Source organism: Cetorhinus maximus, unplaced genomic scaffold (genome assembly GCF_964194155.1).
Source record: "Cetorhinus maximus unplaced genomic scaffold, sCetMax3.hap1.1 HAP1_SCAFFOLD_392, whole genome shotgun sequence".
Taxonomy (NCBI): Eukaryota; Metazoa; Chordata; class Chondrichthyes; order Lamniformes; family Cetorhinidae; genus Cetorhinus; species Cetorhinus maximus.
In genome coordinates this window covers 319951-383554 of record NW_027596338.1, presented here as the reverse complement: position 1 = coordinate 383554, position 63604 = coordinate 319951, and the positions used below count along the sequence as shown (strand labels likewise).

Here is a 63604-nt window from a genome sequence, read left to right as displayed (position 1 = left end):
ATAGATCAAACCATTCATAGATTGAGGCACAGCTGATGTTTATTAAACACGATCAATGGCAAAAATAACAAGAAATATAAATTGGTTTGCAATATGACAGCCTGGGAACACCTATTGTTACGAAAGTAGAATAATTTAATAATATTTTTCTGGTTTATCGTAAAGTAGGTTTATGGGAGTGAGTATAGTTGGTTCTGCCTGTGTAATTTAAATGCATTTGGAGTCAGATCGACTGCAAGCTTGGAATTATCAAAAGAAGCTAGGTGTAGAAATATGTTTGAAATGCGAATGAATAAATATGGGCGCTGGCTTAGCATGCAAGGTGGGAAGGGAGTTTGCCTTTTTAGATAAATGAAAGGATTGTATGGATTTTAAGTTCACAAGTAGCCAGCTAAGCAAGGCTAAGGAGTGTGTTTATTTTTCCCAAAGGTTACTGATAATATTGGAACATGAATTTTTCTTTATTATGGGAAAGGTACCGCTCCAAAGTCATATGGAACAATAGAATTTACATATTAAAGACAGATAAAATTACATAAAGGAGAATGAAAGGCTATGTGAGGCGAGGACCATGTAAGATCTAACAGGAGTGTGTGAAACAGCCTTCGAGAAGCCTCCAACTTTTTGTGCATAAGCCAGCTATGTCCAGTAACTGAAGCTGGAGCAAACCATTTGCAATTCCACTGCCAAGTGAGTACTGGGTTAACTTGCTGGTTTTCTTTGAAATCTAAAATCACCCTGCCCGGGTGGGTGGTGGAGGCGGGTTACCTCACATCCTTTAAAAAGTACCTGGATGAGCACTTGGCACGTCATAACATTCAAGGCTATGGACCAAGTGCTGGTAAATGGGATTAGGTAGGTAGGTCAGGTGTTTCTCACTTGTGGGTGCAGACTCGATGGGCCGAAGGGCCTCTTCTGCACTGTGTGATTCTGTGATTCTATGATTTTGGACTGGTGCCTTAAAGGGGGTGTGTAACTGAGAGTCAGGTAAATTCAGAATTTTAGGATTTGCTACAGTATTGTGTAATAGCAGTATTATATATGTATTTTAATTTAATTTTTAAAATCTCTAAAAGCCTTAGTGGACTCTTCACCTCTGAAGCCAGTTCACTCATCTTCTCATAATAATTACAAATTGAAAACCTTTGTGATGGCGTGACCACGTTTCCTTTGTGGATTTGGTTGGCCTGGCCATCTGCTAAGCCATAACACATGGATCTGGAACTATCTCTCCATTCGAGTGTCACTGTTTCTGTTAGTTGGCACAACGACAGTTACTCCTGATAGTGGGACATTGAACATGAATGACAATGTGCACAGAGCAGGTAGTTATCCTCGTTAAAGGTAGAGATCATCTTCTGCAATGCGGGAGGATCAATTGTGTATTAAGGAACTCTGTGCTGTTTACCCAAAAACATTTCCCAATACAATATTAATGACTATTAATAACAATATTAATAATTAATTTTGCCGCAGTTTTGAACATTTGCACAGGGTTTCAAGGTATAAATTCAGAGCAGAAATTTGTGTGGAAAGGTAATTACTGAACATTCCCACATTGATTCCTCGTTGGAGGTGGTTTCATATCACAACACCATTTCCCTCCGATCCTAAAACGTCTCACAATACAACTGCAACCGTATGAAAAACATGAGCTTGGATTCATATTGTCCCAGAGAGCACTGACCCTGTATTCATGTTCAAAACTGTGATTGAAATCACTTCAGCCACTTCACCAACTCAGTTCTGTCCAGTTCATGCACCATATCCGATCTAACCAGAATCTCCATCGCGGCGATCCTGAGCACATCTCAACGGAGTAATGACCTCACCCATCCAACTCGTGAAGAATTGATTCTCTGCACGAATGTACTGAATGGAAAGCTTCTAGGGAGTGTGGTTAAAGGGGTTAAGGGCTTTTGAATTTGCGACAACAATCTGTAATATCGGATATATTTCATTGTGACAGTCGGTTTTCAATCAATATTTTGCCGTAAAGAAAGTCATAGTTCATGCACGTTTTTCCCGTGGTGTTCAGAATGTTGTGACTGCACCAGAATCACAGAGCAGCAAGAAATTACCAGGGAAATGTGAAAAAATGTATGTATTCAACCATCTGCTATGTTTCTGCTGCGATTGAAGTAATTTGTTTGAGGATATGCTGAGTGTTGTACATGAAAAGGCCGCATGTTGCACATGTTATAATCCCCGATTCTCATCACAGTCATGAAACCGCTTTCTAACTTTGAGATGAAGATTCAGCATCACCAGAAAAGGATCATCAGTGCCGCAGGGATATCTCCAGGTTGCACTTGGTGACGTTCAGTTCGTCAGCTGTCAACAGCCAAGGAATTGGAATGATCCAGAAAATCGGGAAGGACTGAAAGCACCAGTCCGTCCGTCCGTCCGTCTATATATTAATTCATCTATTCGTTATCTGTTGTTCATTACGTTTCCATGGTTAACCATGAAATCATTTCTGCAGGAGTGAGTTCTGGAGGTTCAGCCGGACATTGGTCAACAGAAGCCCAATAATTGGAAGGAATCTCGATGAGCATAAATTACGTCTATTCAACTTCCGATGTGAATTATTTTTTGCAGCTTCATCGTCAAAACCAGAATCCGGCTCCAGCTTTCGTAATTCGGGCACATTCTTGTGGAAAGAACATTAAAGGTCGATTTTCAGTCATTCGAAAAATACCCAAGAATATAGCTGCTTTCACCTTGTTTGTGATTCAGGTCGCTGACAACCCCGTGTATTACTGTGTGCTGAGACCCTCAGTGAGAAAGGCCTCGGGACAACTCGCACCGTTCCAGTGTTTTGTGAGATCAGTGAAAATAAGATTCATTAAATTCGGCCACCAGGTGGCGCATCAGGCCGTGGATTCCCACCTCCTGACAGATACTTTCTTAAAAATACTTGAGGAGAAATTGCGTTTGATCTCGTATTTATGCCCATTAGTATGAGGTTTACTTAGAGACCCATAATTGGGAACTTTATTTCAATGTTACTCAACAGCCCAGCTCCAGTACATTGGGATGGGATGCCCAGTTGTTCTGTTCCCCACGACAGATTCAGCCCCTTGTTTAAACTGATTTCAACTATGAAGGTATCTGTAATTACAGAATAATACAACAATTCCCTAATTCTTGTCGCCAGACTGTTTTCCCCAGATTTGAAATGAGCATGAACGTAACACAGTTCTTACAGACCGGCAGAATTATATAATTTCTGTTGAGCGCATTAGTCTTGAATTCAGCTCACTATAGATAGATTTTACGAGTGACAACAGTGCCCGCGGCCGCCTCCCCCATAGTACTGTTTGTTTCTCTCGCTCTGACCTTCCTTGCCTTTCCTGTGATTTGGAAAGTTGTTTTCCACTGTTCCTGGTTTGACGTTGGTTGGATCAACAGTACAGTGCGCCGGGGATCGGCACTTCTGCCCTGACAGAGGATTTGGCGGACTGTCAAGTTACAGACTCAGGGAGCATCATGGGGAATTACATCACACCCGGTCCTCGTCATTTTATCACTTCTTAGTAAGTATTTCCTTCCCAGAAAAAATCCGTTATCCCCCTGACTGTTGTAACCCACATGTTATTAATTGTAAGGTGATGCTGCTAATGATGAAGCTACTTGAAATGATGGTGATGATGATCCTGATATTGATGACATCTACCCAACTACTTTATATTAGGATGGAGCCATCCAGACACAGTGATCGGGTCGGTTGCTGAAATGATGCCGAAGCTGAAATGATGCCGAAGCTGAAATGATGCCGAAGACGGCAGTAACACCACGTGATCGGCATCTTCAAAACAAATCTCCATAACCATACAAAGAGTCATACGCACTCGAAACGTTAACTGTATTCCTCTCCGCAGATGCTGTCAGACCTGCTGAATTTTTCCAGCTATTTTTATTTTTGCTCCATAACCATTTGTTCTGGTATAGTCAGCAGCCCGGGCAACATCCACAGCTCCCGAATAATCTGATCGGTGAGAATGAAAACAAGAAGACAGACATTGTTGGTCAATTCTCTTCTACATTTAACAGATATACCAAGATAACGGAGCTAAGGCTCTGATCTGCGACGCAGCCGAGCATTTCTGTGCACAAGCCCCACGGCAGAGATACGGCGGATCCCTGTCAAAATGCCAGAACGAGCGGCTCAGTTAATGCTCAGCAGAGGGCGCTCGAACACCGGGAAACAAGGGCAAATATTCAGCCTTAGTGTCAGATTCAGGCGGAGCTTCCTTAAAGGAGCAAGAAACCGCAACATTCTGTTGGGCCATGACCTCCGAGCTCCAAGGCCGTGTAAGTGGAAGATACACCAAAGATGCGCCGGGGAACACCCCGCCCGGAGTTCCGAGGCAAGGTTTGCACGGCAATTGTCCGGGATGTGGAAACTTCCCATGGGCAATTGCTCCGTACTGGGAACAAACAGAAAATACAATTTACATTGCAAACCTTGAATGGTTCCGATTGTCCTATACCAAGTCTTGCCCAGGAAAAGTTAGAATTAAAACCACTTCTAGCTTCTGGGTAACTTTGTACAGAGCCACACTGACTCCCACGAGTCTCCTTCCACACCCCCGAACTCCCAGTGAGTCCCCCCACCTCTCAGATTCCAACTCCCCCCACGGGACACCCCGAACCCCCGAACCCCCAGGGGACTCCCCGCACCTCACGACTACTCTCAGCCGCCCAAACCCAGCTCCTTATATAAAGAAAGTCCAGCGAATTCAGTAAATAGACGGAGAATTTCTCACCGCCTGGCAGCGGGGGATCCTGTGGATTGTAAACGGAAGAGGGAGACGGAGAGAAAGGAGCATAAATGAAAGCAGAAATGATATAAATAAATCGAGTTAACAAATCCAAGCAGGAAGTAGAAAAGGACAGAGCGGGTTAAAATTATTGAATCGTGCGATGGCAGTGATTGAAAGGAAGATCTGAACATTGTCCCTGTGCACGCGAGTGCCGCCTGCTCCACATTGGGTCAGTCCCACACTTTATACCGAGTGTTTAAAACCTGAACAATATTCCGGTGTCAGTGAGTGAAACCACCACCTTCTGCCGCCGCCTCCACCATCACCGTCGTATATCGGCTCAGTGCCTCTCTGGCCTCAATGGTTAAAGGCCTGAGAGATTTAGCTGTGAAGATCAGCGAATGAGGTCCCCATGGTGAATTATTTCAGTGCCGTCTGCTCTCACTAGTCAAAGATTTGAAAGATTGAGCAGTGACAGGCGAATGTGTCCCTCGTCTACGGATTAGCCCTGTGTCTGTCTGTGTGCTTTCAGACACCTACACAATGCCGAATATAAAGATGAGACGAAGAACGATGGGCGATGCATAGGGAGTTTGATAAAAATGAGACTCAGTATGGTGATAATGCAGAGAAACACTAACAGAGGGGCATAAATGAAGGTGAGATTGATTACATTGAGTGATAGAGAGACATATTAACAGAGAGAGATGTATAATGCTGAGGTGAGGACAGAATAGCAAAAGGGTATTGATGCAGAAATGTATGTATAACTATAAATGTACAGAAAGTAAACAGTTGATAATGGCTATTCTCCGATATGACATTTGGTGCTGTGAACTGCGGGAAAGGGATCATCACTGCCCTGTATAATACAAATGGACAAGAGAGACTAACGCTGACTGAAGTTCTGGGACGCACACACAGTCTGTAGACTCCTCAGTGACACCAGAAAGCATGAAAATTGGAGAATCCTGGAGATTTTAATCAGGAAAATGGGGATGACGCTAAAGGAAACAATGGGAAACAAAGGCAAACATTAGCACACAGCTAACAGAAAAAAACAGCAAGTTAAAATAAAACAAACTTGTGGTATAGGAATCTGAGCACCTTTATTGTGACTTGAGTGACGGCCACCTCAGTGCATGAGCTCAGTGCCTGGTTGTACACAGTTACTCAAGGATGAAGCAATACTCATTTATTAGTGCACGGTACAATCCCTCTGTTTATATTAAACCAGAGGTCACCTCATTTATTACTGCACTGCACTGTTACACTAGATGATGTCTCAGCTATTACTGCATTAGATATGCCTCCACTTATGTTAGACGAGACCCTATTTTTGTTATTACTGACTACAACATTTTAATGCTTATGTTTATATTACACTAGACACTGCCCTAATCGAACTACACGAGACCACATCTCACTTTATATTGCATTCGTTCCTTTTATCAGTTATTTGCAATAGATTGCATCTTTGTCAATGTGATCCTCGGTCATATCTCAGTTCTTATTGCAAGAGGTCATCTCCATTAGTGTTAAGCAACATCCTGTCTCAGTATTACACAATATAATGTCACTCTTTATATTACAATAGCCTGTGTCTCTGTTGACGGTACATGAGACCCAATCTCATTTATTTCGGCATTACACATGCTTCTGCTTGCATTACGCTGGAGCATGCATGAATTACTACTGCTTAAAAAGACTTTGAAGTGTTCGATCAGCCATGATTGTATTGAATGGCGGAGCAGACTCGACGGGCTGAATGGCCTTCTCCTGTTCGTATGTTCCTATGCTTCCAGATCCCGTACTATTGGCATTATTCCGAAGCAGACACTAGCCACCTAGCCAAGTAAGGTAACGAGCTGCTACTTAGTCTTTGTGTATGTTGTGTATATCTGCCAGGATATTGGTAATGTCACTGCACTCCCTCATATTGTAACCTGGCCCCCAGTTGCCGGGCCAGGAAAGATGCCGAGTCTGAGGCGACGACCTTCAGATCAGGAGTCTAACTGAGGTCCCGCCAGTCCGTTCAGGGCGATGTTAAACAATGTCCAGAATATTGGAATAGGAGCGGGGCGGGGGGATTCTCCTGGTGCCCTGGGCCCACATTCCACCTTTAACAAACACCACCCAATACAAACACATGCACCGACCTCCCAGTCCATCTCTGTGGGGAAAGGAAGGCGGCAGCACAACTGGCAGAAAGAAAAGCTCCCCTCCCCCACCCCTGTACACCAGAGTATTGTGGGAGGGGCTTTCACATCCGGATCACAATCCAAATGTAGAGTCAGAAAATTGCAGCCTCCTTTTATAAAACTGTCTCTTATTCACACAACACTTAGCCAGCGACCCGGGAACCGTGCGGCCCATCAATAATCTCAGCGGATCTGCCCTGTGCAAATCAACTCGATCCCCCTAAAGTATTTCAGTCCAGCTCTGAGGTCCGGTCTCCCAATGCAGTCCAGGGCTGCAGTCTCCTACTCCCCGTCATATAAACCCTCAGCTCCAGGCAGCAGAACGATGGGAATCCTTCTTGTTTTCATCCTGTGTGTCTGTTTACCCCGTGAGTACCGATCAAACAAACCGACATTGTGTGGATTTAATATAAAGCTGCCCGAGCCCATCCCAATTACAGACATTGTCTGGGGTTTTAACCGTTCTGTAGTTCGGCTCTGATGGTCCATTAAACTCTCTCTGTTTAATTTCCAGGCTCTTTCAGTCAGTCAGTGACACAGACCCCGGCAGCGGTGACCAGAAAGGAGTGTCAGTCTCTGACCATCACCTGTGTTTTCTCCGGTGCTTCGCGGAATTATTTTCAAGGGGGACATTTCTTCAGACAAACCCAGGCCGGGACAGAGCGGGAGCGGATCTCCAGCGGGGGGAGATTTGTTGTGTCGGTGAATAAACCACAAACGACATTTTCGCTGGAAATTCGGAATGTGAGAGTTGAGGACACCACCATCTATTACTGTAAAGCTCAGTACGGCAGCGCACAGTGATGGGTCTCGGCTTCCCGCGATACAAAAACTCTTACTGCAGATTATCACAGAAACAAAAGAAAAAGCGGAGTTAATCTGCAGTTAAACCCCCACAGTTCTGCTTCACACTGTCTGCCCCACAGTCTAGTTTATAATGAGATTGGGTTATTGCCGTTAACATCTTGAGCTTTATAACTGCCGAGTGTGTGCGGATGGTGATGTCTTTCCCGGGATTGGTGTCAGTGAATGGGGATTGGGAATGACTGATCCCGATTACAAGCCCCGAACACCAGATGTGATCCTCGTCTAACAGCTGGAAAGGGGAACCACAGTCCCATCTGTTTAACTAAAGTCCCCACATCTCACCAAGGTCCCAGGGGAGTTTAAACTGACTTGTAACACTGTGTGAGCGTATGGGGAACTCACAACGTGAGAAACCTGAGCAAATACCTCTGTACAATTAAAATATAAATTACTTAGGCAAAGATGGTGAATTGTCGGGTTGATGTTATTATCGCTGGAACCTGGTTACATTTCATTGTAATTTCCACCATTCAGTTATCTTTCTTTGATATTTTTGTTGGTTTACATGAAGCGAACATTTCGTTCCCAGGACCATTTACTCAGAGCTCAGGGCCTCACAAAGAACAGTTTGAACCGACAGAGACGTTCAAACATTGAATATTGTTTATTTATTTAAACCCGCTGAATAATTGAGCAGCTTATACTGTCTGATGATGATTTCCCGGCAGGTTGAGGTGTCGGTGGTTGTTGTACCGGGGAGACTGTGAGCGGTGTCACTGTGGAGGTATACCAAATATGCGGATGGATGCGGGACGGTGGTGACTGTCACAGCCGGTAAGTGACTCCAAACCCCGCCGGGTTACAGCCTGTCCCGGGTAATGTTCACCGACAGTTTATTATTGATATCAGTGGAGTTTGGGTGGGATGTGTGTGTTGACGGAATCGGGACCATTATTGGTTTAACGGGCACATCGAGGACAACATCAACATCACGGACTCTCACACTCTGAATCGCTTTGAATGAGCGCAGATTGTTGACAATCCGGACTCCACTCCCGGTGTTAACTGTGATCGAGGGAGCTCTGTCTGTCCCTTAGAGCCCGGGAGCGGGGTCACAGAGCTCTCTCTTGGGCAGCAGATTGCAGTCCGAGCCGCGCAATGTGAATGAAGCACCGGGTCAATAAACTCAACACAACTGCGACCAGTTCGGATACCTGCAACGGCTCGTTCTGTACCTGACCCGGGAGAGAAACGGGAGGGTGACACAACGGACTCCAGATAAAAGAGGTCCTGATGTGGGTCCAGATGGAATTTTATTATTAGACAATCAGTGACTGAAATTAGTGACATTGTCCCCGCCATTTTTTCCATTGCCTTCATATAACCATATTTTCCGCCCTCAGACCGAATGTGAAAGTTTGGAACTGCAGACAATTCTCTATATTGTCTGTCGATGTTTGAGACATGGGATTGCTGTAATTTATCTGTATCCCTGGTTACTGTGAATTAAAACAGCACAGTGCAGTGAGACCGTCAGCATGATGTATTAAACATATAAAGAAGAATATTAATATAAGGAAACAATTATAAACTGGGGGAATGTTCATTTAGAAGCATCAATAAATAATTCATCGAAAGGGAGAGAAGTATTGGATGATCTCTGCGCCATTCAACGTACAATCCAAGCCCAGGGTGTTGGGTGACGTGTATGGAGGAAATGACTGTAATGGACTCCAGTCTGGAATTCTGAGTAAAGTTTTGGTCTCTTTATTTAAGGAAGGATCTACTTGCCTTGGAGGGAGTGCAACAAAGATTCATGGGACTGATTCCTGAGATAAAGGGATTGTCCAAAAAGAAGAGATTGAGTAGTCTGGGCCTATGTTCGCTCGAGCTTAGAGGGATGAGATGTAATTTCATGAGAACATCTAACACCCAGGACAGGATAGATTCCGTGTGGGTGTTTTCCCCGACTGGGAAGCCTATAACTAGGGGTCATAGTTTCAGAATAAGGATTAGGCCATTAGAACGGAGAAGAAGAGATATTTCTTCAGTCAAACCACTGTTGTGAATCGCTGACATTCTCAACTTCAGAGAACTGTGTATGCTCAGTGGTTGAGTGTATGAAAGGAAGTGTTCAGTGGATTTCTGGATGCTAAAAGAATCAAGGGATATGGGGTCATTGCGGCAAAGTGATGTTGAGCTAGGAGATGAGTCAGGATATTATTGAATGGAGGAAAAGATTTGAAAGGTGATGTGGCTGCTCCTGCTTCTGTTTGTTATATCAAACTCTTAGATTTTTTACATTTCTGAGAAAAGAAATCAGGAGCAATCCATATCTCTGTGGAGAGGTTGAACAGGCCGGGCCTCTTGTCTCTGGGGAACAGAGAAGCAGGAGGAGTATTCACAGAAATCATTTAAATAATTAATGGATTTCAATGAGGTGTTTGTGGAATCGCTGTTTATTTGTGGGTGTGTCGAGAGCAATGTACCATAAATATAAGATAGTCACTAAAATAACAAATAAAGACGTTAAGAAGAAGGAATATAAAAAGCAGGCAGGTCAGGCTGTGGAACTTGCTGCCGCAGGGAGTGGTTGGAGCAGATAGTATTGATACATTTATGGAAAGACTTGAAAATACAGGAGGGAGAACGGGACAGACTGACTCAGGGAGCTGACTGGAATGGTCAATCAGATTTCGGGCGGATGGCAACCCCGAACCAACCCGTCCGCAGCAAATGCACATGGATAAATCATTTGAGCCGAATGGATGATTCTGTGTTAAGTGAAATTTAGCGAAAGCTCCGCCCAGAGAGCTCGCCAATCAGTCAATGTGCGGAAAGAATTGAAATTGTCAGAGAGACGGAAGAGGCAGTTCCCAGTGAGTAACAGTAAAACCAATCCGGAAACTGAACAGACTGAATCCAACCGGCAACTGAGAGAGTTTGGGACAAGTTCCCACGATTGCTACGTTTCCATGCAAGAAGCGCAAACTGTACAAAGGAAATGTCGAAAGAAAATCAAACTAAATGTAAATATATCAAAATAAATGGAATTGGAGAAAAATGAAAACTATTGATAGAAGAAATCATGTTTTTTTCAATCGAATATTGATTGAAAAATGTTCAGTCAATATTTCTCCTTCCGATTACTTTTAAAGAATCGTGGCCTCTTAAAATTAAACTGCTACAATCTGAGTGTTGGTAATCATGATGCCAAAATATAGCCGCGGTCCCACATTGCAGACGGTGATTCGGGTGATCGGCCACATCGCCCTCTCAGAATTCATGTTTCACGAAGATCACTGTCACTACCTGGTGAAGGGACCTTTCATTGTATTAAATGTGCTTTAAAATACAAGTTGTATTTTTGGTAGCTGTGAGGCAAAACATGTTTATGTCATGCGCTGTTCTGCGCTGAATCAGGCCAGTAGCATTCAAAATCAGAAGGAAATTGGACAATATTTAACGTGCAAAACATGTGTATGAAGCAAAGAGGTCTTTTCAGGTATTTTTTTACTGTTTCGATGAATCAGATGAGATTTATGTCTTTGATTACACATTGGGGATCAGCGGCAGGTGATGTGGAGAGTTCATTCTTTGTGGTCATTATGTACTTCTGCCTGAATATTTGCAAAGTCACTGGACTGTCTCACATTGAAACCTGATCCTCAGTCGCTGGAACCGGCTGATCTAAAGCTCCTTCGCTTAGACCAGACGTTCAACTGAAGTCCCACCAGGCATTTCAGAGAGATGTTTAATAATTTCCGGCGCAGCCAGCTCTGAAGAAACGTTAATTCTGTTTCACTCTCCACAGATGCTGACAGACTTACCGAGTTTTTTCCAGCACATTCTGTTTTTTCATGACAGTTGGAATAATATTGGGGAAGGAGGGAATATCCCACATCCCACCCTCATAAAATACCACTTACCAAACACACATGGACGAATCTACCAGCTCATTACTGTGGGGGAATGAGGGTGGTAGACTTCACTAACGGAAACAACCCCAACTCACCCCTCCAACCCCGCAGGACACTGTACATCAGAAAAATAGGAGAGGGGGCTTCACATCAGGCTTATTGACCCCAATGAAGCAGCATGAAACTGCAGTTTCCATTTCTAAATATGTCACTTTATCACGCAACACAGGACCAGAGAGATGGGAACCGTGTGGCCCGTCAATGCTCCGCGGGACACTGTCCTCTGCAAAGAAACTCTACCCTCTAAGGTCTTTCAGTCCAGCTCTGAGGTCCGGCCTCCCAGACCAGTCTGGGGCTGCAGTCTCCTACTCCCCGTCATATAAACCCTCAGCTCCGGTCAGCATAACGATAAGAATACTCTTTGTGTTCACCCTGTGTGTCTGTTTACCCCGTGAGTACAGATCAAACAAACCGACATTGTGTGGATTTAATATAAAGCTGCCCGAGACCATCCCAATTACAGACACTATCTAGGGTTTTAACCCCGTTCTGTGGTTCGGCTCTGATGGTACATTAAACTCTCTCTGTTTAATTTCTAGGCTCTTTCAGTCAGTCAGTGACACAGACCCCTGCAGTGGTGACCAGAAAGGAGTGTCAGTCTCTCATCATCACTTGCGTTTTCTATGGTAATTCTCATAGTTTAGAGAACGGCCATTTCTTCAGACAAACCCAGACCGGGACAGAGCGGGAAAGGATCTCCAGCGGAGGGAGATTTGTTGTGTCGGTGAATAAAGCAGAAAAGACATTTTCGCTGGAAATTCGAGATTTGACAGTTGAAGACACCGCCACCTATTACTGTAAAGCTCAGTACAGATATAGATGTGGGAGCACCGTTTCGAAAGATGCTTATGAAGATGGATCCGGGACGGTGTTGGCTGTCACTGCCGGTAAGTGACACCAAACCGCCATGTGTTACAGACTATCCAGCGTAATGTTCACATTGGGGAGGGGGTGGTCTAGTTGTTATGCCTTTGGACTAGTATTCCAGAGGCCAAGGCCCAAGAGCTGGGATCTCGGGTTCAAACCCCACCAACAGCAACTGGCCGAATTATAAATCAAATAATATAAACCAGTGCAATTTAAAGCTCATGATCATGAAACCATTGCTGGTTCACTAATGTCCTTTAGCGAATGGAACCTGGTCTAACCCAAATGCGACTCCAGACACAGAGCAATGTAATTTACTCTTCAATGCTCCCTGAACTGATGGCCTAGTCACTCAGATGAATGAAATCGTTACGAAGCCTGAAATAAAAACTAATGAAACCCGGACCCACCACTCGGCATAGCACCTGCTATCGACCCAGGCACCCGAAATGACCATAGCCAAACCCAGCAATGTCCTCCAAACTCTGGAGGCTTGTGCCAAAATTGGGAGTGCTGTCTCACAGTTTAACAAGCAACAGCCTGATAGGGTCACACTCACGGAATCATTCCTTATAGACAATGCCTTATAGACCACCTTCACTATCCCTGTGTGTGTCCTGTGCCACCAGCAGGACAGGCCCAGAGACAGCGGCACAGTGATATACAGTCTGCAGGGAGTTGCCCCTGGGAGTCCTCAATTTGGCTCCAGGCCCCATGAAGTCTCATGGCATCTGGTCAAAGATGGGCAAGGATACCTCCTGCTGTTTACCATCTATCTCCAGCTGAGCAGATGAATCAGTTTTGTCACTTATTGATCATCAAGATCAATGTGAGCGGCAAAGACTGTAATGGACCCCAGTCTGGATGCTGTGTGAAATTTTGCACTCATTATTAAGAAAGGATCTACACGCTTTGAAGGAAGTGAACAAAGGTTCATCAGACTGCTTCCTGAGTTAAAGGGATTGTCCTATGAGAAGCGATTAAGTAGTCGAAGCATATATTCCCTAGAGTTTAGAGGAATAACTGTTGATATAATTGGAACATAAAGCATTCTTAAGGGACTTGACTGGCAGATTCTGGGTTGGTGTTTCTCCAGGCTGGGCAGCCTATAACTAGGGGTCACAGTTTCAGATTACACTCAGTGTTGAGTGTATTCAAGACAGTGTTCGATAGATGTTTGGACTCTGAAAAGAATCAAGGGATATGGGGACAGTGTGGGAATGTGATGTTGAAGAAGGAGATCAGCCACGATATTATTGAATGGCAGAGAATGTTTGAAAGGTGTCATGGTGGCGCCTGCTTCTATTTCTTATATTATCTGCTTTGATTTCTTGCACTTTTGAGAAAAGAAATAAGGAACAATCGACATTTCACGGGAGAGGGTGAGCAGGCTGGGCATCTATCCTCTGGGAAACATAGAACCCCGAGGAGAATTCGGAGAAATCTTTCAAATTATGAATGAGTTCACTGGGGTTGGATGTTGAGCTACTGTTTATTTGTGGGTGATTCCAGAGCAATGGGCCATCAAATACATGCTCCTCACTAACAGAACAAATCAGGATGTTAAGAAAAATAAATTTAAACAAAGACCCTTCAGAATTTGAAAGTTGCTGCCACCGGGAGCAGATAGTAATGATGTATTTGGGGAAAGGCTTGAAAATACAGGAGGGAGAGCGGGACAGGCGGACACAGGGAGCTGGATAGAAATGGGGAGTCAGTTTTCGGGCGGGGCAGGTTGATCTGAAGTGTACACACAGCCATGACTCAGCTGGACCGAATAGCGTTTTCATCTCCTGCAGAACCTGTACAATGTAAAACTTAGAGAAAACTCCGCTCAGAGAACGCGGAGAGAATCAGTCAATGGACGGAAAGAATTGAAATTGTCAGAGAGCGGGAAGAGGCAGCTCCCAGTGAGTAATAGCAAAACCACAGTGGAAAGTGAACAGACTGAACCCAACCGACAGCTGAGAGAGTTTGGGACAAGTTCCCACGATTGTAAGAAGCGCTAACAGCACAAAGTAAATGTAAAAATAAAGGGGAACGGAATGGAAATATTTCAAATTAAACGGAAATGGAGAAAATTGGATCCTGTTGATGGATGAAAATAGGGAAATGGAACGAACGGCAGATTGAAACTCCAGAGCAGTGTTGAATTGCATGTATTTGACCTTTGACCATTGATGTTCACGATCAGTTTGGCCCAATCGGATCATGAATCTCATCGCTTTTTGTTGGACCTTGCTGTGCGCAGTTATGCAACGCAGCTTTGTCATTCTCGATCAATTATTTTTGGAAGCTGATTACGTCATTGATAATAAAACATTCCTTCGGGTTTGTCTCTCACCAAGCAAAATAGAAATAGAAATTTAATGTTCTTCATTGAAACATACTGCACGGAAGGATGGAAGTAGGGCACTTATGTATGGGCTGGCCTTTTAAAAGACCAACCCAATTGTCCCCACTACCCAGGCATTTTTCCCGTATTTTCCCCGCATTATTTTCCTGTTCCTGCACAGATCCATCATCCTTTTGAAAGTTGCTGTTGAATCTGCTCCTACCATCCATTCTCACCGTGCATTAAAGGTCGGAAGAATTTGCTTTGTAAAATAAATGATTATCCTCATGTATCATCTTGACCACATTTAATAACCGTGAATACGGTTCGAACAGCCACAAAGTCAAGACAATTTCCGCAAAATCAAGAGCTATTAACAAATTCCCCCGGGTAAACAGTGGTTAAGCCAACAATAATATTTATTTTTTACCCTACAGATTCCAGTTCTCTGGTATCCCGGAGTCCGCATCTCCAAACCTCTGCTGCCGGTGACACCGTTACTCTAAGCTGTGAATATTCAGGGCTCCGTCAGTACACAGTACACTGGTACCGTCAGTCCCCAGGACTGGCTCCGGAATATTTGCTTCAGAGACACACTTCAGGAGAGGAGAATAAAGAAAACGCTGCCGGGGGTAGAATTTCTGCTTTTATCGATCCTGCCGAGAAAAGCCGCCGGCTAAAGATCTCCAAACTACAATTGAGCGACTCCGCTATGTATTACTGTGCACTGAGTCGGCGGAAAGCACAGTGATACAGAGCACGGAGAGAGCTGTACAAAAACCTGAACATGATGGGAATACAGACACACAGTGATACAGAGCACGGACAGAGCTGTACAAAAACCTGAACATGATGGGAATACAGACACACAGTGATACAGAGCATGGAGATAGCTGTACGAAAAGCTGAACAAGGTGGGAATTGCACTGCCTCCATAACTCACCATGATGCTCGGTGGACCCTGAAACACGGGCCCCATCTCTCTCTCTCTTCCTCTCTCTCTTTGTATTTGTGTCAATCTGAAGCTTTTTTATTTCTATCTCTCTATCACTGAATTGATGTGTGTCTTGAAGGGAGTTGAAAAAAGAAATATGCAGGCAAATTAAAGAATATAGTAGCAAACAGAATATTAATAATAGGGATGCACTACCTAGTATTATTTCCCCAAAAGAAGTAGGTAAAGGGGCGAAGGGAATTGAGTTCCTACAATGTGCACTGTTGTCTTTATAAAGCCAAACGTAAAAAAAAACAGCAAGGTAATGGGGAATGAAACAAATCAGGAAGAGAAGTAAAGGCAGGGGAACACCTTGGCATTGCTGACCATAACATAATATGCTTTAAGATGAGGATAGGGATGGATAAAGTTTTGGTGGAAACCAACTAACCATCTGGTTGATTGAACGGTGGGTAGGTAATCCCATTGAAGCGGGATGGTCGATTGATTGAGGTAATGAACATGAAATTCAACAAACAAATGCTCACGTGCTTTTGAACTCCATTCCTGGGAGTTTGTTTCCCAGTGCTGCTCCTATTTTTGTTGATTAAGGAAAATGGTAAGTTAATGAAGTTAATGGGCAGACCAACTTTGTAAATGCCGAGCAGGCTCGAGGGGCTGAATGGCCTTCGCCTGTTCCTATACAGAAATATCATGTCTCCAGATGCTGATGTAGGTTTTGGCCGAAAGAGAGAGATGCAGAGACGGGGAGAGTCAGAGACACAGAAAAAGAGAATGATGGGCTGACAGGGAAATAACGAACAATTTATTTTAAAAAAGACATTTTGGCAGAGTGTGTGACAATGATGGATGAGTTGAGGGGTTTAGAAGACGATCTTGGAAAGCCAGTTATTGATGCTTGAAGACTTGGGATTTAATTGAAGGCAATTAGGATTAAACACATTAAATACTGTAGTATTTAACAAAACAATGTCACACAATGGGCGGGTGGATGAACCCCTCCTATTTCTGTGCTACACCTCCCCATTTTCTTATTGTTCAATAAGAAAAATTAATAAATAAAAGGAGATGAGGGGGGAATGCTAGAGACTGCTGCTCTTAACAACCACATGTTCTAACCTTCTAACCTCAATGCCTGAGAGACGTGCAGCTGTTAACCGTTTTCACTGTTCAGTTTCTTAATTCCACACAGAACAGTTAAACGAGCAGTGCGGTCGCTGACAGTTCGATGTTCGTTGATCAGCAGAACCGGATTTAGTCACATTGAAATCACACAATGGGACAGAATTAAAACACAATTTGCTGGACATCAGAAATTGAACCGGAGGATTTTATAGAATGAGCTGCGGGCTCTCTCTTTTTGTCTGCATGTTTCTCTCTGCCTCTATATCTTTCTAAATCTGTCCCCGTCTCTGTCTGTGCCTCTCTCCTTTTGTCAATCGCTATCTCCTCTTTCTAAATTTCTGCCTTTGGCTGTGGCACCCTCCGTTGTCTCTCACAATCTCTCTCGCCCCCTCTCTCTCACTCGCTCTCTCAAAAAAACACACACACACACAGACTTTCTGTTCTCCTCGTCAATATTTGTCTCCATCCTCTGTATCTTTCTCAGTGTCTCGGCATATTTTCCTCCCTTTCTCTCCCTCTGTCTCTCACTTTCTATCTTTCTTTCTACTTTTCCTTGTCTTTCGCTTTCCCTATAACAGGCTCTTCTCTCATTGTTTCCAACAGAAAGTTACAGTTCTCCCTTTTTTGTTCAGAATCTGAAACATTCGCAAACTGCCAATTAACCTTTTAAACTCCGGATTCAAATTTACAACCGGAAACCGGCGGTTTCTGATTCTGGTGCTGTCAGAGGTGAAGATTCAGTGTTCACAAACTGAACTCCCACCATTCAGGTTATATTGCAACCCAGCCATAGTTTCCGTACGGGGCCTGAATTAGTTTGTATCACTGAATATTCAGCACACAGTAGTAAATTCCACTGTCACTCAGCTCTACATCTGTCAGGGTTAACCTGAAAAAACGACCAGACATTCGGAGTGTTGAAGAGATTCGGCCTCCCACACGCGCTGCACAGACCTTCGAATAGTTAATGAACAGAAAGCAAATGGATGTTTAGATATTGGAGACATTAATGGATACTCGTTCCCTTCCTTCATCCCACCATTATAAAATGAGGCCATTCAGTACATCGTGTCTGTGCAGTCTCTTTGGCAGAGGTGTAAAATTGCACCCACTCCACTGTTCACTCCCCTTTGCCTTGCAAAGGTTTCCATTTCAAGTAGTTACCCAATTATGTTTTTGACAGTTGATATTGAAAATGCTTCCTCCAACCTATCCGGCAGCGCATTCCACAACACAAAAACTCAATGTGTAAATAAATGGCTGCTCAGGGTGCCTCTGATTCTTTTGCAATTTAATTACAATCCAAGTCCTCTGATTACGGAGCTTTCCGCTGCTGGATGCAACTTCCCTTATTTATTCAACCAAAACAACTCATATTTGTCAATATCTCCATCAAACATTCTCTCAATCTTTTAAGTTCTACACAGAACAGCCGCAGATTCTCCAGTCTCTCCAAAATCTAAAGCCCCTCATCAGTTGTACCTTCCCAATAAATCTCTCCCACACCTTCTCCAAGACGCTCAAATCATTCATCAAATGTGGTTCCAATATTTGTACACAACAGTCCAACTGAGGCCTTACCAGCTTGGTAGAAATGTTTAGCATAGCATCCTGATCCTCTTGGAAAAAACCAAGAATTTAAAATGTTATTGAGAGAAGTCTCAGCCTTCACTACCAACTTCAAACTATTGTGCACATTACATCATATCCATCTCTCTGTTCCTACAGCGCCGATCAACTTGCAGCATTTAGTTTATATCAGATATCCTCATTCATCCCACCAAAATGCATCACTTCACACTTCTCCAGCTTAAATTCAATCTGGTATGTGCCTGGCAAATTGGAATCTCCACGTCCTCCTGAGGTTTGTTACCGTCTGCCTCATTGTTTATTACAAACTGAGACCCCTGTCATCTGCAAAATCTGAGTAACTATACCAGCGGATAGGTTATTACATTATTATGCTTATATGGCTATAACTTGAGTGGAATGTGCAACGAGACCTTGGTATCCTCGTACACCAGTCGCTGAAGGTACCATGCAGGTGCAGCAGGCGGCAAAGAAGGCAAATGGTATGTTGGCCTTCATTGCGAGAGGATTCGAGTAGAGGAGCAGGGATGTCTTGCTGCACTTATACAGGACCTTGGTGAGACCACACTTGGAATATTGTGTGCAGTTTTGGTCTCCTTATCTGAGGAAGGGAGTGCAGCGAAGGTTTACCAGGCTGATTCCTGGGAAGGCGGGACTGACATATGAGGAGAGATTGAGTCCGTTAGGATTATATTCACTGGAATTCAGAAGAATTAGGGGGGATCTCATAGAAACCTATAAAATTCTAACAAGACTTGACAGTGTAGATGCAGGGAAGATGTCTCCGATGGTGGGGGAGTCCAGAACCAGGGGTCACAGTGTGAGGATACGGGATAGACCATTTAGGAATGAGATGAGGAGAAATTTATTCACCCAGAGAGTGGTGATCCTGTGGAATTCGCTACCACAGAAAGTAGTTGAGACCAAAGCATTGAATATTTTCAAGAAGGACTTAGATATAGCTCTTGGGGCGAAAGGGATTCAAGGATATGGGGAGAAAGCGGTAGCAGGCTATTGAGTTGGATGATCAGCCATGTTCATCGTGAATGGCGGGGCAGGCTCGAAGGGCCGAATGGGCATCCCCTGCTCCTATTTTTTATGTTTCTATGTTTACTGGATTACGGTTTACATATAATTATTATGCATAAATCACTGGCCCAAGTATCGAAGTTTAAGGAAGGCAGTTGTAAACTTCATCCAAATTAAAATGAGCAATCGATTAGATCCATCCAGCTATCCATCCCTCACTCACTTTCACTCCTGTCCAGTCATCTGCACGTCCAGCCATCCTTTCATGTATCAGGCCGTCCGTCCATCTATCTGTCCGTTCATCCATCCATCCATCCATCCATTCATCCATCCATCCATCCATCTGTCCGTCCCTCCGTCCATCCGTCCATCCGCCCGCCCCTCCATCCATCGGTCCATCCATCCATCCGCCCATCCTTCCATGCGTCCATCCGCCCATATGTCCAACCGTCCATCCGTTCATCCATCCATCCTTCCATCCATCTGTCCTTCCGTCCATCCGCCCATCCATCCGTCCATCAATCTTCCATCGATCCATCCATCCGACAACCCATCCATCCGTCCATGCATCCCACATAGTTTATTATTCTCTTCGTCACACCATTACCCTCATTCTGTTCGCACCACATGCCCTCACTGATCAGACGCATGTCTATTTTATGACATATATATATCTTTTTCTCGGTCTCCCTGCTTCTTTCTCTGTCCCTCACCTCATCTTTTTCTCTCCCTGTCTCATTTTCTCTGTCTCACTCTTCCTTTCCCACTGCCTCTTTCTTTCTTTCTCTCTGTCTCTCTTTCACGCTGCTGGTATGAATAGAAATTCGGAATGTCTGGCGAGGAACTACAGATTGACACAGCACCCAGGTATCTGGGTGTCCTCGTACATGAGTCACAAAATGTGAGCATTGGAGAGACTGTTTTAGAATATTGCAACTACACAGAGAGTTGATGAGACCACATTTAAGGTACATTGTACAGTTTTGGTGTCATTATTTAAGGAGTATCATAACGGCATGGAGGTTGTTTAGATAAGGTTCAATAGGATGGTTCCTGGGAACAAGGAGTTGACTTCTGACGAAAAGTTGACCTGGTTGGGCCTATACACATTGGAGTTTTGAAGAATGAGAGGTGATGTTTTGGAAACATATGCGGTTCTCAGCAGAGTCAGAGAATAGATGCTGAGATCGGGGAAGCGAGAACTGGGGCACAAAGTCAAAATAAGAAGTCTCCAACAAAACAGTTTTGAGCAAAAATTACGTCTCTTAGAGGCGTTTATTGATAATTTTCCACGCAGAGAGTAGTAGAGACTGTCATTGAACATACCCAAGGCTGGGTTGGACAGGTTTTTGACCGAAATGGGATGAAAGGTTATAGGCGGCTGGCAGGAAAACGGCGTTAAGACCACAATCAGACAAGAGTGTGGAAAAGGCAGATTCGAACATGCCTTTCAAAAGCCAATTACATGAACAGCTGAAGGAAATCAAATATCAAAGTTATTGAGGAATGTCTGGGTCGAGGGACTTGTTAAATTGTTATTGCAGAGAGAGAATGACAGACAGGCATGAAGAAAGTCACACAGAGAGATGAGCAGAACATACCCGGAGAGGTGGAGAAAGACTAACTGGCGAGAAACAGAACCAGATATAGATAACTGTCGAGTAACTTTAACAGAATGTACATCACTTAGCTTGTGGGGGGTGGTGGTTGAGAGGTGGGGGGGAGGGGGGGTGGTGGGGGGCGGGGTGTTGTGGGGGGTGGCGGTGGGGGCGAGGCTTCCAAACAACTACATATTGTGTGGAGTCAGGATGTCACATTGGAAAGACAGGGAGAACTTTTTGTACGGGCCTGTTGTGGTCTGGTGACGTTGTGTTTTCTATGACATAGCTATACACAGCGTTGTCAGACAATTTCGCCTAGTGAAAGGTTAAGGTGACCGTTCTTGCAGCTTTATGAAAGGTACCATAGAGCAGACGCTTCCCAAATGCGTTTGTTATGACGTGGCAGGTGATGTGTGACAGACGGACCAAATCTACAAGGGAAACTTGGCCACATGACCACAACTGTTTTGCAATTTGTTTTTATTGTGAGAAGTTTTGTGCACTGAATTCAGAAGTAATGAGTCCACTAGTACCTTTAGAGATTAAAAAAAAACTAAATTTAAGCATTTATTAACAAATGAAAAATTTCAAGCACACACATAAGATTGGAGTCAATTAATACTATAACAAATATCAAACTTCCTAATTTACCTGATTTTCGACTACACATCCCCTTTAGGGAACATTCCTAAATAGATTTTAAATTTAAAAAAACAAGCCAGCAAAGCACCCAGTCGACAATAGAATTCCAAAGGGTTTTACCCAACTTTAGCTACTGGACATAGTAGACTTTTGCTCATGTGGCTGGAGGCTTCCCAAGGCTGTTTCACACACTCCTGTTAGATCTTACATACACCCCGCCCCCAACAAAGCCTTTCAGTCCCTTCTATATATGCTTCTCTCTCCTTGATCTGTAAATTCCATTGTTCCATACGTATTTGCAAATTTACTTTCACCATAATATAAAACATTTCATGTTGCCTGTGTGACATCTTTCCTTTTGGGAAAAATAAGCACGCTGCATGTCTTGGTTATCTTGCCAGTTGTAAACATCCGACCAACTCTTTGAAATCCAAACCATTCCTTCACTTATCTAAAATGCAACTTTCCTTCACACCGTATGTGCTAAGACCTCATCCATATTTACTCATTAACATTACACGCACCCTTCTACACCTCACTCATTTCGATAATTTCAAGCTTGCAGTCTATCTGACACCCATTTAACTAAATCATGCAGACAGAATCGTACACACCCACCCCCATAAACCTACTTTACAATAAACCACCATAATATTATAAAAATTGTTATAGTTTTGTGTCATGTTTTTCTGGAACTCAATTTATTTCCAATATATATTGAAGTTTTCGCTCTGGGTACTGAAAATACTTGAGAAAGGAAGGATAAATGTGTGATGTCGAATAATTGCAGTTGAAAGTCACACTGCCTCTGTAACTCACCGTGATGCTCGGTGGATCCTGAAACACGGGCCCCATTTCCTCAGTGGGTTGAATGATTGTGAATATCGGTGTCAAACAGATGAAAGGCAGCATGTTATCAGATTAAGAAAGACACCAGCAACAGAGAGTCAGGCCCACAGCATTAACTTCATAAATCCTAGGCCACATGGTGTTGGGCACAATTCACCCTCCGTGTGAACAGTGGAGATACATGAGGCAGCCGCCTGAAAAATGCACAGGAATTTACATCTCTGCACCCTATGAGTGGAAATGGCAGCTTCGATGACAGACTGACAGGTTGTCCGACATATGTCATTTTTCGTTACCCCCCGAATCAACATCACTGAAGTAGATAACCTGGTCATTATCACTATGTTGTTTGTGGGAGTTTGACGTGGTAAATTGCCTGTCGTGTTTCCCACATATAGGCACTCGAAAACCTTCTTTGACTGTAAAGTATTTTGTAAAGTTCTGATGTCATGAAAGACGCTGTATAAATGCTCGTTTTTCCTTCTTTATTGTTCTTGAGAGACAGAGTGAGAATCGGAACCAGAAGATGGGACTGAATTCATTATACTGAGTGCAGTGCTAACCGTTAGAATAAAACTCGCTATCAGGATTCTCTCTCTCTCTGTATTTTCCTCGCTCTCTTTGTGTGTCTTTGTGTCACTCTGTAGCTCTTTATTTCCACATCTCTAGCTTTGAATTCATGTGTGTCCTGAAGGGAGTTAAGAAAGAAATTTGCAGACAATTCAAGGGATTTACTAACAAACAGATTTATAATCACGGGGCTTGCACTAACTAATATTACTTCGCTGGAAGTAGTATGTAAAGGCGCTAAGGGAATGAAGTTCCCATAATGTACACTGGATGCCTTTATAAAGCAAAATGCAAAAACAAACAGCAAAGTAATGAGGAATGAAACTAATCAGGGTGAGAAGTAAAGGCAGGTGAGCATCTAGGCATTGATGACCATAACACAATATGCTCCAAGATGAGGATAGGGATGGGTAACATTTTGACAGAAACCAACTAACCATCTGGCTGATTGAACACTAGGCAGGTAATTCCAGTGAAGCAGGATGGCCAAGTGATTGAGGTAATGGGCATAAAATTGAATAAACGTATGCTCACGTGCATTTGAACTCCATTCCTGGGAGTTTGTTTTATTTTTGTTGATTAAGGAAAATGGAGGTAAGGTACTGAAGTTGATGGGCAGGCCAACAATCCTCTTAGTAAATGCCGAGCAGGCTCGAGGAGCTGAATGGCCTTCTGTTCGTAAACAGAAATATTATGTCTCCAAATGCAGAGGTAGAGTTTGTCCGATGGAGAGAGATGCAGAGAGGAGGAGAGTCAGATACACAGAAAAGTAGAATGTTGGACTGACAGGGAAATAACGAACAATTTATTTAAAGGAAAAATAAATTTTGGCAGTGTGTGGCAATGACAGATCAGTTGAGGGGTTTAAAAGACGCTCTTGGAAAGTCAGTTGTTGAAGATGATTGGGATTTAATTGAGGCAACTGAAGACAATTGCGATTAAAACCATTAAACACTGTAGTGTTTAACAAAACAATGTTGTAGAATTGGCGGGTGTATGAGCTCCTGGTATTTCTGTATTACATTTCCCCATCTTTTTACAGTTTAATAAAAACAACTAATAAATAAATAGAGGTGACGGGGAACTCTAGAGACTGCCGCTCTCAACAACTATACTTTTCTAACCCTCTAACCTCAATGCCTGAGAGACGTGCAGCTGTTAACCGTTCTCACTGTTCAGTTTCTCAATTCCAAACAGCACAGTTAAACGAGCGGTTTCTGCAGTGCGCTCGCTGACAGTTCGATATCCGTTGATCAGCAGAACCGGATTGAGTCAGATTGAAATCACACAATGGGGCAAACTTAAAACACAATTTGCTGGAAATCAGAAATTGCACCGGAGGATTTTATAGAATGAACGGCGGGCTCTCTCTCTCTTTGACTGACTCTGTTTCTCTCTGCCTCTATATCTTTCTGTCTCTGTACCCGTTTGCCCCTCTCTCCCTTTGTCTATCGTATTCTCCTTCTCTTTCTAAATTTCTATCTTTGTCTGTGCCTCTCTCTGTTTCCTCTCGCAATCCCTCTTTCTCTCTTTGACACTCACACAGACACTTTCTGTTATCTGCGTCAATTCTTGTCAGAACAAAAATACAACAGAAGATCCGAAACCCTTTGACCTTTTCTCCCCTCAGGTTCTACCGCCCCACAGAATTTGAAAATTTCTTTAAGGCGATCTGCATACAGCCCTAATGTTTCGGCTGTTTGGAAACTAGTATCTGAGTGGTGGATTGTCTACATAATTCTATCAGCCATCATTCCGCTTTCATTCATTAGGAGCGCAGACAGTATATGCTGTTTTGAATCCAGCAGGAAGATAAACAGCCCCAATGTTGCTTTAGCGAAACTACTTTGCACACGGAGAGGAAGGAGGTGGTTAAATCGGAGCGCAGAGGTTCCACGGTGGGATTCTGACTTCCGAGTGACTTGATGCATTAGTGTCGGGATGTTTTTTCCTCTATTGTAAAGTCAGGACCAACCTATTTATAGGAAGTGGATTAATCGCCTCGGCGTGGAGAAAGAAATATGGAGGCTGGTTTTAAACATCGTTGCCAAGACTGTAAATGTAGTTATTCTAATGCCCTTATGATTATCCACCTGACAGTTCATGGGCGCTGATGCTTTAGTCATGGCGATCTGACATTTTCTCCCGGGGATGGGTTCAATTCTTTGCTGCACCTGGAAGAGTTTTGAGATTCCGATAAAAACGGGCTTTGAACGGAACCAGGAGAGAGGCCTACCGCCCAACTACACTGAGGAGGGAGACAGGGAATGGAGCAAGTGTGGTAATGCACCAGCGTCGTACAGCCTTTGCCGAGGACGATAACATGTGAAATAATAACAATTAGAAACTGCAGATTTACATTTATACAGCAATTTATACAACCACATTACGTGCCAAAGATCCGTACAGCCACTGAAGTGCAGACACTGCTGTAGGAAACACAGGATCAATTACCCACAACAACATCCCTCAAGGAGCAAAGTGATAATAGCAGATGATGTTTTATTTTTAGTAATGTTGCACGAGAGATAAACATTAGACATGATACCAGCAAGAACATCCCTGCTCTTCTTAGAAAGAGTGCAACGAATATTGTAAGTCCACTTGAGAGGGCAGACATTCGAATTTGACGTTGTATGTGGAGTACGACACTTCCGAAAGTTCAACACTCCCTCGGTATTGGACTAGAGATTTTGAACTCAATACTCGGGAATGGATCTTGGACCAATGATCACTTGACTCAGTGATGTTAAAATTACCACTGAACCACGTGGTTGAACAATAACAATACCGCAACTGTCACATAGTGCTTATATTACTGGACTAGGCATTTAGGTGTCTGGGCAAATGTTCCAGAAGCATCAGGTGAAACATCACCACCCGGGAAATACAAATTAAGTTAACCAAATGTATCTGAACGTGAAAGAAAGACCATCATGATTGTTAATGATGCCCATGAAATCACTGGTGAGTCGTTAAAACCAACCACCCTTCATTGAAACAAATTTATGACCCATATCCAGTCTGGCGTTTATGTGGCTACAGGAATATAGTTCACTATTAACTGCCCTCTGAAATGCCCTATCAAGCCATTCCCCCATTCAGTTGTCAGAAAGAATATTAGGGGCTAACAATAAATATTGGCCTTACCAACGACATCTACATCTTGTGAATTAATTGAACAAAACACATTAAGCCATAAGCAGAGGTCAGCTGTATGCAGATTGTAACATCACTTACATATTGTCCAGAGAGAGACCCACTCAGTAACAACAGGACAACTTTCTAACTGGACTTAAAATGCCTCACAGATGTTGCTTTTGTTTCGATCAGCATCGATATTGCGCCTTCACAAAATAACATGTGAAGAAAATACAATGATGACAGCATAACTGAAGAGTTGTCACTATCAGGAAAGGTTGAACAGGCGGGTCTCTTTTCTATAAAAAGATGTGGTTGAACGGGCACACAAGAGAGCCCTTTAAAGTCATGAAAGATTTCGATAATGTTGGAGCAAGGTTTCTGCCTGTGGGAGTCCAAAACCAGAGGTCATAAATGTGAAATTGTCACCAATAAAATCCACCAAAGGATTAAACTTAAATTTATTAAACTGGTTGAAATGGGAACTCGATACACTCAGGTTGGCTGAAGCATTAAGCATGCATGTATTTAAATAGAAGATAAATAAAGACCAAACGGCAAAATGGAAAAAAAAATACGCTGATTGGATTAGATCAGGTAGTGTGGGAGAAGGTTCGTGTGGAGCCTAAACATCAGCAGAAACCAATGGGCCGAATGACATGTTTCTGCAAAACAATGTTACCAATAAGCTGTCGGGGGCAATGATATGTGCAAATCCGCATTATCTAACCTAAAGGGCACACGTATTGTTAAAAATATTGTCATGGATGATCTTTGTAGATCAGAATGACTCTGCCCCTGAGCCAGGTTTTTGTACAGCGGGGTCGCTATTGCTGTCACAGTGAGTGCCTGGATTACACAGAAATAGACCGCGGAGTCCGACATCTTCGTCCTTCTGAAAGCGAAATAGCCTCTCTTCTCGGCGATTTCAAGTACAATCTCCAACCGTCCGACCACAACTTTTCCCTTCCCTGTGCTGCTCATGACCCAGTCCAGCCGCCCATTCGGACTTACCCTGTACCAGTGGAAGGCGGATATCTCCGAGCTGCTGTAGCTACAGTAAAACTGCGCCGGATCTCCCGGCTCGACTGTTCTGGAAACGGGCGACTGCAGCACTTCATCCGCAAGACCGCTCCCTGGGGAAACATGAAGAACACCTTAATAATGCTTTACCAATTTTTTTGGATTGGAAAACAAGAGGTTGGGTTCCAGTCGGTCTGGAAAATTGCAAATCAACAATGGCTCATATGAAGACACAGAATACATTGTTCGGGACCAAGTTCACCACTTAATGTGCGAGATATCATCATAAAATCTTGCAGTGCATCGTTGCAACGCCGTCCCTCTGAAAGACACGCACTAGTTCTCTTTCTCTGCCTCTAGAACAGAAACCACATGGACCCTCTGAAATGCATAACCCCACAGTCTGAAATCATATATATATATATATATTGCAGTTATATATAAATATTATATGTAATATGCATATAATAAATATACGTGTACACACATATATATATATATAATTTACATATTATATATATATATATGTGCATACTGCAATTTTAAAAACTACTGAAAGTTAAAGACAGCAAGAAATTAAATCAGAAAGGCAGGGAAAAGAAGAGAAAGAAACAGAATGAAAGGAAAAGGGAAAAGAGCAAACTAAATGTGAGATAAAAGGCAATGAATAAAAGCAAGGAAGAACTGGGTTGAACTGATGGTTAATGTATGTTTTTAAACAGTTAATAAAATAATGTAACTCGACACTTTTAACGCCCTTCTTCAACTTCCTTTGAAATCAAGGGCGATTTCCTCTGGTCACTATAATTAGATAAGGAGATGACAAACAGAGCAGGACGATTCATTCTGGTTACAATGACCAATGGTGTCTGAATTTTTTTTGAATTTCAAACCTTCTTTCTGATAACAGAAATAATCGAAGTGGCAATTTAGGCTGCTCTGCTACCTTTGTCGCTGTTACAAAGTCAAAGAGGAAATTTTGCCTCCAAGATTTCGTCATTTGACCAAGGCGGGAAATACACTCTAAGCTACCGGTATAACGGAAGGAAAAATGTATCATTTATGATCCATTGCAATATATCGGAGAGTGGACACATTCCTCCTGAAGTTTACTGAACAGGGTTGCTAAGAAGGTTTCTAATGTTGAAAATCCATCAAATACGAATGAAGTATTTGATTCTCTGGTGACACTTTTTTTAATTCATTGCAAACCTGACTGCAATTCGAAAGTCGTTCGTTGGTTGAAAAATGATTGTGAGAACATCTTCGTTGCTTTCTTCCACGTGTTGCTTTTGCTGTGGCTGTTTGACTGTCACCCAACTTTCCAAGGCTTTTCACAAGGAGGAGATAAGGTATGAAGTCGGACCTGTTCTCAAACATTGTGGTCGATGCAGGGTAATAAACACCCCTTTCACTCATCCTGGTCGGCGTCACGTACGCTGAAATCTGGATGCTGTGGATTTTAAAAACGCTTTGGCGCTGCTCTCCCTTGAATCCACAATGGGTGTATACCAGGAGCTCACACAATCAGTGGATTGTATGAACGAATGTTGGAGCATGCGCTGAACACGGGCTGAATCATGACTGAATTCGCTTGCACTGATAATATTCAGAAAGGTTGAGAATCCTGGGCCAAACACTAAGCATCCTTGGGTGTAATTTGAGAATCTTTATATTCAGACAGTTATGAAAATCCAGTGATTGGAATGAGATATAGAATACTCACAGAATGGTAACAGTAAGAATACGTGAGTTACACCCATGGCTGTTTCTCTTATTGTTGGCCGGTGACGACAGGTTACGGCTCTTTTCTTAACTGATGATGGTTATTTTGGAGACCTCAGCATGTGCAAGCATAAAAGCAGATCCAAAGACTCCGCCTCTTACCAGTTGCATTGCGCACGCTACAGGATCGGAAGGAGATAAACAGGAGATTAATATTCGGTTTACATCAATAAGATATATTTCGTCGTGTAAAGATTATGGAACAGAAACAAATTGCTCCCAAAGAGTAATGAGGGATTTTTATATGTGTATGAAATCTGGATGGAGAAATTTACTCAGTTCTGCGCCTTCTCAGTTAGTTGTAGCCTCTTGACCAAGAGAACATATATTTTCAGGTGTAGTTTATAACCATTCGACTTGGTATTTGAACTGTCTTCACTTTTGTTCAGTTTATAAGTTTAATGTTTACAGATCACTGCTCTGAGGCTGCAACTTTTCAGGAAGCTTATGTATCAATCCTGTGAAATTTATCCACGATAGATGACGATAGGACATCGATTAGGAGGTAGGAGGAAATCTGAAAGCAAAACCCAACGTGAACAAGGTCATATTAAGCAGGTTGTTTGAAGACAGGGAGGCCATTGCCAGTTAAGGGGCTAGGATTTTTCTTGAGCCGACATGCTGGAAGCAATGGAAATGGGTTCAACATGCTGTTCACGAATTCGAGCAGTCGGCAGAAACCTCGCGTTGTACAGATGGTAATAATTCGCCAGTTAGAATATTTTTTATACATATTCCTTCACGGGATATGGGCGTGGCTGCCAAGGCCAGCATTTTTTGCACACCTCTATTTGCCATTGAACTGAATGGCTTGCTAGGCCATTTCAGAGGACAGTTAAGAGTGATTGATGTGCCACTGGAGTCACAAGTAGGCCAAACCGGGTAAGAACGGGTGTACCGGGTGATTTCATTTAAGACAAAAATTTAAATTAATCGCCAACATTACTGAGACTAACTTTCAATTTCAACATTATTGTCAATTGCAATTAAATTCTACTGGCTGTTATTTGAACCCGCGCCCCTGGTGCATAAACCTAGGCTTCCAGCTTATCAGCCCAGTGACTCCTCCACCGTCTCCAATGAAGGTTCTTAGGAGGCATTTCCGAGGTGGAAATTGAGTCCAACTCATCAGTTTCAAGGATGGGAGTTAAGAAGAAAACTAAAAAATGTTTTCATTGCTTTTGATCTGGAAAAAGGGGTCTGGGTGGTGATATTTCATAAATCTATTGCAAATTAAATGAAGTAGAAATGATTCGTACATTATAGTGTTTTAAATTAAGCAGCAGGGAAAAGAAAAGTGAACATAAATTCAAACTGGTAAAAGGTAATTTTAGGGCTGCTATCAGGATATTGTTTACAGAGAGAGCGATGGAGATTTGGAATGGTTCTCATTTAATTGTACAGGAAATTACAGAGAGTCATAATAGATTTTCATTGTTAATTTCTGTGTCAGGCACAGAGGAGGTAGATGTAAGTCATGATTCTTGTCTCTCCAATGAACTCTGAGAATTTTATATAACTGCTGTCATTTAAACTTTGTTCTGACTAGTTTAGATCGATTGTAAACGCAATTTAAAATTACAATCTATTCTAATTTCACGAGTGGGCCTCACTTCTTGTTATTGAGTACTCTGCTTCGTTGCAATTTTAAGAAAATCCCTGTGAATCTCAGTGGAGGCTGTTACTGTTTCCGTTTATTGGTGTGAGAGCGCCCTCTGGTGAGGGTTAATTGGGACTCTCAGCGTGGGTCTCTCTCCAGGATGTGTGATGTCGCTGCATCAGTTTGGACTCCATGGCACAGAAATCCAGGACAGTGTGAGAGATCAGTGTGTGGCTGATCTTCAGCTCAGTATTCCTGGTAATTTTGTTAACATAGAAGAGAATAGATCAGTGAGTGACGTGTAGGTTCCTGTTTACATTACCCCTGATAAGATGAACTATGCATTATGGAGACTGGTCTTGTTTCTGGTTGTACCAGTTCACGAAAGGGCGAGAATTGTTGGTCTTCAAGATACTACTAGGTGTGAAATGACTTCCCCCTTCAGGCGTTATTTTTGGGAAAGGAACCTTCATCAAAACAGACGCGTGGGGAATGGATTTTTATTGGGGAAAAATAATTCTATTATTTCATTGGACGGGGGCATCACTGGCAAGGCCAGCATCTGTTGTCCATCCCGAACTGCCCTTGACAAGGTGCTGATGAGAGTTCCTGAGCGGAGATACAATGAGCAGTGGAGCAACGCTGTTCAGTTTGATGATCCCTGAGGCTGTAACACTGCAGTTTGGTAAATACTGCAGTCTGGTAAATCCTATTTCGGGGCAGGAATACAGATCCTCGTCCCACTCTGCAGTAAGTCTAAACGATGTCAACCTTGGACAGCGGCAGCAATCTGTCCAATAGAACAGGAAGAGTAAACCGGCTCAGACGGAGAGCAACAAACGGAAGCTGTGGCTGGTAACATTTGCCGTTTCAACCTGTTAGCTGCGGCTATTAAGGGAAATATTTAAACTTGTACTGGCATCAGTGCAGATGTCTTTCAATAAAAGAGCTGCTCACTGACAATTGGAGCTCCCCACAGCCGATATAAATGACAGGGGATCCGCAGGGATTCGACACAAGGATAGAATCTTTCCAACAACGACCATTTCCTTTTACATTAGAAGGGAAGTCATTGACAGGCTGAACCAGAATGGTAGAGTATTAACAGTAGATGTGTTCAATGGTGCTGAGGTGAGCTGCTCATTCCAAATATTTAGAACATATTGACGTTAAATATAACCATATTCACAATAATGTACTAACGATGAGGACAGAGTTCTGAGGCTTCAATTTCAAGTTAATGGCTGAATTTTAATGCATTTTTCTTAATCCTTTAATAACCATTATTAAAGAACACTGTTGGCTGTCTGCGCCCATCTCTGGCACGCAGACAATCAAACCTAGTCGCCTACTGCAGGTTCAGCCCAGCTCTTTGTCTCTGTAGGTCTCAGTGCGCAGTAATACACCGCGGAGTCTCTCAGTTCTGTTTTAGACACTTTCAGCGGGACGGTACGATTCACGTAATCCAACTCTGCTGAAAAACGGTCCCCCGGAAACCTTCCAGTGTCCTCGCTGTACCTATTCCTCTGCAGCTGATACTCCATGGATCCGCTGGGATACTGACGGTACCGGAACAATAATTGCTAGTGCTAGTAGCTGTACAATTAGAGGACAGCTGAACATCGTCTCCTTCACTCACTGTGACTGAAGTCGGTGTCTGTGAAACAGAGTCTCCTCCACAATGTCCTGTAAGAGTCCAGAGTGGTATTCAATTAAACGATGTCACTTCACCAAGTCTCCCCCAGAATCGGCCCGTTACCCTGAACAATAACCTGAGAAAAGAATCAGGGCAGCTAAACATGTATACGTTTTCCGCAGCTCAGGGCTTGTGCCGGGAAACAGATTGGACCGATTAAATAAACCTTCCTTTAACGAACATTTGACAACTTCTCTGGAGATCAGTTCCTCGCCTTCGTTTCCTGTAATTTGGAGGGAAAACTGAAAACTGCCAATGGGTTAAAAACTCGAGTGTTTGTCAAAGTCCGTAGATACCGATGATTTATTTATCTGGGATCAATCCATTCTTACCTATGTGTTGAGCGAACTGCCTGATTAAACGCAATGTTTCGTGACGAAACACAGAGCTGTGCAACTTTTGAAACTATCGGTTAAAATATCTGCCGCTGTGAGGAATAAATACAAAGTAACAGGAGTTATGTTTGCACAGAACTCGTGGCGGATTTGAACAGGAGGGGCTGAAGTTGAAATTGCTTTAGTCAAGAATTGGGAAGAGATTGAGTAACATCCGCCACCCTGCTGATTGGTTTAGTTCTGGAAGCGTCATCAGTTCACAACCAATCAGCTTAAAACTCTTTTGTCTTCAATTAAACCGATGATCTCACAACTCATTGGATCTCCAATCCTTCGGCGCGGGGAGAAATGGACAAAGTGAATTTGTTCACCTCAATTCTGAGTACTGGGCGATGATTAAACCTAATGTTGGCTCTTTAACAGGTTCAATCTGCAAGGCAAGTACAGAGAAGAAAAACAGTTCACATTATTCTGGTTGGGAAGCCGAAGCCCCCAATCAAAGGAGCTGCCTCTCTGACTATGCGAACGCCCCGCTCCGGATACAGGCAGCCAGTGGAGCCTGAGGGATTTAAATACAGCAATGCGGTAAATAGAGAAACGCCGCATTTGAAATGAATTAAATGGTGAAAGGGAGTGAATTGCCTGTTTGATGGATTTTAGTAGAATGGGAGTGTGCGGACAACGTATTGGCTCAACAATCTTCGATGAACTGATCTTTAGAAATTTTCACAGGAAATGTATATTGAAAATAGCCGAGTTCACATGAATATATTAGTAAATCAACAGTACCACAGACATCCATTGGATATTGATTTCTGAATTCAAATTTAAGTGATTGAACAAACACGTCAAGCCTTCATGCCCGTAACCTCTCTCATCTAGAAGGACAAGGGCAGCAGATAGATGGGAACACCACCACCTGGAAGTTCCCCTCCAAATCACTCACCACCCTGATTTGGAAATATATCGCCGTTCCTTCACTGTCGCTGGGTTAAAATCCTGGAACTCCCTTCCTAACAGCACTGTGGGTATACCTACGCTGCATGGTCTGCAGTGGTTCAAGAAGGCAGCTCACCACCACTTCCTCAAGGGCAATTAGGGGCGGACAACAAATGCTGACCTGGCTAGCGACGCTGAATCTCAATAAATAATAAAACTTCCCAATCTGCAATCCGTTTCGACCCAAACCACCAAATGAACCATCCTCCTCCTGCCATCTGGTGGCGAGTGCTTGTAAACTTTATGAAGAGAAAGTGGGCGACTCGGAGTGATGTGCGCCAATCAAAATCAGGCATAGCTGATATCGTCATTTAACAGAAGCAAATGACAGACTTTCTAAATAACTATTTAGTTGTGATCTTCACAACTGATCAGATTTATTCCTGGCGTTGGCACCTCCGTCGCATCTGTTCTGATGATGCTACCTTCAAAAACAGTTCCTCTGACATGTCCTCCTTCTTCCTTATCTGAGGTTTTCCACCCACGGTCGTTGACAGGGCCCTCAACCGTGTACGGCCCATCTCCCGCGCATCCGCCCTCACGCCTTCTCCTACCTCCCAGAAACATGATAGGGACCCCCTTGTCCTCACTTATCACCCCACCAGCGTCTGCATTCAAAGGGTCATCCTCCGCCATTTCCGCCAACTCCAGCATGATGCCACCACCAAACACATCTTCCCTTCACCCCCACGGCGGCATTCCGTAGGGATCATTCCCTCCGGGACACCCTGGTCCACTCCTCCATCATCCCCTACTCCTCAACCCCCACCTATGGCACCTCCCCATGCCCACGCAGAAAATGGAACACCTGCCCCTTCACTTCCTCTCTCCTCACCGTCCAAGAGCCCAAACACTCCTTTCAAGTGAAGCAGCATTTCACTTGCATTTCCCCTAACTTAGTCTACTGCATTCATTGCTCCCAATGCGGTCTCCTCTACATTGGAGAGACGAAACGCAAACTGGGCGACCGCTTTGCAGAACACCTGCGGTCTGTCCGCAAGAAAGACCCAAACCTCCCTGTCGCTTGCCATTTTAACACTCCACCATGCTCTCTTGCCCACATGTCTGTCCTTGGCTTGCTGCATTGTTCCAGTGAAGCCCACCGCAAACTGAAGGAACAGCACCTCATCTTCCGACTAGGCACTTTACAGCCTTCCGGACTGAATATTGAATTCAACAACTTTAGATCTTGAACTCCCTCGTCCATCCCCACCCCCTTTCCGTTTCTTCCCCTCCCTTTTTTTTCCCAATAATTAATATAGATTTTTCTTTTCCCACCTATTTCCATTATTTTTAAATCTATAACTTTAATGCCCTGTCAGTCTTTCCACCCCATCCCCACTAGAGCTGTACCTTGAGTGTCCTGCCATCAATTCTTCATTAGCACATTCTCTTAGATAATATCACCACCTTTTACACGTCTTTGTTCCTTTGTCTGTGACATCTTTTGATTATCTGCTCCTATCACTGCTTGTTTGTCCCTACAAACACTCCCCACCCCCCAACTTCTCTCCCCCCCCCCACCCCCCCCACCACCCCCCCACCTTAAACCAGCTTATATTCCACCCCTCTCCTAACTTTACTCAGTTCTGCTGAAGGGTCATGAGGACGCGAAACGTCAACTATTTTCTTCTCTGCCGATGCTGCCAGACCTGCTGAGTTTTTCCAGGTAATTCTGTTTTTGTTTTGGATTTCCATCATGCGCAGTAGTTTTTTGTTTTTATTAGGAAGAACCACTGTCGTGCGTAGTGGCTGGAGTTTCAGTGCGAGGATTGAGCTGTTATTATCATTGTGAGTCTCAAGGAGCAGAAATGAACCGGAGTGTCGCTCAGCTGTAGCCCAGAGATTGCTGAAGTGTAAATTTTGTCAAACTGTCGACTTGTCCAGAAAAACGTGTTTTCGCAAAATCCGCTTTATCTTCAGAGCTGCTCGGATATTTAATAAGAATAAACTCTAGCTGTGTTTCAGGCTGTTGATGGTCCCATAAAAATTCGAGATGCCGCCCCATGCAGTAACATAGATAAAGTTTAAAGTCACCACTTCTCCTTCTTTCTTAACAGCGGCCGAGAGGCAGAATCTCCATGACTCAGACCTACATACAGAAAGCGACGAATGTGTGAAATAATATCCCAGCTGGAATTGAAGACGACAAGTCCCCTCATTAGTTTAGGGAAATGATTGGGGGCACATTGGGGGAGGGAGTTAGAACCTCTCCGAATTTTTGAGACAAAATTGGCCACATGGCCTCCCTCATTCTAAATCATCAAATTAACTTGAAAACCATGGGAACTGTATAATGTCTGAAATGAAAATACAAAATTCTGGAGATGCTCAGCAAGACTGACAGCAGCTTTGGAGAGAGGAACAGAGTCAACATTTTGATATATCAGAACTAGAAAATAAAGGTACAGAAAAAAACCGGATTTTAATCAAGCACAGAGGCCGGTAAAGGCGGATGGGCATAAAGAGCAAAGCCTGAAATACGGTGCAAGGCAAAGGGGATCGTGTCCCAGGAGAAGAGCTGTGGGAATGGGACAAGTAAATAAACAAATGATTGTCCTGACGAAGAAGTAATTATGAAAAGCAGATCCATCAGCAGCAGGTGCGGTCAAAAATGCAAAGAGGAAACATCAAAAGAAAAAAAAAAACTGTGCGTGGAGGTTAGGCTTGGAAATTGTCGAAAGGAATCTGGAGGTCGAAAGCTAACAAGTGCTAGAAACCTGCACCTTGCAGTGCCATGGCACCGCCACCAGAGGGCAGTGGGAGCTTATATTGTGTTCAGTGTTGGGGTGAGTTCCAGACTCTGAAATGCGTTCAGCAACTTTATTGATGAAGAAGTGATTAAAGGAGCAGATGTGGAGACAAAGAATTATTATAACATTGACAAGAATTTTATATTGTTCAGCGTAATTTAGTATTATGAGTTGTCAGTGTTGTATTACTAGCGGTAGTTGCAAATATTCGACAGAACAGTTTGCATTGCATCCATGTCGGGAAGCACATTGGTTTAAACTGTAACATGAGATTTTAGGATCAATATTAGGACATTGCTCTTGTCACACTGAGAATGATCCGTGTACAATAAAGCTTCAGCCAGAATGTGGGAGGAAAATACAATGGAATTGTTGGATGCTACAGTGGAAATCACGATGTAGAGACTCCACGGATAAAGGACCTATACCAGAGAGGAATAGCGATTTTCACTTGCAACTAGCATTTGAACTGCAGCTTGGCGGGAATTCTCATGAATAATTGCAGCATGCAATTACCAGTAGGCACCGCCAGAGAGCAGTGTGAACCAGTGAGAAATATTGAATGTGGGCGGCCCCGTGTTAGCTCAGAGACTGTGAGCCGATGTCACTATGAAGTAGTGAATGTAGGTGGCCAGACATGAGCTCAGAGTCGATGTGAACCGGTGCTAGTGTGAATCCTGAAGCGGGTAGACCACGGGAATCAGCCTCTTTCGTTAGTTCGGCACCAAGGCACCTCTGAGTCTGACCTGAAGCGGGCGTTTGGCTCCTTGTTGAATCTTAATATCCATCTTCTAGTCCGAACGCGATCTCCGTGGTCAATTGCTTCAGCCGGCATTTCATGTGACCTAATAATGCTCTGGATTTACAGAGTCTGTTTGTTCTTATCCATTCTCATCTACACTGAAGTGACCCGTGAAGATGAGGTGACGCAGCTCCCGGTGCGGATAGTTGTTAGTCAAGCGGGAATCGTATCCATGAACTGCACCGTCACCAATGTGATGAACATGGTGCGTTGGTACAGGCAGCTCCCCAATTAGTGACCCCAACATCTAGTGATGGCCACAAGAGGAGCTGATCAAAACGGGAGGATCACTGCTTCAATCCGGGGAGACAACAAACTGAGTATCCTGACTGTGAGGGACACGCGAGATACAGACACCGCCACCTATGTCTGCACCGTGAGCCACAGTGTTACAAGCAAACCGAGAGCTCGTACAGAAACCTACACAGAGTGGGAATTCTGCTCTATTGTCCTTCCACGATCGGCGTTGTGAGTGGCGTGGTAATAATAATTCAAGGACCGGGCGTGTGTGTGTGTGTGTGTGTGTGTTGGCAGGGTGGGGGGTGGGCGGGGGTGCTGCGGGTACTGAGTGGGGTTGAGCTCAAAAGCAACAAAACATATATAAAGATTTAAAGTGGATCAGAAATGATGAGACAAAAACAGAAAATGCTGGATAAACTCGGCAGGTCTTAGACCATCTGTGGGGAGAGAAACAGAGTTAACGATTCGAGTCAGTATGACTCTTCCTCAGAACTAAAGAAAAGTAAAAATGTGATGAAATTTATACTGTTTAAGGGGGGTGGAGCAGGTGAAGCTGGCTAGAAGACCAGCAATAGGTGGGGGCAATGGAAATATTGACAAAGATGTCAATTGTGCTAGGTGTGATTCCAATCAGTAGAAAGTTTCCCCCCTTATTCCCATTGACTCCAGTTTTGCTGTGCTCCTTGATGCCACAATCGGTCAAAAGCTGGCTTGATATCCTCAGCTCACCTCTTGAGTTCAGCTCTTTTTTCTACGTTTACACCAAGGTTGTAATGAGGAGCGGACCTGAGTGGCCCTCGTGGTGCCCAAACTGAGAATCAGTGAGCAGGTTATTGCAAGATTAACTGTACTTGAGAGCACTGGCAATGACATTTTCCATCGCTTTGCTGCTGATCTCGGGAAGACGGATGGGGGCGGCAATTGGCCCGTTTGGATTGCTCTTGACTTTCACGGACGGGACATCCTAGGGTAATGTTCCACATTGCGGGTAGATGTCAGTGTAGGAGGTGTAAGTGAACAGCCTGGCTCGAGGTGCAGCCAGTTTTGGAGCACAAATCTACAGTGCCATTGCCGAGATATTGTCAGGGCCCTTAGCTTTTGTAGTATCCTTGCCGCATTCCGACTTTCCGTTGAAACTGTCACTCTTCCCCCACAACTGCTTCTTACTCTTGCCTGGCAATCCTTGGACATGTTTTATAATCGTTCTACATACTTCACAGGGATTCTGTGAATCCTCACACATCTCCAGACTCTGTCGTTGGGCACCTAGTCAAGAGCCTTCTCTAGATCAACGATTTTAATCTTCATGTTGCATTGACCTGCCCGATATTTCTCCATGGCTTGTCTCAAATTAAAAATTGCCATTAAGATATGTTTCTGCTAGTGTTAATAAATTCTATCCCAGTTATATGCTTTAATGTTCTGGATAAAAGCCAAATAAACCAGCTTTGTGTTAAGCAGATAGTGTGACAATTCATTTAATGGCTCTAACACAAGGTTCTTCCTTTTGAATGGCTCTAACCAAACCAGTCTCCTCACCTCCAGAAACAATTGTGAGCAGTTCATGGAGATTCTTTGTCACTAAGATTTAGATCATAAGATCAGCTTCGTCTGCTGCTTCCCTCCCTTCCACTAGCCCACCAGAACAAATTGTATCTGAAGTTCCTCCTTGTCTGAGCCCTGAACTCACATCTTCCTCCAATGTCTTTCCAGCCATGCCCTGTCAGAGCTCATCTTGTCCATGAGGCCCACCTTCTGCTCCATTGACCTTATGCTCAATAACGTGACGACCATCCAAATTCTCTATGTGAGGTGATATTGGTAACAATTCTATTTCTCGTGTGGTGCTCTCCCTCTAGTCTTTAAATCTAACATCAGCCATTCTGGAATAAGAAACAACCATTGTTTCCACCGCCTTTGCTAGCTTCCGTCCAATCTCCAATCTCCCTTTCCTCTCCAAAGTCCTTGAACTTGGTGTCCCCCAAGGACCTATCCTCAGCCTATTCCATTTCATATCTACATGCTGGCACAAGGCGACATCATCCAAAAGCACCGTGTTAGTTTTCACATGTACACTGACAACACGCAGCTCTACCTCACCACCATCCCTCTCCATTTACCCCATATTGGAGAAGCAGAAATTAACTTCAATTTAAAATTAGGAAGGCTAAAACTATTGTCTCCAGTCGCCATTAGAAATTCAGTTCCCTAACTCGAGAGTCCAACTGTCTCGCAAAGGAGCCTGTGAAGCTGAACCACACTGTTCAGAATCGTCGTACCTTCTTAATCCCAAGATGTGCTTCCAACCATATATCCACACGATCACTAATAGCACATATTTCCACCTCCATGCTGTCACCCGTCATCGCCCCGCCTCAGCTCATCTGCTGCTGAAACCGTCTTCCATGCCCGTCTTACCTTTAGACTTGACATTGGCTCATGCAAGGTGATCAGCGGTAGGAATTCACGGTCTGATGCACCTCCTCGTGGTCAGTTTTGAATAATTTCCTTTTAGCTGATCTCACAAAACATAATAACTGTCTGAGGTCTCCTGACGCCTTTCTCAGCGTAGACCTCCACACATGGGGAGACGGTGGTGTAGTGGTAATGTCACTGGCCATTATTCAAAAGCGCAGGCCAATGCTCTGGAGACACGTGTTCAATTCCCTCTATAGCAGCCGGTGGAACTTAAAATTCTAATAAGAAAATCTGGAAAAGGTAACCATGGATCTATCATCAATTGTCATTAAAAAAAACCTTCCACCCCCGCCATTCATTTGTCAAGACGGCTCTCCACCATCAGCCCTAACAGATTGGCAACAGATGCTGACCTCGTGAAAGAATAAAAAAGAAAAGAAACGGCGCTGGAGCGCACTCAAGGCGGAAGGATCTGTGATAGAAAAGCAATCATTAGCTTCGGTCTTTCCATAGGACTGTATGAAAATGGGAACCTTGTTCTGGTTCTGACGATGAAGATGCACGGGATTACTCACATGGATGTCGAATATATACAATTTATGCTCATCAAGATTTATTCCAGATATTGGACTTCTGTTCCCCGCTGCCTGATTGAACCTCCAGAATTCACTATTGCAGAAAATATTGCTGCTTAAGCATGGAGCCAGAATGAAAGAAGGATAGCAGATGGACGAACCAATAGATAGATAGATTCGATAACCTGCTTCTTATTTGTAATGACACATTGCTCCAGAACCAAAGGAGAAAGCAAAAGTTTACTTGATAGATTGAGAGGGATGAGTGTAATAGCATGAGATATAAATAGACTGGGATTGATAACTAGGCAGAGAAATTGATAGAATTAAAGATCGATAAATAGAGGAGAGTTGCATCAGTAATGGAATGGGCAAGCAGACAGATGTAAACATAAATAAGCAAATCAGAAAAAACTCAAAAATTGAAAACACGAAACGTCATATTGGAAGCAGTCTCTCTAAACTGGAACACTGCACTTCATCTAGTGTCTCAGTTGACACTTTCAGACTGAAGGGGCTGGACTTGATGGGTTTCCGCTAGCACATTGAGCTCCTGAAATTTCCTACTTCAAACCAAGAGCCCATTTGCATTGAGCTACCAGTGATCATTTTCGTGGTCCGTGTGAATCATCACAGCCTGCGGCCCCAGCACACGGGCTCCCTCTGCTGTTCTGCTTTGCGCCTGCCATTTGAGCCCCCGACCCCGGGAATAGGGGAGGATACTGCCTCATCCTTGCCGGCCCAACAGACACAATGTCGTGCGCACATCTCGAAATTACTTCCACACAGAAATAAACCGTTCAATTAAAGATTATCCTTCAAAGGGATTCTCATTCTAATCGTATTGAGAAGCTAATGCTCCCATTTAATGAGGAATACGTTTCTGGATGCTCTTATTGCTGAAATGGCCCATTGCATGGTAATGAAAATATAAAGCGATACTATTGCAGTGTCTCATTCTCAGAGTGTTTCACTGCAGAATCTTTGCTCTCGGAATTTTCTGTTTCGTCCGTCTATGACTGTTTCTCTGCCTGTGTGTTTATGTTTGTGCTTATCTGCATGTGTTTCTATGTCTGTGTTTATCTGTTTATGTGCCCCTATCTGTGTTTGCCCGTATGTGCGTCTATGTTTGATTATATTTGTATGCCTGCCTCTGACTGTGTTTTTATGTCTCTGTGTCTATGTTTATGTTGATACAAATGTGTGTCTGCATTTCAGTAGATGTGTCAGTAACATGTCTGCTTGTCTACTTCTCTGTATCGGCATGTTTGATTATGCATTCTGTACGAGGTTTGCAATGAGCAATCTTTGATCACTAATTTTAAGACTTCTGTCGCAAGCAACTCAGCCGAATGTATATCAAAAACCTCAAAGACATAACTGGCATTATGTTAGCACACATTTAATTTTATGTCAGCGTGTGTGCATATGCCTGCATGTTTTTAAGTGTCCGTGTGTGTATATGCCTTTACGTGTATATGGTTGTGTGTGGATATGTCCCTGAACGTGGCTGTGTGTCCGTTCCAATGTGCTTTTATTGTCCGCAGGAGGGCGCTGTCTGACCACTTGCTGAAGATCACGGTCCGCTTCTACAGGAAGCGACTGTTTGAAAAAGTAAGGGTGGGCGGGAGAAGAAATCCTAGCCAATCGTATAAAATCCTCGAACTATTTTTTAATTTCGCCAGTTGCAGCTCTGGTACAGACAGTGATCTCTGTTTCTGGAGTGCGGACTGGAACCATGGGGGTGAAACTCTGTCTGACTCTAATTATTGGCCTGATCACAGGTCGGTCTTATTGAACCTCCCTACTAAATTCCGCAGCCCTCATATTATTTCCCATTTCCAGCTCCAAGTGATTATTCTCTTTTGGTTACCCCATCTAAGCCTCTTTGTGTCTGTTATTTATTTTCAGAGATGAGTAACGGAGACTCAGTGTCACAGTCAGAACAAGGAGTCGAAGCAAAAGAGGGTGAAGATGCAGCAATATCTTGCATTTACTCTGTATCGAGTTCAGCTGCAGACTATGGCTTGTTCTGGTATCGCCAGTATTCACACCAATCTCCTCAGTACCTTCTCAGAGCCGATAGTTATGGGTTTAAAGAGACGGCTCCCAGCTTTGAGCACTTCAGCGGGGATCTCAACATGACAAAAAGCACTTTTCACTTGTCCATGAAAGATTTGAAGATCACAGACAGCGCCATGTATTACTGCGCGCTGAGGCCCACAGTGAATGAGGGTCCCTCGTACCTCGTACAAAAACTAGGCGCAGGTCGACATCAAGAGTTCGGTATTAGGATAACACAAGGGGAAGAAGCCCAGATAAAATGTACAGAGATTAATCTCGAGAATACAGGCTGATCCGACCCGGTTTCTTTTCCCTTTGAGCTTAAAGCTTGTCCGTGTTGGGAAATGCGATATTTTAATCCAGAGCCAAATTCAATCATTTCCCGACCCCATTAGCAGAACCTTGCAGATCTCCCGATGAATAACATAATTCTAACTGTCAGAGGGCATTTTCCAAGTCATTGTGTCTCAAAGGTGACAAATTTTGAAATTTCTGGGGTAAAAATATTGACTGACTGAATTCAGAAATGTCCCGGTACAAGGTGATCCCCAATGCTACCGTGTCTGAGTTTGGAGCCGGGTGGCTACTTATCTAGTCCTTTGTAAACTTAATACGGTATCTATTAACCGTGAAAATGACTGCACGGTGTTCATTAAGACATGGGAAAGGGACTAATTTTGAATTATTTCACTTCTCACCTCACTGAGAAAATGAGATCTACCTTTCCAAAAAAAGAGACATTGAATTGTAAAGAAAGCGCGTTGAAACAAGAAAGAGACAAAATAACTGCTAATGTGAGACAGAGCCAGGCAATGAGAAAGACAAACAAACACGTGCAGGTATGGAATGTGATTGGAGAGAGCGGGCTGCGTTTAACCCAGAACGAAGAATGATTGGTCCACAGCTGACATCAGATTTGAGAGGCCAGCCAATCGCAGCACTGAGAAACGCCCCTCAATTTCCCAATAATTAAAACCTGCCTCCGGTCTGAGTTTACTCTTTGAGATAAGACTAGAAGCAGCAACATATTTTAAACAGTCTGCTATTTACTGTCGAGTCATGAACCATATGTTCCCTGTTTGCTTGACTGCTAATAATGGTCGTGCTGCCGGGTGAGTCTGAGCTAAAATCCACAGTGTGTGTTTCATGGATTATATTTACTTCCCGATTTTTAACACATTCGTTATGTTGCCACAGGAACGAGTGGCCAAGATTCAGTTTCCCAAGAGCCGCCTGAATATCGGTTCAGGGAGTTTGGACAATAATATATTGAATTGCAGTTACAGAGAAAATTGCGCCGTTCCAATTCTATTCCGGTATGTACAGTATCCCGGGGAAGCTCCGAGATCTTTACTGAGGAGGTTCGGCAAAGGGCAGGGAAATTGTCTCCAGATTTTCCTGACCGGTTTTCTGCTGATTTAGACCAAGACATGAAAACTGCTCCTTTAGATATCGCTGGAGCGCTTGTCTCTGACTCTGCCGTGTATCACTGTGCGTTGGTCCCACACTGTTACAGAGGCGCAGCCAGTCCGTACAAAACCCAACAAGGCACTCTCACCTCCTCTCACTGAATCAGATCGGTGACCTGGACTGTGAATGTTAATTTAAGCTAAATCACTTCATCATGACCAGATTGTCCGGATTATCTCTTTCTGTCGTGCAGAATGTGTGGCATTCTGTGTGAAATCCCTCTTTATATCGCCTGTGAGTATTTTTCATGGTCATCGAGAAGCTCTTTTAATGGGAGACTCGAACAGTTGTCACGGAACAACTTTAACTATTACCCATCATCGTTCCACATCACAGATTGACCCCCTTAAAGAAACTGTATCGGCTTCAATGAAGTTCTCATTATTGAGCACTCTAGACCGTAGTCGCTGAGCTTATTTTAGACTGAGGTTGATAGATCTATGGATATTAAAGGAAACAAGGGATTTGGGGCATGGTGCAGGAAGGTGGATGAGAGTTAGGTAGGTAGATTAGAGATAGATGATGCTGCAGGGTCGAGAGACCGAATGCCCGACTCCAGCTCTTGTTTCATATGTTCTTATGCTCTCTCTCCTTATTTCGAGCTCTCTGACGTCACGGATTGAAGGAACTGTGAGATAATTGGGTGAATTGAAGGACAAAGAGCTGTGAGCTCAGTCAGGAATGAACCAATCGTGCGCGGGGCCGGTTATTACTGAACATCTTCTTCACTCTTCACTAAAACAATTCTGGTTGGAATCAGTCTATTCAAATCCGCCATCGGCTCTGCAAACATGTTGCCTGTTCATTCTTCACGGCTGCGATTCTCTTGACTGGTAAATTCCCAACTTACACAATTTTCATCTTGCAGGTTATACTGATGGTGTGATTTTCCTTTTAACTATGTTTTCCCTTTATTTGTAAAGGGCTCCGTTAACATGATAACCCTGATTGTAATAGTGATAATAAAAAAGTTGAAGTTCTGTACTTTGAATTTTCTGCAGACTCGGTCTTACAGGAGCCGGTTGCAGGGGCACAGTCTGAAGGAGAGTCGCTGATCATTAATTTACGCTATTCTCCGTGATTGGTTTCTGCTCCTTGCAAATGTACCGTCAGGAGGGTGAGAAAGCCCCTACAATATTGACTTATATACCTTCCGCTCGGGTTGTTTTCAATGCAGAGGGCGCGGGGGCTCGATTATCTGCATCTATTGACACTTCCAGGAGTGAAGGGAATTTCACCATCTGTGATCTGCGTGGTGTATTACTGCGTGCTGAGGGACACAGTGACAAGAACCAGAGGAAGCCTTCCTCGTACAGAAACACTGCAGAAACGTGACCCGGTGAACGGAATGGCGGGTAGAGTGGGGATAAATAAAGACTTTCAAAGCATTTAACCGGAATGTGCTCATTGAAAGTAAATCAAATAAGCAACAAGCCAATAGTAACAGGTGCGGCATTTTGAAATGTTCAATTTACATCGAATGCATTCTGAACATAAAGTAAAATGTGTTCAGAAAATTCATCCCATTTTTTAAATTAAAGATGCAAAGGCGGAAATGCTGAGCCACATAGTTGACCTTATGTTCCAGCCGTTACAAGGGGTTCACACAACACAAATGTAGTATCAGTTATATATCACTGAAGGGACGCGCAAGAAAAAAGAGCAAAGACTTTGCATTTTCATAAAGCCTTATCTGGTGTGTTCAGATTTCCCAAAGCGCTTCCAGTGCTCAAACTTTCTGATACTTTAAAAAAAGGAGCTTTAGTATTCAGTCGGTTTTCTGGTCATCTGGTGCCTGGAACACACCAGTCCTTGTAGATTATTCAATCTATTAATCATTGTTTATCAGCTTTTAATCATGTCTTGAAAATAACCTCTTTGTGCCTGTTTATATTATAGATTCTTAATTTCAATATATAGTAGCATCTAACATTGAGAGATGTTTAATCAGGTCATTATATTTATTCGGATTCTCCTCACCTGGTGGCCTTATGTCTACACTATTGGCTATTTCAACCCAAAAGAAACATGTGTTCCTTTGCCGTGAGTTCTTTCATGAACAGCAGTTCTGATATAAATGGACCCCGGCCACTTTCATGTGCTTGTATTCTCAATGGATATGGCGAGCTCTCAGACATTCCCAAATAAACAACAGGATTCTGTCCCACACAGTTAATACAGTAATCAGACTGAATATTCAATGTGAGTGATTTCAGATGGTGCTTATGTGGATTGTGCTCATACAGAATGGATTCACGTGTCAGTGCCTGACCCGCTGTTATAAACAGCCCTCAACAGACAGCAGCTGTGCCCCAGAAAGCTGCAGCAGTTATTGTACGAGGCTTTCACTCGTTCTCATCACTGTGAGACTCTGTGCACAGTAATCGACCGCGGTGTCAGACAGCCGCAACTCCGAGATAGTCAATCGGTACGACTTGTCTGACTGCTGGACCGTATCAGAAAACCGGCTCTGAGCGAAATCCGCCTTAAATTCTGAACCGCCGCCCGGGAGCCTCCGGACTGCAAACTCGGGCTGTCTGCTTGGGTACTGCCGGTACCAGAATAAGTAATAGGCATCGTCGGTATAGGTGCAGTTTAAAGTGGCATCTTCTCCCTCTGTCTGTGTGAGTAAGGGTTCCTGTTGAGTAACAGAATCTCCATCGCTCAGATCTGGAACACACGGTTAAAGAATGCAGAAATCAGCGATTAAAACATCAACTGAACAGAACTGAGAGTGAAAATTCACAGCCAGTGTGACATAAATTAAATGTAATTTCGAGCACACAACAGCTCATTCGGCCCAAATGGTCCATCTCCGTGTTTCCAACCCCGAAGGGCATCCTCCGCCCCTCTTCATCTCACTCTCTCAGCAAATCCTTCCAACCTTTTCTCCCTCTTCCGCTGATCCCGTTTCCCTTCATTACAACTAGACACTTTGTCTCAACTGCTCCTTGTGGCATTGAATTCCTAATTCTAAAAAGTAAAGATAATTGTCCTGAATCCCCTATTGAGTCTTTTCAGTGACTCTTATATTTATAACCCACACTTTAGGAACCCTCCATAAGTGGAATTATATTTTCCATCGAGCTCCTTCATCATTTTGAAGACCTCTATTCGGTTCCCCCTCAGTTTCTCTTTACCAGAGGAGAGAACCCCAGTCTGTACAGTTGTTGCTGAATTCTAGTACCATAACTGTAATTGGGTTTCTTTTCATTTTCTTTTGTGGCCTGTGTTCGCCTGATTAAAGACCAGAACATTTCACAATAAATCCAAGTGTGGTCCGATCAAGGTCCGAAACATGGTTAACATGAATTTTCCGCTTTTTAAATTTATTCCCCCAGAAATTAAGCCCCCTTTTCAAATTTTAAACTTCTTACCGACAATGAATGTGATCCAGGCCACAGCGAGAACGGAGAGCCGCATTGCTGCTGTTCCGGGGGATGTTTGTGTCTCAGAAACCTGCAGAAGACCGAACAAGAAAAGCTGAGTCAATTGGCTGAGGCGGATCTGATGTCGCTTCCTGAGGATATGGGATCGAAAGAGCTGAAATCACTGGATCTGATTGGCCTGATGTGACTCCAGCAGTCACGAGTCGGTGTTTATTACAGAGAACTGGGACAGTAAGGCCGCATTCTCTCTCTGTGACCTTATGAATTGGCAGCGAGTCAGACACTGACTTTCATCCATGTGGGACCTGGGTCAAATCCAGGCCAGGGAGAGGGTGATGGTCTCCAATCTGTGATTGGTTACAGAGTGTGGCAGCGGGTCAAACAGTGACCTTTCCCTCTCGATGAATTGGGTCGAAACCAGTGGTTAGGACAATTATTATTTGTGATGGGCACGAAGCACATCAGTGGGTTTAATGTTCCTATTTCTCCCGTACTTAAATCGAGCTCATAAAATGAATAAAGTCCGCTTCGGGTTTTGGAAACGAAGGCCTTACTATTTTGCGGGGTGTTTGAAGCCGTTTTTGTGGTTGGGCCCAGATATGAACGACTTGTGCAGTATGCATTGGCTGCACATTATGGACCAGAGCAACACCTGGCTCCCCATTCGCCTAAATACTTGTTTTTAAATCCGTCTGTGAGGAAGGTTTGGGGGAGAAACAGATTGAGGCTCAGGGAGAAAAACTGAGGGAGAGATAGAGTTGAATCACGATTACCATCCGCAGTCTATATTTGGCTTATGGTTTTCATAGCAGTTTTCATGAAACGGGTATTATATTGGGTGGTTAAGAGTCGCCCTTATTTCTATTGGTAGGGGGAACGGGCAAAGACGCTGGATTGCTTTCCCTTAAAGACATTATCGGACCAGCTGGGACTTACGACCATCCAACAGTGTCATGTACTAGCTTTAACTCCAGGCCTTTATTTTATTAGCAGAACATAAATTCCTCAAGTGCCGTGGTCTGAATGCAAATCAAATAGTCGGATTATTAAACCAGTTATCTCAGATTGCCAGTCTGGTAACATAACCACTGAATTCGCAGACCCGTACCTGCTGCAGTGCACAAACACGATGTGTGCGCTTCCTCTTGTGCTGATGTGTGGCAAATTGCCTTTTCCTGACAGTTCACTGAATTCGCATATTACTGAATGATGTTCTTGCTTGATTATGCCGCGTTCTTCTTGTTCTTATTACCCCTATTATAATATTCTTTAATACAGGTGAACCTATGCATGGAACCAGTACCAACTCCAGGCCGAATTCTAGTGATTGTCTTTGTTTATTTTCAATATGCCAGGCATACCTGTTAATTCATGCTCGCTTTAAACATAATGAAGTGACAGAGATCCCGGTAAGATTCCGACTTTTAAATATCCACGCAAAGAAATCATATCAGTTTGACTCCTGATTCACACCTAACCTATATAGTGTGGGATTTAAGTGTAGCTGTTTCCATTTTAAACATGTTTCTGATCCGTGGTTGTTATATATTGTCTATTATAGCTTTCCCTAACACTTGAGCGTGTTGTTTGGAGAACTCTTTGAATGGTAGATTGGGAGATATTGGACTTTCTACGTTCTGCACTTCCAGGAACACGACAGAAGGAGACAGAGAGATAACAAGTGAAAGAGGGGAAGGGGCGCAGAGAGACAGGAGAGAAAGGCTCAGAGAGACGGAACGACTGAGAAAGGGAGAGATAAAGAGATTGAAAGCCAGATATAGGTACGAAGACAGAGCCAGAGACGCGGAAAAACATAGGGATACAGGAAGACAGCCAGATCAAGTCGTTGATCTACAATTACCATTAATTGGTGCACAAATGTCGTCAGTACTGAGAGACCAGCCAATCCTGTACCTGTGAATACCCCCCCGAGTTTCCAAATGCAGGGTAAGTGAAGCCTCCCCCTGATATCGGTTTACTCTTTCATGTCAGAATAGAAATCACTCTGTCAGTCTAAACCAGGCACCATGTGACCCCTATATTCCTATTATTGGTCTTGCTGCCCGGTGAGTTTGTTTTTAATGATCAATGCCCCTTCCATGGATTATATTCACCGTCAGATATTTAATAAGTTCTGTAATGTGCTACAGGAACTAATGGCGAAGATGAATTGTCTCAAGGCCCCTCTGAATTAACAGCTCTGGAAGGGCAGACCATAATACTGAACCGCAAGTAATCGACAATTGCCGCTCGAACTCTCTTCTGGTGCATCAAGTATCCCGGGAAGCTCCGGGATATTTATTGAAGCTACACAGCGCGGGAGATACGACTCAGGATTTTTCAGACAGGTTCTCATAGAATCGTAGAAAGATAGCGGAGCTGAAAGAGGCTCCATGGCCCATCGTTGTCTGCGCCGGCCTAAAAACGAGACACCCAGCCTAATCCCACTTTCCACTTTAAACTCCTGCCACTTCAAACTTATCGCTGAGTTACCAGTTGAAATCAGCAAAATATAAAAATGTAATTGCACAATTGAGACTTGCCTGTTCTTGCTAACTGTTGTTTTGTTACTATTTTGGTGGTGAGGGGGGGGCGGGGGGAGGCGGGTGGGGGACATCCCAGATATTCCCACTGTGGAGGCTGTTTGGGAGCTTTGTCTTGTTGGTGTGACAGCGCCCTCTGGCGAGCACCAACTGCAAACCCCAGTGTTGGTTTTTGTACGGAGTCCGCTTTTCTCTGCAGCAGTGTGGTCTCATGGCACAGAAATACACGTCGGTGTCAGAGATCACGACCTTATCGATCGTTAGCTCGGTGATCTTGCCTGTTTTATCTAACGCAGAATTGAAGCGGGCAGCCAAACCTGGGTTGCGGTTTATTATCCCTCCAATAATATAAAACATGTACTGTGGAGGCTCCCCGGGGTGCTGACTGTACCAGAGCACAGTAGGACTACCATCGTTTGTTTTTAAGGTGCAGTTTAGGGTGACATTACTTTCCTCTTCAGCAACCTTTTCAAGAACCGGCTGTTCCACTTTGTTTTGGCGGCTCAATTCTAACATAAAATAATAATAAGATACATCGTTATTGTTAACATCATCATCATTTCACAAACAGTGGCATCTGGGTGAGGATGTTTCTGGGAATAATGAATTTTTCGTGGGCGTGAACATTTACTGAGAAGGGGTACAATGATGAGGACTAGTGTGAGACGGTTCTGCATGATGTTCGCTGTGTCTGTAACTGTGAAGTCAAGGGAAACCCTCTGTCGGAGCAGGAGTACAGAATCCCACCCCGAGTCCCCACTGAATTGCTCATCCAATCAATTCCAAGCAGAGAACAAAGGCAGCAAATTCTCCAATAATAAAGGGCAAGGAAGGGGGGTGATACTGACGACAGCAAACCAATGCTGTGGGCGGGGTTATAGCAGGCAGTGGTATAACACAGTCGGATTCATCTGCAAAGAAGTGAACTCAGGAGTAATGTCTCCTTCGAAAAGGATGTAACTCTGACTCTCTAGGAGGGTTGTCGTAATTCATATTCATTCCATACTGGATACGAGTAAGTTCGGGACAGGAGTATCAGGATTGTTATATTATTCAATAATACGCAAATGTTTCATGAATAACCTCTCTTGAATCCAGGGCTGAATCTACAGGCATCGGAGTTGGAGTGATTCTGAATTAATGGACAGAGAAGTAGCAAAGGACCATCTCCTTAAATTAAAGACTGAAAGAAGAAACTGTGCACAATTCTGTTTACCGAATGGAGACGGGATGATAAGAAACAAGTCAGCAGGGAAATGCGTTGATAAAGAAAAGTGGAATTGAGGCATTATATTGCCATTTGTAAAGCTCGCTTTAATTATAAATTCAAATTTTAAAGGCAAACTAATCGAAACAGCTGTTCTTGATGAATGTTAAGTGTTTAATGATCTTATAACAAGGTCCACCTGATCTCACAGTGGGATTTGAATCATTCCTTCTGTTTTGACGGTGTGAGTGCGCCCTCTGCTCAGCGCTAACTGAAACACTCTGTGAGTTTTTGTCTAGGACCCGCTATCTCTCTGCAGCAGTGTTGGGCTCATGGCACAGAAATACAAGGCGGAGTTGGAAATCAGCATGTTGCCGATCGTTAGATCAGCGATCTTGGCAGTTTTATTAAGCGTAGAAGAAACCCGATCAGTGATATCGCTGCTCCTGTACACATTTTCTCCAATATGATGAAACACGCACTCTGGAGGTTGCCTCACTGTGCCAGTACACATAAAAGCTGTGATTGCTTGCTTTCAAAGTGCAAGTTTGTGCGAAATTAACTTTCTCTTCATCCATTATTTCATGAGCCGGCTGTTCCATTGTGTCCTGGTGGTCCCATTCTAACATTAAAGAAAAGTAAAAACAATAGTCAGTCAACATAATCATCATGATCGCCGTCACCATTATTTGAACAACAATGACACCTGGGGCACAGCAATCAGGAGGACAATGGATTTTACCAGGAAGGAGATGCTTACTGAGAAACGATATAACAACGAGGAGCGGAGTGAAATTGTTCCCCATGACACGTCCTCAGTCTGCAACCTACGTGCAAAAACTACTCTGTCAAAGCAGAAAGATAGATCCCCGTCCCACTGCACTGCTGACCCAAACAATGAGAAGAATGAATCAGCGGCAGCAATCTCTCCAATTACACAATCGGGTCAGAGTGGGAACAGCAAACGGAAGCTGTGGGCGGGGATACCGCAGACTCGATATTAAGTGAAGTGCGCGATGACTCTCAGCTGAACTGAGGGAGCGGAAATAGCGACGGTTGAAATTTCACAATTTTGTGACAATCCTGCACCTGCTCACTGTTCAAGTGACAGAGAACAAATAGAGCCGAAGAGGCATGAAGAAACCTGAATCATAGAATTTTAAACTACTGAATTAGACTATTTGCCATACCATCCCTGTGTCTGTTTGGAAGAGTTATCAAATCGCCTTTCAACTCTTGTAATTTGCGCATGAGGGACAAGTTTTCTCATTTTCAACGTACAAAACATTTCCTTGTGAAGGTTACGATTGAATGTTCTTCTTCCATCCTGGGTCGTGCATTTAAGATTTTGACACGGTGTAATAAGTGAATTTCACCTTTTTCTCATCTCTTTTTCTCTGACAATGGGGCTCATGGGTTATCGAATTTTCTACTACTAGGCACAATAATGCGTGATTTATTACATCAGATCTTTTATCATTTTGAGTACTTCAATTAAGTATCTCCTTTAAATAGTTGAGAAAGTAATTACGCCAGTTTCCCTCGTCTGTTTACACTTAAGGGCGCCACCCTTGGTACCTGCCTGGTGTATTACTTCTAATGTCTAATATCTAATATCTTGACATTTTGTATGAATATTGGTCCCCCGATTTCTAAACAGTATCATAGAGAGAATTGCATTACTCTCTGGCATAAACATAAAAAAAGCCTGGGTCTGATCAGCTCCAATTTAAATTTCTGGGAAACAATGTCTGACATGCCTGTTTTAATATGTGTACCAATGAACCCTCCATCTACTCAAAGGCCCCATTCTAAAGTCAATCGAACAGAGCTCCCTGAAGAGGGCACTAAGTTCATTCATGTTGATTAGAAAGTCACGTGTGACCAACACATGAGCTAATAAGGATGGTAGCCTGAGTGAGGTCACAATGGGCCTGGCCCCCTGCAGTGTGAGGTTGAACAATGAGCTGAACAGAGCCTGGGTTCCCTCACTCCTTCTCACTCTCTGGCCCATTGCATTCACATATACTGAGAGAGATTCAGTCAGACATGTTTCTGATAATACTGGCCGAGCTGTTGGACAGTAAGTACTGGATTATGTTCATCAAGGCTGGTTAGCAGGTTTGCACGAAGATTTAATGCGGCTAGCGATCGGGTGCATGCATATTATAGACAGCTTGGTAGGTGGGGATTTGCACATACAGTCGGACTATTTGCAGATCCAGTAACTTAGTCTCCGCTGACAACAACTGTATGAGATGGGGTAAAAGCAAAAAACTGCGGATGCTGGAAATCCAAAACAAAAATAAAAATACAAATACCTGGAAAAACTCAGCAGGTGTGACAGCATCTGCGGAGAGGAACACAGTTAACGTTTCGAGTCCGTATTACTCTTCAACAGAACTAAGGAAAAATAGAAGAGAGGTGAAATATAAACTGGTTTAAGGGGCGGGGGAGGGGGGGGGGGTGGGGGTGGGCCAAGTAGAGCTGGATAGAGGGCCAGCGATAGGTGGAGATTGCCAAAAGATGTCATAGACAAAAGGTCAAAGAGATGTTGACGGTGGTGATATTAGCTAAGAAATGTGCTAATAGGTGACATTAAGGGTAGAAAGCAGGACGAGCAAGGTACAGATGGCCCTAGTGGGGGTGGGGTGGGGAGAAGGGATCGAAATAGGCTAAAAGTTAGAGATAAAACAATGGATGGAAATGCATTTAAAAATAATGGAAATAGGTGGGAAAAGAAAAATCTACATAAATTATTGAAAAAAAACGGGGATCGGCAAGGGATGTGGGGGCTTTACCCCGGTGCTGACGGTACAACTGTAAGGAATATGTAGTAGCAGTGGTGGAATAGCTGTAATGAATGGTCTCCTTCAAACTGCATCGCTGCATCTGGCCCCTGTGAGACCGAGTCTGCACCACTAACACCTGCAGAAATTAAAATTTAAGGAACTTTAAGATTTTATTACTTTATCCCAGCTTATTGGGTTAAGTGAGGGAACACATTTTAAATAGGAATAAAACTGAATTAAAAGAATATTAATGATACCTGCAAGAGAAAGATCGTATAACTTGCAGGCTTACCGGGTAAGAGAGCTGCAGCTGTGAGAAATGAATAAAAAATAAAACCCAACATATTTACAGTGAGCTGATGGCGGATTGAAACAGAACAGGTTGAATCTGTAAATGTTTCAGTGAAAGGTTGGGAAGATTTTCATTTGTACCCGGTCTCTTCAGCGATTGGTTAATCTCTGAAAGTCTGAACAAGTGATGTCCAATCAGCTGCACGCATTTTGTTTTCGTCAGAGCGTGGTGCAGCGAATCAGCGGAGTCTTCGTCCCGTCCAAGGGGACAGAGCCAAGGATTGAACTGAATTCTGGGTCTCTCGCAGAGTCAGTGTGAAGTGGTGGCAGTGAGGGGGAATAGCTAATGTTGTCCTTAATGTTGTCCACCAATGCCGGAAACTCGCATTAAAAGAGCTGCTCACTGACCATTCGCACAGCTGATATTAAGAGGAATATTAAACAGATGGACAATAATGGGGTCTGCAACAAAGAAATTTCACAAAACTAGTCTTTATCTTGGTTTCTGTTCCGTTAACAGTTAACAATTCAGGGCCAAAATTGATTCAATGAAAAAAAAAGTGAGAGTTCTCTGTCGGTTGTTGTAGGGCCTGACAGCGCCTCTCTAACATCGAGGCTCAGCGCACAGTGATAGACGGTAGAGACAGAGACCAGAGAACCGGGAACTGCTCAGGGTCAGTTTCTTTGTGTGCCCAAAACAGCAGAGAACAGGTCGAGGATATCTGGAGACTTATCTCTCTCTCCCTTGTCCTCTTCATTAAATATCGCGGAGCTGCCGCGAGATACTGGACATATCAGTAGAAATAGGAATTACGACAGAACGTGGAGCATCTGCAGCTAATATCAGGGTCTGTCCTTCTTGAACCGTTAATTTTGGCGGTTCATGAGCCACTAAATCTTTGCCACTCGTTCCTGTAACAAAAACACAAAAGGTTTCAGAATTTTGCGAGTAAATACATCCAATAGAACAGAAACTGATCATTTAAACATAGATTCAACAGGTAGCACGGCTATTCTTATCAATAACAAATATGGGGAGCACATGATGCCTCATGTATACAATGCTAGAGAATAACAGATTTTTTAAATCGGATGACTCTTCCGATCTGACATTAAATAGTAAATTCAGAGAAAGGAGTATGTGTTTATTGTGAGAAAGGTTTTCTATCCTTTCATGGGATGTGGGTGTCGCTGGCTGCGTCCGCCTTTATTGCACATCCCTGCTTGTCCTTGAGAAGGTGATGATGAGCTGTCTTCTTGAACCGCTGCAGTCCATGTGGTGTAGGTACACCCATAGTGCTGTTAGGGAGGGAATTCCAGGGTTCTAACCCAGCGACAATAAAGGAACGGCGATATATTTCCAAGTCAGGGTGGTGAGTGACTTGGAAGGAAATTTCCAGGTTCCCTTCAATCTGCTGCCTTTGTCCTTCTAGTTGGCAGTGGTCGTGGATTTGGAAGGGGCTGTCAAATAAGCCTTGGGGAATTTCTGCAACGCATCTTTTAGATGATACACACTGCTGACACTGTGCGTCGGTAGTGGAGGGAGTGAATGTTTGTGCATGTGGTGCCAATCAAGCGGGCTACTTTGTGCTGGACGGTGTCAAGCTTCTTGAGTGTTGTGGGAGCAGCCCTTATCCAGGCAAGTGGGGAGTATTCCATCTCACTTTCGACTTGTGACTTATAAATGGTGTACAGACTTTGGGGAGCCAGGAGTTGGGTTACTCGCCGCACAATTCCGAGCCTCTGACCTGCTCTTGTAGCCATTGTATTTATATGGCCAGTCCAGTTCAGTTTCTGGGGCTTTTCTCTTTGTCAAGGTTGGCTGGTCTCTCAGAACCGCCTACAAATATACGCCAACAAGAGCTAGTTGTAAGCCAATTATTGATGTTTCCAGCCCAAACTTCCCCTTGCCTAGCTGTGTGAGTGAGACTCTGTCTGTCTGTATGTCTCTCACTCTCTCTGTGTCTGTCGATGCTTCGGTGTCAATCCATCTCTTTAACACTTCCTCTATCTCCCTTTGACTTTATGTTTGCAGCTCTCTCTCCCCCTCCCCTCCCCGCCCTCCCCATCGCTCTCTCTCTCTCTCTCTCTCTCTTCTCCCTCACTCCCCATCTTTCCATCAGTCGTGCTTTCACTAATTTTGCTTAACCAGCTGGGTTTCTCTTTAATCTTTCTTTCAGCATATTTCTTTCAATGCTTCTCCCTTTATCTCGGTCTTATTCTGTCCGTTTAATACGTAGTTTTTCTTTCTCCCCTTCTCTCTCTCTATCCCCTCATCTCATCCCCCACCCTCTCTATTCGCTGACATTTGAAGTGGAAAATAATGGTAATGGTTCTGATTCCCTGTCAGCATTGCCACAGCTAATGAGCTCCATTACCAGTCAAAGCGGGAGGAGATGAGGGGCACGATTAAGTGAACATTACTGTGGCCTGGTGAGATATCTTTTAAAATATCACCTGAAGTCTTTGCAGCACACCCAAAAACTGACTCGTGCAGAAACTGATTCTGTTATTCATTCAGAAATCTACAGGTCTCTGCTAACACTACGGTTTGAAATATCCGAACTTGACCGTAATTTAAAACGATTGAGAAATTACACTATTCCTTATTCTGAAAATAGTGATTTTAGCTAGAGAATCCCGATTGGATCAAGACGTATTTTCTCCTGTATTTTCTATGTAAATTCCCGGGTACTCTTCTCATGCGACTTCTGGCTTTGGATGGGACACTGAATCCCCATTACTCACCTCTGATAATAAACAGAGGATACACGACGGGTTTGACGGAGCAATCACCTCAGGGTGGAGTTGGGAAATTATACAATTATGGGGAAATATTGTATAGAAGTCCCAATATCATAGACCAATGGTCAGGGCAATAACCAAAAATAGGCAGAACTTCACTTCCGTGGTGCCAGCCCGAGATCCAGAATCTGAAACTTTAATCACCTGGGGTAAAATAAAACTGAAACGTCGCCGAGATCTCAGAGGATAAGTGGGAATTTCTTCCCATTTGCATCTCGCTGAACAGCCACTCCCGTAGCTGGGGATCTTGATCATTATCAAGTGATGAGAGAGCGCCCTCCGCTGGACAGCACAAGCCTGACCGAGAACATTGGAAACCCGCACAGATGCAGACAGATAAACACACATTTACACATAAGCGCGCAAAGAGAGATAGACACAGTCGATCACCACACAAGAGGTTGCTGTTGCTTTAATTAGTAAAGTGCAGAAACCGTGGAAGGGCAATTTGCCTCACATCATCACGAGAGGCTCATTCGTGATTTTGGCGTTATCACTGCGGCGGACCAATTTCAAAGTCATAAGGTACTGGCGGACGAGGCAGCCGTTTGACCCATCTTAATTTGTTCTTCCAGGCAACCCGGAACCCCTACAATTCCCCCTAGTTATTACTAAAGAAAGTCTCTGGTTTTGGACTCTGTAATTTAGAGCGAAGGCCTATTCATCCGGCTTTCACTCTCTGTGCGACCAACAATCAGTTGGTAACAGTGCTAAAAAACTGGTTTTGTTTTTCCTCTCAACTAAAACTCTTCAAACTGAAGAATCAGCCTCCTGCATCACCCCTGCACAACCGCCAAACTTCAATGACCTCATTCGTACTTGGCAGCGATAACTAAAAATGGTGTTCATGGAGTATGGTCTGACTACGCCTTTCTACTTTTCATTCAGGGCTTCCTCGAACTTCTGTCCTTGTTGGCTGAATGTTAAACATTCCACTGGTATTGTTCACTTCCCTACTGAATTCTCTTCCCACATGGGACATGAGTTCAGTGGGATGCACCAAACAAGGCGGGCGACATTTTTGAAGTGTCACGTATGGAGGTCAAGACGTTGGAGCGTTCACCTGCAGATGGACAATAAGGACCAGAATTACCATCAACACCCGAATATACCGAGGATGTATGTACTTATTGTTAGTTAAACATAATTTTTATCATTTACTCTCTCTTCAAATGAAATAGATAAAAACGCAATATCTACAATATTTACAACCATGTTCAGCTAAGTGCCTCACGTAGGAGCTAATCCCTCCACAGGAAAATAAATTTAAAAAATAGGACATTTCAGGAACTGATATCGAGTTTGACAGATTCAACTTACCCGAAAAACCAGTATGTGTCGCGTCTGCCCAATTCGGTATATTCCTGCAAATAGAGGAGAGAAAGGACGATTAGTGAACGTCAGAAGAATAAATGAGATAATGGTCCAAAGTGCAACAAAACATTTCTGTCTGTCTCATACAAAAAAACCCACAAAATGTAAAGTAGTTGAAATGCGAAAGGAACTAAGAAATAAATATTAATCTAAACGAGTAGAGGACGAGAAATAATTCAGGATTCAGGTGCTGAACGTGGGGAACAAGCTGCTGATTGCCTTAAAGAGCTAAATAATCCGAGATTGTAAACAGGGATGCGGAATGTAGAACACAAAAAGACAAGGATAAAGCTGCACTTATCATTGCTGAGAACGCAGTTCAAACACTTGGGCCAGTTTTAGAACTCTTCTTTCGCTTGGTGTTAACCCGAAAATCAGAGTGTAGGACTGACTGAGAAAGATAAAGCAAGGCGAGGGATGATAATATAAATACTTGAGCTACTGGCGATCTTTTCACCATGAGAGGGAATGTTAAGAACTGCTCTGACAGACTTACGTCCAATCCAGGAAGGTTTTATCGAGGCAGAATTTATGAGTATTACTTAAAGAGAAAATGGATAATTATTTGTCCAGTAAAAGGGAATTTAAGAGGACAAAACATGCAGACCACAGGCAGATAATTAAGAATAAATGGATAACTCTTTCAGAGAGTCAGCACATGGATGGTGGGCCGAATTGCCCCTTTTTTTGCTGGAAGACTCTTTGATTCCAAGATGGCGAATGGCTCTTTTCAGTTAGAAAGATAACAGAGAACAAATCTTATGAAACGATTCAACCCGTTGATACACCGGAAGCAGAGAAATTCGTGAGCTGTGACAGTTCAAGTGGTCTCTGGTTTGAGAAACTGACAATCGCTCAGCGTCACCGTGAGTTCCGTAAGATAATAACATCCCATAACAGTCCAATCGGTGCGAATGTCGCCCATCAGTCTCCCGCGGTACGAGGAGAACGTAAAGCTCTCCCCTCTCCTCCACCTCCACCTCCCCACCATTGAGGGTCCTGGGCTCGGCAGCCAGCCTCACTCTGGAAATCAGACCCTGATTGATCCGCCTTTTGACCATCCACATCGTCACGAACAGAAACTCCCTCAAAGGCCTGTTTCCAGTTGAAGCCTGGTTGCTGTTGATATTGTGTCAGTTTATTTATCTCATCATTTTTTTATAATGTCTTAATACCGTTAAGTTTGTGAGTAACTTTTCTTTGTCCACAGTGTTCAGTGTGAGGATCGGAGCTCCCACCCTGAGCAGGTGTTATCTCGGGAAGGAGAACGGATTGAACTGGATTATCGGCTCTCGGTTGGTACAGACGGTACCGTTGCCTGGTACAAACACCGACAGGGGCTGCGAAATTTATCGCCTCTATTTACCAGGGGAATATATCCAAAGGACGCTACACACTGTCCTTTGACCGAGTGAAGACGTTCAATACCATATCTATAGTTAACACTGCGGCCCAGGGCGTCAGAGTTTGTTACTGTGCGATGGGGACACAGTGAGACAAAGACGATTCTGCTTTCCAATGCCTTGTTCACTGCCGTGTGTCCGCTGCACCGTTAACCTTTCCAGAACCCAGGACCCTTAGAAATGCTGGTAATATTCAGAAATGTTACGTTCCCATGTTTAAAATTAAAGTTACAACATCCTATAGCTGGTGTTACAGCTGCAGATTATTGAAACATATTAAGTAAACATTTCTATGTGTGGTTGTTCAAGTTAAAAAATGAAAAGACGGACAGAAAAATAACTCTTGCCCTCAGATACTTAGATCGATAGAGATGCGGGAGAGAGTTAGAAAAACAAGGAAATAAATATATAGACAGACCGTTGGATAAGTCGATTGATATACAGGGAGACAGGCAGGCACACAGACAGTAAGGCAGGCGAATAGATTGAAAGATGAATAGTTATGTGGTTAGATAGATTAAAAATAGATAAATCGATAGTTAGATAGATAGATAGATAGATAGACAGACAGACAGACAGACAGACAGACAGACAGACAGATAGATAGATAGATAGATAGATAGATAGATAGATAGATAGATAGATAGATAGATAGATAGATAGATAGATAGATAGATAGATAGATAGATAGATAGATAGATAGATAGATAGATAGAGGGACAGACAGACAGACAGATAAATGGATAGACAGATAGATATAACGCTTATCTTGCTGGAATCCGCAAGCACTTTATTTATTTCTGCTAGCATATATCATTAATTTTATGTTACTCTTGTTTTGGCAGCTGCTCTTGTCACTCGGAGACATTTCAGATATCGATGTATCGGAGAACTTTTGGGCCAGAACTCGTATTCTGGTACTGGCAATTCTCCAATTAAGCTCCCGAGTATCTTGTCTTCACATACAGAGATGAATTGGGAGAATGTTTAAAGTATATGTGAACCGTGGGGTAGCCTCCCACTTTCACAGTTAACACGATTCAACTGCCAGACTCTACGTTATGTTACAGTGAAGTGAGATACCGTGAAATGAAGAGCATTTATGAGCATATATGAATAAGGAGTATATATGAGAATTTACTGGGCATGGGGACTGAGGAGACAACAAGTCACGGGCTTCAGATGTGAGAGACACACAAGCCTTTAGAAATGTAATTTCGATTTGTAAAGTACACCATCTCAGTAATTCGATAGAATAAAATTTTATTTCAGATGAGTTAGAAGTTACAAGTTAATTAATTTCACAATTTCGCGCATAATCGGCGCTCATCGAACCAGAATATCTCTACATTCATTCGTGATGGAGTGGACTAGGAGTCTTTGATGGTAGAGTGTAGAGGGAGATTCACCCTGCAGCTCATCCCTGTTCTATCTGCCCTGTAATTGTTTTTAGGACAGTGCAGAGGTAGATTTTATTCTGTATTTAACCCATGCGGTACTGACTCTGGATAAGAGTGTTTGAGCAGTGTAGAAGGAGATTTGTTTTGTATCATAACCGTGGAGCACCTGTCCTGTCAGTGTTTGATAGGGTAGTGTGGAGGGAGAATTTATCGGTGAGTAACTAATGATGTCCCTGAGTGATATGCTTGGCTGGTGAACAGCACGTACACACGCATACACATACATACACACACACACACACACACAGGGGTACACACACAAATACAGAAATAGCAAAATACCCATCTCCCGTAATTCATGGACCTATTCAATTTTGTGTCCGCCTTTGATGCTTAATGAATTGGTCAGGCTGATTTTTTAACCAAATTGCAACCTAACCTTATAATGGTGGAATCATTAAGGAGAATGCAAATGAGCATATATTATGTTAATTAATTGGGCACATAAGAGAACTGAGACAAATAATCTCACAATTGATGTAAAAGAGCAACGGCAGCGAATGGAGAAGAATAAATAGAGAAGTTATAATAATAGTATAAGCAAAGTAATAGCATTCATTACTGTCTCACGTAATAACAATTCAGCAAATTCATGCAGCAATATTCTGGTCGAAATTCAGAGTCATTCTTTTCCGCAGGATGGCGTTCCAGCATTTCACCTTTGGTCAAAACGTGCCGAAGCATCCGTTTACTGGTGCCAAGGAGATAACAGGAAACATATTTGTTCCGTGACACTTCATTTCATACAATGGTACATTCAGGGCAAGAGTTTGTACATAATTTGCAGGTGTTATAACAAAGGAGCGTTAGACAATAAGCTCTGGGAATCATTGCATTTCATGGCACCCGGTAGTCCGAAGAAAAGGACCGGCAATTTCTTCATCCAGATTGGTTCCTCAATGATTCATAAACAGATGTTGAGATATGATGATCATTTTGTTACATAATAGAATTTTTGTTATTGGCCATAAATTGAAATTTTCCAGAAACTACCTGGATTCTGCCATATCTTTATTCCCGATAGGCTCAGATTGACAAAACATCCTGACAAATAATTGTACATTCCCGCCTCTCCCTGTGTAAATAATATTTCTGCCCTACAATATCGACTATATTTGAAAACAAGTATGAACTTGTCGCTTTCTGAGATCCTGAGGATGTAATATGTGGTGGAGAAGTTGGGGTGAATCTTTTAACAATCTCCGAGAAGGAAGCGGGATTAGTCCCTTATTGTGAGCGCCGTACGTTGCACTATTTAGAGGCCAAATGTGGTGTGTGAAAGTCTACTAATTCGCGCTGGTGTTGTGCCCTACCAATTATGTATGTGTGTGTGTATGTGCATGTGTAAAATTAAACCATGTACGCATGAGTTGTATTATGCATGGTTGCATAATTCGTATGTTGAGTAGAAGTGTGTACAAAACACGAAACACATCATTTGAATGTTTACAAATGCATGTTGCTGGTAATATCGCATTAGACCCCGCCTTATTTCATAGATTGCAAGGAAATACCATTGTTTACGTCACACAAGATCCGTTTTCATTTATTATTGTAATTGAGCTTGTCTCTGTTTACGTTATGCAAGTCCCTGTCTCAGTTTTCAGTGAAGTAGAGAATGTCCACTTTTATATTAGTTTAGTTCCTATCTCTGTTATTGACTTATTAGATCTTGTGCCTATTAAATTAAACCAGATCACCTTTTATGAGATTAGATCTTATTCTGTGATTAAGTGAGGGCACATTTTGGCTCTGTTCATGTTACAACTGACAATTGTTTAGCTCTTATCACACTAAGCTGTCCAATGTCGCTGTTTATGTTACACTGGGCCATGTCATTGTCACTCTGTGTTTCAGACCACCCGCACCCATCAACACTCTCTCACCAAACAAATAAATATACGACTATGGGACTTTAAGCAGGAGTGGGCCGTTCAGCCCACAGAACCTGATCCACCATTCCATACGTTCATGGCTGATCTGTTTGTGGTCTCTATTCCATATTCCCGTCTGGCCCCTAACTCCCTTGCCTATCAACTATCTGTCTAACGCATGGTATTAGCACAACATAACTCACCCTTGAATACATGTAATGACCAACCTCCAATTCTTTCTAGGA

General features: G+C 43.3%; 1 protein-coding gene across 1 annotated transcript; it reads left to right on the top strand.

Annotated features, from left to right (window-relative positions):
• The first annotated feature begins 7295 nt into the window (after positions 1-7295).
• LOC144673599 (uncharacterized) lies at positions 7296-15710 on the top strand. The gene is made up of 3 exons (XM_078535349.1): positions 7296-7338; positions 12297-12644; positions 15397-15710. Exons 1-3 carry the CDS (start codon positions 7296-7298, stop codon positions 15708-15710), a joined length of 705 nt encoding a protein of 234 aa, XP_078391475.1.
• Positions 15711-63604: the final 47894 nt, after the last annotated feature.

What these genes read in the sequence shown, in the direction of transcription:
- LOC144673599 (XM_078535349.1), top strand. Translation starts at nt 7,296, where the DNA reads ATGGGAATCCTTCTTGTTTTCATCCTGTGTGTCTGTTTACCCC. An exon ending in CCTGTGTGTCTGTTTACCCC is followed by an intron (nt 7,339 to 12,296) that starts GTGAGTACCGAT and finishes TTTAATTTCTAG; the next exon opens with GCTCTTTCAGTCAGTCAGTG. An exon ending in GGTGTTGGCTGTCACTGCCG is followed by an intron (nt 12,645 to 15,396) that starts GTAAGTGACACC and finishes TTTACCCTACAG; the next exon opens with ATTCCAGTTCTCTGGTATCC.